We start from the raw sequence: 72,089 nt of genomic DNA, 5'->3' as shown, positions 1-72,089 counted from the left end.
GAAGAATATTTTTTCACGTATTGATTGTATGTAGGTAATACAACTGAGTAACTCAGTCAACGGTACAGGAATAGTGAGAATATTTTCGGCAGACGCTTCTAATTTAATCGAGAGGAAATTCTTGTATACAGTGACATGCCAGGTGCACACGGGAGTAGAAGCCAGCCTACTGGCGCGCGTCAAGCAGCTTCCATAATAATCAGACTCATCTCAATAAAAAAGATTGGACGAATTTTGTGATTGACTTTTTTATGGACCTTCTTGGAGAGGGAGGGTTCCCAATGGACCGAAAACACTCGTGTTATTTCTGCGTTATTAATGCGAGTAATTATATATATATATATATATATATATATATATATATATATATATATATATATATATATATATATATATATGCAAGGAATTCGCAAGAGCAGGCGAAATATACACAAACACTGATCTCAGGCTGAAGGAGACTCGAACCTGCGAACCTTGGAATAAGGTACGCAGTGCTTTACCAATCTACCCACACTGGACCAATACCTTGGAGTCCAGCTTGCGCTAGACTTTGATCCAAGGCAGCCAAATTTCAGGGAGAAGGCTTGCAGCTTTTCATCTCATCCCCTGCATGCATCAGCCTTACTAGAGATATTAACAATGCAAGGAATTCGCAAGAGCAGGCGAAATATACACAAACACTGATGCAGGGGATGAGATGAAAAGCTGTAAGCCTTCTCCCTGAAAGCTGGCTGCCTTGGATCAAAGTCTAGCGCAAACTGGACTCCAAGGTATTGTCCAGTGTGGGTAGATTGGTAAAGCACTGCGTACCTTGTTCCAAGGTTCGTAGGTTCGAGTCTCCTTCAGCCAGAGATCAGTGTTTTTATATATATATATATATATATATATATATATATATATATATATATATATATATATATAAGTGAACAGTATTTAGATAAGGCTAAAGAGGTCTTTGTGGCATTTATGGATTTGGAAAAGGCGTATGGCAGGGTGGATAGGGGGGCAATGTGGCAGATGTTGCAGGTGTATGGTGTAGGAGGTAGGTTACTGAAAGCAGTGAAGAGTTTTTATGAGGATAGTGGGGCTCAAGTTAGAGTATGTAGGAAAGAGGGAAATTATTTCCCAGTAAAAGTAGGCCTTAGACAAGGATGTGTGATGTCACCGTGGTTGTTTAATATATTTATAGATGGGGTTGTAAGAGAAGTAAATGCGAGGGTCTTGGCAAGAAGCGTGGAGTTAAAGAATCACACATAAAGTGGGAGTTGTCACAGTTGCTCTTTGCTGATGACACTGTGCTCTTGGGAGATTCTGAAGAGAAGTTGCAGAGATTGGTGGATGAATATGGTAGGGTGTGCAAAAGAAGAAAATTAAAGGTGAATACAGGAAAGAGTAAGGTTATGAGGATAACAAAAAGATTAGGTGATGAAAGATTGAATATCAGATTTGAGGGAGAGAGTATGGAGGAGGTGAATGTATTCAGATATTTGGGAGTGGACGTGTCAGCGGATGAGTCTATGAAAGATGAGGTGAATCATAGAATTGATGAGGGGAAAAGAGTGAGTGGTGCACTTAGGAGTCTGTGGAGACAAAGAACTTTGTCCTTGGAGGCAAAGAGGGGAATGTATGAGAGTATAGTTTTACCAACACTCTTATATGGGTGTGAAGCATGGGTGATGAATGTTGCAGCGAGGAGAAGGCTGGAGGCAGTAGAGATGTCATGTCTGAGGGCAATGTGTGGTGTGAATATAATGCAGAGAATTCGTAGTTTGGAAGTTAGGAGTAGGTGCGGGATTACCAAAACTGTTGTCCAGAGGGCTGAGGAAGGGTTGTTGAGGTGGTTCGGACATGTAGAGAGAATGGAGCGAAACAGAGTGACTTCAAGAGTGTATCAGTCTGTAGTGGAAGGAAGGCGGGGTAGGGGTCGGCCTAGGAAAGGTTGGAGGGAGGGGGTAAATGAGGTTTTGTGTGCGAGGGGCTTGGACTTCCAGCAGGCATGCGTGAGCGTGTTTGATAGGAGTGAATGGAGACAAATGGTTTTTAATACTTGACGTGCTGTTGGAGTGTGAGCAAAGTAACATTTATGAAGGGGTTCAGGGAAACCGGCAGGCCGGACTTGAGTCCTGGAGATGGGAAGTACAGTGCCTGCACTCTGAAGGAAGGGTGTTAATGTTGCAGTTTAAAAACTGTAGTGTAAAGCACCCTTCTGGCAAGACAGTGATGGAGTGAATGATGGTGAAAGTTTTTCTTTTTCGGGCCACCCTGCCTTGGTGGGAATCGGCCAGTGTGATAAATATATATATATATATATATATATATATATATATATATATATATATATATATATATATATATATATATATATATATATATATATATATATATATATATATATATATATATATATATATATATATATATATATATATATATTGTTTTAAAGCATAACCAGAGAAAACTATAGACAGTTGTTCAAGAATAACCAAAAAGTCATCTAAAGCTTCCTGTGTAAATATCTGCGAATTGTTCCAACCACGATGTTAATTGTTCCAGCCACTGCGTTTTGACTTCTACAAATCAGATAGATGGCAAAGACGCATAAAACAGCCTAAACCTTGATTATAACAAGATTTAAATCAAGCAGCCTTATAATGAATTGTTGTAGTGCTTACTGCACGAAACGTCATTATAATAACGAGTTAAACTCCCACGAGACTTTCACGCACCTGTCTGCTCACCGTCCAGAAGTCTTCTACTTTCATGTTCACCGTCTCTTCTACCTTCACTTGAGTAAGAAAATAGTTATATAACATAAACATGATTAAAATTATAATTATGGTAAAGGAAATAGAGAGTGTAGTAGTCGTAGTAGTAGTAGTAGTAGTAGTGAAAATAATAGTAATCGTAGTAGTTCATAGAGGGCAGGGCACTGACATCATGATGTTCACTAAATAATGATACTTTGCATAAATAAGACACCGTCATGTATACAAAACAATGGCACCATCATGTACAGGAAACAATGGCACCATCATGTACAGGAAACAATGGCACCATCATGTACAGGAAACAATGGCACCATCATGTACAGGAAACAATGGCACCATCATGTACAGGAAACAATGGCATCATGTACAGGAAACAATGGCACCATCATGCGGGAAACAGTGACACCATCACGTACACGGAACAATGACACAATTTACAGGAAACAATGGAGCCATCATGTACAGTACAGGAAACAATGATATTAACGTATACACAGAATGACACCATATATACGAAAAAGTGACATCATGTACGCAAAAGTGACACCAATGTGCACATGAAAGAGTTACACCATCATGTACACCGAATAATACAGCAACCATCATCACCACTACCACGTACGAACACGTACAAACAGCACAATAGTTAGCCACGACCACCATCACCACTTCCACGTACACTTGGACAACACTGCAAACTCAAACTACAGAGTCAAGCACCTGTAAGACAGTGGTCACTGATGCCGTGACCCACCGCAGTGAATTAGGCTGCCATACCTTCAGGTGACCTTTGATTCACCATCTTGTCATAGTGCCGGCAACAATGTACGGTCCTTTTACGACCCGTGTCAGGTTCCTATTTACCCTGATACTGTAGCAGCAGCATAGACAACAGTAGCAGCAGGAACACTAGCAACAGCAGCAGCAGCAGCAGCAGCAGCAGCAGTAGTAATAGTAGCAGCAGCAGTAGTAGTAGTAGTAGCAACTCGAGAGGCTCACAGACTAAACAGAACACAGCATTAATAAATCCCCCACTTGCATACCTGCTTTCTAAGATGACCTTTCTGCAAATTATTCCCATATCTGTTAACTCTGAAACACCCAGTGAGTGGTGATGGGCCATGTAGTGACGGAATTGGGAAAGGTAAATGGGAGGGTATATGCGAAAAAAGAGGCTAATTAAAACCTAGGACAGAGAAGTGGGGGGCCAAATGAGTGTGTTAAATAGCGAATGAATGAGCGTTGAGCCGTCGTCGTGGATAAAAAGTCAATAAGAGCCCAGGGAGTGAAAGAGGAAATACTGAAAAACGTATGGACAGAAAAATGAGAAAATGAGATCAGAAGGAAAAAAAAAGGGGAATAGGCGAGAGGGCAATGTGAAGTAAGAAGAGGAAAGGGAAGAGGATGAAAGAAAGGGAAAGCCAGCAGGATGCAGGGAATTGCTCAAGTCCACATAGCATTGATGAGAAAGTCAGAGAGACAGACGAGCAGGCAGGCAGTCACTCAGGCAGGTAAGCTGGCAGGTAGGCAGGTAAACAAAATGATAACGACATAGGTAGATAGTTACGCAGAAATTTAGAGGATTGGATAGTTAATAAAACTGTAAAGGAGATAGGTGAACATGATCTATTCACAATGAAACCACAGAAATGGGCGTTTCGTTCCACCCTGGAGCTAAATCGTCACGAAAGCCGTGACGTGATGATGGTCCAAGACGGACCGAAACATCGTTTAAACTTTTTAAATTTACGGATTAGTTATGGACTGTTACAGCCACAGTATTGTGACTTCTATTCCATACTTGACCTATTTCTTACCTGGGTCTAAAATACATACTTGTGAAGAAAAGACACGCAGCGGAACTGGAACAGGCTTTTATTACGACTACGTTTCGCTCTGTATAGAGCTTAATCAAGCCACTACACAGAGCGAAGCGTTACCCCGATAAAATTCTGTTCCGCGTCGCGTATCTTCACGATTACCAGCAGGACGATATTGGAATCACACATCACCACTTTTAAAGGCACTGGTATGGTCAATAAATATAAACAAAGTGGAGTACATGAGTTTAAGGTGGAGTACGTGAGTACGAGGTGGAGTACACAGTGGGATTTATGAGATAACTAATCTAATAAAGCCTCCATTGGTGAACGGTTGTTAATACGCGTATCCATGACATCGAAGTGGCATATATTCCACCTTTCAGAATATTGCAGTTACATGCAGGCGAAACCAGCCTAGATTTCGACTAGACTTTTCCTCTTATAGTGAGCATTTAGACACACGCAGCATAATCTTCTGAAAGCCAGCATGATGGAATATGCTAATTCGTTGGCGAGTGCAAGGCCACTAATGGATTAGAGTGGCACCCGCAATCGCTCCAGCGTTCCCTTTCTCCCGAGTGCAGAGACCAATAATGCCTTTTGATTTACCTAATGTTTAACATGACGGGGTAAATGTAAACACGAGTCTCTCTACACTTGCAAATGTACTGCCGAGGCCCCTCGTTCCACCGCCGCTCCGGCTATGAATAATATTAACCACGTATTTGCCATCCTCAAACAGAGCAAAGACGAGAAGGCAGAGGTGGAATTATTAGGACTTCTGTTTTCCTTTCAGTGAATGGTACCTTGCTGCTGGTGAAGGGTTCTTTCTCCAAAGAACTGTAACTCGTCAATTTCCTTGGATCAAGCCTAATTATGTCATTCTCCACGTACTGTATGACACCTTATGGGTTTAGGGCTTTGCAGAAATAATAATTTATAATACACGCCTTTTGGAAATCCTATTCTGCTCCATCCTCCACAAATCCTGTAAATTAAACTTTTGGTAATCCCAGTCCTAGGGATTACCGAGGTGTATAAATTTAGTGTGTAAAGGCGGTGTAGGGGCCGTCATCTAAAAAGTTGGAGATAGGAGAAAATAAGGTTTTGAGTCCTAGGAGCTTGAGCGTCTGTCAGGCTTGCGTGAACGTGTTAGATCAAATTGGAGACGAGTGTTTTTTTTTTTTTGGGGTGGTGGTGGAAAGGGGGGCTTGACGGGCTGTTGGAGTGTGAGCGAGTTAGCATTTATGAAGGTATTCAAGGAAACCGGTCAGCTGGACTTGAATCCTTAAGGTGGACAGTAGAGTGTCTGATGCTTGAAGGAAAGGTGGGAATGTAGCAGTTCGGAGGGTCATTTGAATTGCAATATCTGTACACTTCTGGCATAACGGCAGTTTAATGAATGATGGTAAATGAGATTCCGCTTTAGGGTCACTCTACCTCATTAGGAGCGGTCGGTGCTAAAAATAATAATTACTATACTACTACTACTACTAATAATAATAATAAGCCCTCTGTCACTCTTCTCACTCCCAATAAAATGATGAAGGAATGAAGCTTAAAATGAGAGTAGTAAATATCATGTGAAGGGAAGCAGTGTATGCAAATATGGATGATTTGCTGACTAGAGCCGGTCGCTCTCCTGGGTGGTGAGACGATGAGTTAGCCCCATAATGCTTGGCTGCCCTCCAAGGTCGGGGGTCGCAAAGGGTAAAGCAAGGCCAGTAATATACTGATTCTCTCACTGTTTACAGATCAAGCAAGAGAGAGAGAGAGAGAGAGAAGGGAGAAGGGAAAGGAGGCGAGTTAGACCAGAATAGGATGACCAAGCGGGTGAAAGTGAGGGAAGAGGGGGCATGGGTCGTTGCAGGAAGGGTGTGAAGGAGATTTCATGTAACAGCGGCCTGAGCATCCAGCAGGAGAATGTGGGCGTGTTAGATCGGAGTGGTGACAAGAAGTTTCTTTAGTATTTAATGTGTTTTGGAGTGATAGCACCGTAACATTTATCAGGAGAATCAAGGAAAGTGGTTATTCGGACTTCAGTCCTGGAGGTGGGAAGTACAGTGCCTGAAGTCTGAATGAGGGGTGTGGCTGTTAGTTCGAAGGGTCAGTTGAATTGTGATGGGAATTAGAAAAGGGAGGTAAGAACGAGGAGAGAAGGAACAGGAAGCAGAGTGGGAAAGAGAGAGGAAGAAGATGGAGAGGTAAAGGTGGGCAGGGAGGGTAGGTTCAAGATTTAGGGAGGGAGGAGAGAGGAGGAGTGAGGGCGACTAAAGTGATGTAGGTGAGGGTGTTATCGTGTCCATCGCTGTCCTACACCACCCTGGTGACACACACAACCCTGGTGGCTCCCGCTACCTGCTGCTCACCTCACACTCACTCTCTGAGTTGTTGATAGAGTCATCAGGAAGGGAAAATATCTCCTGGCATGGATCCTTGTACGATGACCCCTTTAAAAGTATCATTGGTCTTACAACGGGGATTCAACGAGAAGCAACTGTTGTGTAAAAGTCAAAGAGGCGAGGCGAGTTATGGGGAAGGAAGAAGGTTGGGTAAGGATGCAAATATGGGAAAAGGGTAGGTGGGGAAGGGAAGATGGGGTAAGTGGTCTAAGTCAAGGAGGTATATCACTGAATTTCCCACGAATTGTAGCTTAGTTTATCCACGCATCAGAACTACCACCTGGAGACTGGTGAAGTGTTCTTGATGCCGTCAGCGGCTAGCTTATTGTTACTCTGTGCATGATAGAGCGAAAGCTTGTGGATACACCACTGACTTAGACAAAACAGGGTGACATTAGAATATTTTGGTATATTTTTTAATGTTATATGCAGATTTTTAATATTTCTTCCAAATTTCTGGTAACTCATTTTTAATAATAAGATATCTCATCATTTGCTACTAAGATACCTCAGCATTTACAAGTTAGATACCTCATCAAGATTAATGTGCTTCTTTTATTCATCTATTAGTTGACACTAGCATTTAGTGTTCTTCTGTACATTGAAGCATAAAGTGTTGAAGTGGATTCTCAGGCACATAGTGTTCCAGTGAGCACTAGTGTTCACAGTGTTCTAGTGAGCGCTAGTGTTCAAAGTGTTCTAGTGAGCGCTAGTGTTCATAGTAAACACTCAAGTACACTTATGTTCAGGAAAGTAACCAGCGGATAATATACATTATATATATATATATATATATATATATATATATATATATATATATATATATATATATATATATATATATATATATATATATATATATACGTTCAAAGATATATTTTTTCATTTATGTTAATGGAAAAATTAATAATTTTGTACCCAAAGAACTTTAGAAAACTTACCTAACCCTATTATAACAAGCGCAATTTATCTTAGCCTTCTCCAACTAAATATGTTTTAGATAAGTTTGCAGAAATTTAATAATAAATAAACACAACGAAATATATTTTTTTGCGAAATTATTGCATACACAAATTTTTGCTTGTCTTATTAGGCAAGAAGATCATTGCTATTTAAGCCAAAATCGCACGTTTTACCTATTCGGCACGATTCACACACACACACACACACAGAATCCATACATAGCTTTAAGCAGAGGTATGATAAAGCTCACGGTTCAGGGAGAGTGATCTAGCAGCGACCAGTGAAGAGGCGGGGCCAGGAGGTTGGACTCGACCCCTGCAACCTCAACTAGGTGAGTACAACTAGGCGAGCACACACACACACACACACACACACACACACACACACACACACACACACACACACACACACACACACACACACACACACGCCACATATAGGCCAAGTGTCTGTCGACAAGTGCCTCTGACAACTTGTAATTAACACACACACACACACAATATATATATATATATATATATATATATATATATATATATATATATATATATAACCTCATCTACGACAATCATAATACTAATCATGTCTGGGTAACTTATTGATACTTATGAGCAGAACAAGATTTTTAAATTATAGGTTATTTCTCTCAAGGTGATCGAAACACTTTCTTTGTAAAGTGTGATTCTGCTTTAAATAATATGAGTGGTATTATCCTTTTCAGTCTGCTTTATAACCAAATGTAAGAAATAATTATTTTAATAACTCTGACCCGTATATTACTGCGTCTTAAACATTACATTCTGGAGAAGGGAATTAGTGAATAAAAGCGTTAGTAATATACTGCTTAGCGAAGTCTTCATAGAAACTCTAATCTGATTGTCATTTTCTGGATCCCTAACTGCATTACCCTTCCACAAAATATAATATTAGAAATAATATTGTTTGCTGTATCAAAAGTCTCTCTCCTCTCGCAGGATTATATAATGTGATATTCTTTCTTTGTTGAAACCTAACAGAGTTTGGTTAATAATTTGTTTAGAACTCGTCTCTGGAAGTTCGTAAGACGTCTTATTTATTGTCTTAGTCTTCCAATTAATTTGATTTAAATTTAAGTTGCCCTTGATGACATGCGTGTCACTCAGCAAACATGTCACGACTTCTCAAATTAAATCGTGTCTCTTTTATTGCAATATCTGCTTCCTGTACATGCAATTATTATTATTTCTTCATATTTCTGATTCTCTTATATATCTATAATGGATCGTAAGTTAAATATTGCTCCGCGTCACCCTCCTTTTAAACTACCGTTATTTCATTTAATAACCTCAAAATGTTTTATATTATAATTTTTATTTTGCTCTAAAAAACTAAAGATGGTTTATATATATATATATATATATATATATATATATATATATATATATATATATATATATATATATAATCATTATATCAGCTCTCCTTTTACCGAGCTGGTTAAGTTTATCTTTCAACCACTGTAACGCCTTTGCTTCGTCATCCATAGCTGATCGCATTGGGTCTTCCATTCACATCCCTCCATATCTTTCCATCACCACCCACATTTTCCACCACCCACATTTTCCACCACCCACATTTTCCACCACCTACATTTTCCATCACCCACAATTTCCACCACCCACATTTTCCACCACCCACATTTTCCATCACCCACATTTTCCATCACCCACATTTTCCACCACCCACATTTTCCATCACCCACATTTTCCATCACCCACATTTTCCACCACCCACATTTTACATCACCCACATTTTCCATCACCCACATTTTCCATCACCCACATTTTCCACCACCCACATTTTCCATCACCACCCACATTTTCCATCACCACCCACATTTTCCATCACCACCCACATTTTCCATCACCACCCACATTTTCCATCACCACCCACATTTTCCATCACCACCCACATCCTATAATCAGTACCCTATATTTTCCTTCCTGCTACAGAAACACAACCGCTGTTCTTACACATCATAGTGAGAATAACACTATATGAGAACATTATTTTCTTACCACTGTTCGAAGAACCCTCATCAGTGTAACTGTTTCAGGAAAAACTGGTGTACGTGTTTATGGAACCCCACTGGTGTACGTGTTTAAGGAACCCCTCTGGTGTACATGTTTAAGGAACCTCACTGGTGTACGTGTTTATGGAACCTCATTGGTGTACGTGTTTATGGAACCTCATTGGTGTACGTGTTTATGGAACCTCATTGGTGTACATGTTTAAGAAACCCCCACTGGTGTAATTGTTAATGAAACCCCGCTGGCGTAATTAATGAATCCCACTGGTAAAACTGTTTGAGAAACCCCACTCACGTAACTGGATACGGGAGCGAAATGTCGACAGGATGGGGTACAAGACACAGATTGCAGAATGTTTTCTTGTTGCAGTGTTTCGGTCTGTGTAAAGTTTCGTAAAGTTAATGACTTGATAGCTCTTCACTGAGCGAAACGGAGTCGGACTAGAAGCTAATGTAAGTTATTTTACGTTACTGTTCTAGTTGTGTGTTGCGTTAGTCTTGTGTTGATATTTTGACAATACGTTGAGGCTGATGTTACGTTGTTCTTTATGCTGTTGTTGATGTAATGTTCAATGTTGATATTGCTTTTGTTGTTGATGCTATGTTCTTTATGTTTATATTGGTGTTATTGATGTTATTCTGTTCATGTTGTTGATATTAAGTTCTCTATGGTGTTGTGTTCTTAATATATTCTTTACGGTGTTCTTGATGTTCTTTGTGTTAGTTTTTTGGTGAAAGTCATTACAGAGTTAGTTGTGTAAGTAATAAATATATTACTAATATTACTTTGTGGAGGTAAAAACATTATTACGATTAGTAGTAGATATGAGAGGGAGGAGAACTAAGGGAAACAACAGGGAAGAGATAGGAGAATGAAGTAGAGTGAGAAGAATGATGAGGGCGAGGGAGAGAGTGTGTATAAGGTGAGGGAGTATGAAGTAGCAGAATGAAAAGTGAAAAGGAGGAGGAGGAGGAGGATGAAGAGGAAGAGGCCTAGAAGGAGCAGGGTTATTATTATTTATTATTTTTTCTATTTGTTGTTATTATTGTTCCTGGGAGGCGCTAAACCCTTAAGGAGTCACTCAGCATCTGGGGGTATACGAGGTAATCAGGTTCGACAGAAACAATAGGAGGACTGGTTCAGTACCTTGAAAAAAGCGCCTCTCAGACGAATATTCAGCGAGAATGACCATTAGTAATGAGTGGAATGATCCGTAACTTGCAAAGGAAAGCCACAGGGGATTAATATTAACATAAACATGAGTAACCACGACGTCTGTTTCCAAATCATGATGTGCGACTGTGAGCTGTTGTATATTAAACCTGCGTTGCATGTGTCATTACTTGTGTATGCATGATTCATATGTATGATATACAAGACTACTAGTACACTCATCATGGTGACAAAAAAAAATGAGTGTAAACTCCTTCTGAGAACCTATTCATCGAAGGAAGGTGATGGCTGCCTCTGTTACGGAAGGCTGATGTTCCTTGTCAGAGAGAATCAGGTTATTGCCTCGAGCAATTGGAAAGGTATTAACCTCAGTGTTGCACAATCTCTTATAGCATCTGGTATCCACTACCCTGAGAGAAGAGGTAGAATCTGCCATTTTATATATAATATGTCGTGCCGTATAGGTAAAAACTTGTCAATTAGCAAGAACTCAGTTAAAATTAAGTCCTTTCTAAAATTTTCTCTTATACATTTAAAGATATATTTTTTAATTTGTGTTTATACAAAAATTAATGATTTTATACCAAAATAACCTTAGGAAACTTACCTAACTTTATTATTACAAGTGCAATTTAATTTAGCCTAATCCAACTAGATACATTTTAGATTAGTTTACAATAATTTAATGATAAATACAATGAAACATTTTTTTTCATTAGGTTCAGAATGATTTTTACGAAATTATTGCATACACAAATGTTCGCTTGTCTTATTCAGCAAGAAGAGCGTTGCTATTTAAACCAATAAGTTTTACTTATTCGGCACGACATATATATATATATATATATATATATATATATATATATATATATATATATATATATATATATATATATATATATATATAATATATATATATATATATATATATATATATATATATATATATATATATATATATATATATATATATATATATTATATATATATATATATATATAGGTAGTAGGTTGGTAGACAGCAACCACCCAGGGAGGTACTACCGTCCTGCCAAGTGAGTGTAAAACGAAGCCTGTGATTGTTTTACATGATGGTAGGATTGCTGATGTCTTTTGTCTGTCTCATAAATATGCAAGATTACAGGCATGTCTTGCTACTTCTACTTACACTTAGGTCACACTACACATACATGTACACATTTATTTATACACACTCATCTGAGTTTTCTTTGATTTTATCTTAATAGTTCTTGGTCTTATTAATTTTCCTTTTATATCCATGGGGAAGTGGAATAAGAATCTTTCCTCCGTAAGCCATGCGTGTTGTAAAAGTCAACTAAAATGCCGGGAACAATGGGCTAGTAACCCCTTTTCCTGTAAAGATTACTAAAAAGAATAAGAAGAAGAAAATTGTCAAAGTGGGAAGTCTGAATGTGCGTGGATGTTGTGCAGATGATAAGAAAGAGATGATTGTGGATGTTATGAATGAGAAGAAGCTGGATGTCCTGGCTTTAAGTGAAACAAAGCTGAAGGGGGTGGGAGAGTTTCAGTGGAGAGGAATGAATGGGATTAGGTCAGGGGTTTCAAATAGAGTTAGAGCTAAAGAAGGAGTAGCAATAATGTTGAAGGATAAGCTATGGCAGGAAAAGAGGGACTATAAATGTATTAATTCAAGGATTATGTGGAGTAAAATAAAGATTGGATGTGAAAAGTGGGTTATAATAAGCGTGTATGCACCTGGAGAAGAGAGAAGTGTAGAGGAGAGAGAGAGATTTTGGGAAATGTTGAGTGAATGCGTGGGGAGTTTTGAATCAAGTGTGAGAGTAATGGTGGTTGGGGATTTTAATGCTAAAGTGGGTAAAAATGTTATGGAGGGAGTAGTAGGTAAATTTGGGGTGCCAGGGGTAAATGTAAATGGGGAGCCTTTAATTGAGCTATGTGTAGAAAGAAATTTGGTAATAAGTAATACATATTTTATGAAAAAGAGGATAAATAAATATACAAGGTATGATGTAGCACGTAATGAAAGTAGTTTATTAGATTATGTATTGGTGGATAAAAGGTTGATGGGTAGGCTCCAGGATGTACATGTTTATAGAGGGGCAACTGATATATCGGATCATTATTTAGTTGTAGCTACAGTTAGAGTAAGAGGTAGATGGGAAAAGAGGAAGGTGGCAACAACAAGTAAGAGGGAAGTGAAAGTGTATAAACTAAGGGAGGAGGAAGTTCGGGTGAGATATAAGCGACTATTGGCAGAAAGGTGGGCTAGTGCAAAGATGAGTAGTGGGGGGGTTGAAGAGGGTTGGAATAGTTTTAAAAATGCAGTATTAGAATGTGGGGCAGAAGTTTGTGGTTATAGGAGGGTGGGGGCAGGAGGAAAGAGGAGTGATTGGTGGAATGATGAAGTAAAGGGTGTGATAAAAGAGAAAAAGGTAGCTTATGAGAGGTTTTTACAAAGCAGAAGTGTTATAAGAAGAGCAGAGTATATGGAGAGTAAAAGAAAGGTAAAGAGAGTGGTGAGAGAGTGCAAAAGGAGAGCAGATGATAGAGTGGGAGAGGCACTGTCAAGAAATTTTAATGAAAATAAGAAAAAATTTTGGAGTGAGTTAAACAAGTTAAGAAAGCCTAGGGAAAATATGGATTTGTCAGTTAAAAACAGAGTAGGGGAGTTAGTAGATGGGGAGATGGAGGTATTGGGTAGATGGCGAGAATATTTTGAGGAACTTTTAAATGTTAAGGAAGAAACAGAGGCAGTAATTTCATGCACTGGTCAGGGAGGTATACCATCTTTTAGGAGTGAAGAAGAGCAGAATGTAAGTGTGGGGGAGGTACGTGAGGCATTACGTAAAATGAAAGGGGGTAAAGCAGCTGGAACTGATGGGATCATGACAGAAATGTTAAAAGCAGGGGGGGATATAGTGTTGGAGTGGTTGGTACTTTTGTTTAATAAATGTATGAAAGAGGGGAAGGTACCTAGGGATTGGCAGAGAGCATGTATAGTCCCTTTATATAAAGGGAAAGGGGACAAAAGAGACTGTAAAAATTATAGAGGAATAAGCTTACTGAGTATACCAGGAAAAGTGTACGGTAGGGTTATAATTGAAAGAATTAGAGGTAAGACAGAATGTAGGATTGCGGATGAGCAAGGAGGTTTTAGAGTGGGTAGGGGATGTGTAGATCAGGTGTTTACATTGAAGCATATATGTGAACAGTATTTAGATAAAGATAGGGAAGTTTTTATTGCATTTATGGATTTAGAAAAGGCATATGATAGAGTGGATAGAGGAGCAATGTGGCAGATGTTGCAAGTATATGGAATAGGTGGTAAGTTATTAAATGCTGTAAAGAGTTTTTATGAGGATAGTGAGGCTCAGGTTAGGGTGTGTAGAAGAGAGGGAGACTACTTCCCGGTAAAAGTAGGTCTTAGACAGGGATGTGTAATGTCACCATGGTTGTTTAATATATTTATAGATGGGGTTGTAAAGGAAGTAAATGCTAGGGTGTTTGGGAGAGGGGTGGGATTAAATTATGGGGAATCAAATTCAAAATGGGAATTGACACAGTTACTTTTTGCTGATGATACTGTGCTTATGGGAGATTCTAAAGAAAAATTGCAAAGGTTAGTGGATGAGTTTGGGAATGTGTGTAAAGGTAGAAAGTTGAAAGTGAACATAGAAAAGAGTAAGGTGATGAGGGTGTCAAATGATTTAGATAAAGAAAAATTGGATATCAAATTGGGGAGGAGGAGTATGGAAGAAGTGAATGTTTTCAGATACTTGGGAGTTGACGTGTCGGCGGATGGATTTATGAAGGATGAGGTTAATCATAGAATTGATGAGGGAAAAAAGGTGAGTGGTGCGTTGAGGTATATGTGGAGTCAAAAAACGTTATCTATGGAGGCAAAGAAGGGAATGTATGAAAGTATAGTAGTACCAACACTCTTATATGGGTGTGAAGCTTGGGTGGTAAATGCAGCAGCGAGGAGACGGTTGGAGGCAGCGGAGATGTCCTGTTTAAGGGCAATGTGTGGTGTAAATATTATGCAGAAAATTCGGAGTGTGGAAATTAGGAGAAGGTGTGGAGTTAATAAAAGTATTAGTCAGAGGGCAGAAGAGGGGTTGTTGAGGTGGTTTGGTCATTTAGAGAGAATGGATCACAGTAGAATGACATGGAAAGCATATAAATCTATAGGGGAAGGAAGGCGGGGTAGGGGTCGTCCTCGAAAGGGTTGGAGAGAGGGGGTAAAGGAGGTTTTGTGGGTAAGGGGCTTGGACTTCCAGCAAGCGTGCGTGAGCGTGTTAGATAGGAGTGAATGGAGACGAATGGTACTTGGGACCTGACGATCTGTTGGAGTGTGAGCAGGGTAATATTTAGTGAAGGGATTCAGGGAAACCGGTTATTTTCATATAGTCGGACTTGAGTCCTGGAAATGGGAAGTACAATGCCTGCACTTTAAAGGAGGGGTTTGGGATATTGGCAGTTTGGAGGGATATGTTGTGTATCTTTATATGTTTATGCTTCTAGACTGTTGTATTCTGAGCACCTCTGCAAAAACAGTGATAATGTGCGAGTGTGGTGAAAGTGTTGAATGATGATGAAAGTATTTTCTTTTTGGGGATTTTCTTTCTTTTTTGGGTCACCCTGCCTCGGTGGGAGACGGCCGACTTGTTGAAAAAAAAAAAAAAAAAAAAATATATATATATATATATATATATATATATATATATTATATATATATATATATATATATATATATATATATATATATATATATATATATATATATAATAATGTTGGTAGGATTACCGACAATATATCAAGTTAAAGGACACAAGTGCAACTAATATATATATATATTATAATATATATATATATATATATATATATTATATATTATATATATTATATATATATATTATATATTATATATTATATATATATATATATATATATATATATATATATATATATATTATATTATATATAATATATATATATATATATATATATATATATATATATATATATATGTAATAATGTTGGTAGGATTACCGACAATATGTCAAGTAAAAGGACACAAGTGCAACTAATGTGACATTTTATTGTGGCAACGTTTCGCTCTCCAGGAGCTTTGTCAAAGGCTTGACAAAGCTCCTGGAGAGCGAAACGTTGCCACAATAAAATGTCACATTTGTTGCACTTGTGTCCTTTTATTATATATATATATATATATATATATATATATATATATATATATATATATATATATATATATATATATATATATATATATATATATAATGAACTCAGGACGAGACAATAAACCAGAGAAGTATGTCAGTAGATAAGGAAGCACTTAGCGAGAGAAAACCTCGCAATCTTTCAGGTCGGGGACCTCTGTCAATATCTGGCCATGGTTACAAATCCTGTGCGGCCGCATGACTCCATATACGTGCGTGTCGTACGAGTTTGTTACAATTAGTAACTGGTTGAAGCCTCCTGGCATGACACCTGGAGGCATTAAGTTACAGAACGAGTTACAGGGAATACCTAGGCCCTGCTGGCCTAGTTCGTGTGTGCTAACAAATTAGGTATAAAAAATATGTACTGAAATTCCCAGAGGAGCCGCGCGGAGTTGTCAAGCGAGTCAGTTTGGTCTTGGACGCCCCGCCTCAGGTGATTCTCATTAAGCACATCTGAGCGGGACGACTTTATGGTATAATTTTACCGCTTTCTCGACCCCTATTTGCATAACATTATTCCTATCTTAGCACCATTTAGCTACTTATACGTGTTTTACACTGAGTTACTGTCATCTGTGACACTTGACAGAAATGTTAGTAATTTCCCAAATGACTGTAATACCGAACTTAATTATGCGACCGACAAAAAAAGCAATTTTACGAGTTTTTTAGTATATAGAGTATATGTATAAAAGGTTTATATATTACAGTTCATATTCGTTAGTGAAAATAAGCAAAACCCCTTAGGGTTATACACTACTGCTCAAACGTGGGACCAGTATCACGAAAACATCATTGGAATTTTAAAGTAGCGTGGACTTAGACTATGGTTTCCAATGCAGGTGTCTCAAACAAAAGGAAAAGCAATAGCTTTAAATAAAATCAATAATCTTGAAAGCTGTGATCTTAAGAACAGTGTTTATAAATAAAAGCAGTGTTCTCGAAAACAATTTTCAAAGCAGTGACCTTAAAAAAAAAACCTGTGATCACAAATAAAACCTGTATTCTCAGTTTCCAATAAAGCATAATATAAACTTAAAACGAAAGCTGTGGCTTTAAATTTAAAGCTGCAGTCTATAAGATTAGATTTACAAACAATCTGTAGTCATAAACAAAAGCAATGGTCTCGAACAAAAAAGCATGGATCTTCACTTAAAGGTGTAATAGTCTCAAAACAAAAGTAGTGGTATTAAACAAAAGTAGTGGTATTAAACAAAAGTAGTGATTGTGAAAAAAATCTGTTATCAAAAACAAAAGCAGTGGTTTCGAGCAAACACAGTTGTCTCAAACAAAAACGGTAACAAACAAATGTAGTGATCTCAGGCAAAAGAAGTTCTTTCAAACAAAATCAGTTTTTTTAAAAGCAATTCATCTCAACAAAAGCACTGATCTAAAAAAATGGTCTTAAACAAAAGCATTGACTTTTAAAACCAAGCCGTGGCCTGGTAGTGGCTTAAGAAAACAGTGTTCTCTGACTATAGCAGTCGCCTGAAAAGTACTGATCATTAACAAGAGCAGTGGTTTTTAATAAAAGCAGTTGACTCAAGCAATAACAGTGGTCTCAGGCAAAAAAAAAAGTGGTCTCGAACGGAAGAATATGCAACAAAGACAACAAGGAAAATGGTTGCTTGATGCAGAGTAACATGGACGGACACCTGATGCCTTGAACCTGAGCACTGATCTCCATGGAACCAGGTAACATCGAGGAGCCATGTAATATCTTCAAAGAACTAAGTATTATCTTCATGGAACCAGGTAATATCTTCAAGGAACCAGGTAATATCATTAAGGAGCTAGTTAATATCAAGGGACCAGATAATATCTTCATGGAACAGGTAAGATCATCAAGAAGCCAGGTAATATCTTCTAGGAACCAGGTAATATGCTCAAGGGGCCAGCAAATATCATGCAACCAGGTAATATCTTCCTGGAACCAGGTAATATCTGCATGCAGCCAGGTAATATGATACCAGGTAATATCTTCCTGGAACCAGGTAATATCTGCATGCAGCCAGGTAATATGGAGTCAGGTAATACCTTGAAGGAGTCAGGTAATACCTTCAAGGAGCCAGGTAATACCTTCAAGGAGCCAGGTAATACCATCAAGGAGCCAGGTTATACCTTCAAAGAGCCAGGTAATACCATCAAGGAGCCAGGTTATACCTTCAAGGAGCCAGGTAATACCTTCAAGGAGCCAGGTTATACCTTCAAGGAGCCAGGTTATACCTTCAAGGAGCCAGGTAATACCATCAAGGAGCCAGGTTATACCTTCAAGGAGCCAGGTAATACCTTCAAGGAGCCAGGTTATACCTTCAAGGAGCCAGGTTATACCTTCAAGGAGCCAGGTAATACCATCAAGGAGCCAGGTTATACCTTCAAGGAGCCAGGTAATACCATCAAGGAGCCAGGTAATACCTTCAAGGAGCCAGGTAATACCTTCAAGGAGCCAGGTAATACCTTCAAGGAGCCAGGTAATACCTTCAAGGAGCCAGGTTATACCTTCAAGGAGCCAGGTAATACCATCAAGGAGCCAGGTTGTACCTTCAAGGAGCCAGGTAATACCTTCAAGGAGCCAGGTAATACCTTCAAGGAGCCAGGTAATACCTTCAAGGAGCCAGGTAATACCATCAAGGAGCCAGGTTATACCTTCAAGGAGCCAGGTAATACCTTCAAGGAGCCAGGTTATACCTTCAAGGAGCCAGGTAATACCTTCAAGGAGCCAGGTAATACCTTCAAGGAGCCATCTAATACCTTCAAGGAGCCAGGTAATACCTTCAAGGAGCCAGGTAATACCATCAAGGAGCCAGGTTATACCTTCAAGGAGCCAGGTAAATACCTTCATGATAATGGAACAAGTATCATCCCGCCCACCATCAGACTCGCCTGTCAGATGACACACAAAAGCATGAGAAGAGAGAGATATTGCAGCATGTCTTCTGGTTCATACTAGGGCAGATCCTTCTTAGAATCAAACATTCTCACACACACACACACACACACACACACACACACACTCGTCCAACCAATTTTCTATCCACATAAACTACGTCAGCTTCCTAACCTTACTGCTCCTCAGTCGCTTTCCTGATTGTGTAAGCTCGTGTCTTCCTGCCTAGTGTATATTTACTTCTGGAGTGACCAAAATAGCATAATATACGTTTCCAAAAAAAAGAAAAACGTCCGAGCGTTTGTATTTTGTGCATTTAAAAAAATAAATAAAACCTGGGTAAAAATTATTATAAATATTTCGGTATCCCACAGAGAAGTTTTCTGGCCCTATTATTTATATTATCATTATTATTATTATAAATTTATTAGTTAATTTTATTATTTCCTACTTATCATTATTACTTGGTTTGTTGTTTAGGTTTAAATCCTATCTACTGCAACGAGAGGTTATAAAGTACGGCTTGAGTTAATCTGCATGCCACACTACAGGATGCTGTATTATCTAAGAGTTGACTCAGTAAGAGCGAAAGGCCCAGGATTTTTCAACTCTCTCCCTTCATACGTAAGGGAAATTGATCAGGTCATCAGCTGAGAGGCACGGTCTGGGATCGAGCCGCTGGGGCAGAGAACCCAAGAGTTATCTACATGTAATATTGCTGTATAGCCCTTGTGGCTTAGCGCTTCTTTTTGATTATAATAATAATAGTAATACATGTAATATTCATGTAAACTTCTCGGTATGTATACTGAGCTATACAATGTTTGGTGTATGTATACTGCTACTCTCAGTACATGTACGTGATAATTTACCTCTGTATTTTACCCTGAAGGGAGGGTCTTTGAAGCAGGTCAAAGGGTTTTAATTCAGGGAATTAGACCATATCTACCATTCTAGTGAAAATGCTTGGCTCCCATTTCCCCTGGAGCTATTCACTCATACGGGTTTAACGCCCTCTCCTCTCCCTGAAATATAATAATGCAATGAATATATTTTCTGTCTGATTGCTGGGTCTCCGTTTTCTGTTCACGAGCTAACAAGAAATACATCCGGATATCTTTCTTGTTGACGTTTCGCCATCCAGTGGCTTTATCAATACAGATTCTAGGACATAATTAGAAGACAGTAGAACTATATACAAAAGATGAGGTAATCAGTCCTTCAACCTTGGAGTTGGTGTTCACAGCATCTCTGCATATACCCACTGATAGAAATATACTTCCCGGTGTATATATTTTGTATTTAATCTGTAAGTTTGGAACATCGAGCTTCTAGCAACAGAACAACTTAATATTCATAAGAATTACAAGACCCTTACTTAAGCATGTTCATCAAGAGGCACTCAACCATAACATTCTTCAGGTGATTTTTCGTATTTAAAACTTAGGTGAATTGTGGAAGATTAAGTACCTTTTTACACTTCTGGTGCTTTTTTCTTTATAAGAAATAAGAGGATATGTTCCGTGTGCCTCCGTCACTGAGGGGCGCCCGATCTCATGAAGATATAAAAGACCGCAAGAATCTTCCAAGCGAACAAAAAACTAGGAGTATAATTACAAATAACTATGTCAGGATGTGTAAAGCAAAGATGCAAGCAGATAGTATAGCGAAAACAAACACACACACACACACACACACACACACACACACACACACACACACACACACACACACACACACACACACACACAGACAAGGTGGACAGAGATAGGATGTTCCAGAGAGGGGACACAGGGACAAGGGGTCACAACTGGAAGCTGAAGACTCAGACGAGTCACAGGGACGTTAGGAAGTATTTCTTCAGTCATAGAGTTGTCAGCAAGTGGAATAGCCTAGCAAGTGAAGTAGTGGAGGCAGGAACCATACATAGTTTTAAGAAGAGATATGACAAAGCTCAGGAAGCAGAGAGAGAGAGGACCCAGTAGCGATCAGTGAAGAGGCGGGGCCAGGAGCTGAGTCTCGACCCCTGCAACCACAATTAGGTGAGTACAATTAGGTGAGTACACACACACACACACACACACACACACACACACACACACACACACACACACACACACACACACACACATACACACACACACACACTATATTGAAGAAGTCTTCGCCAAAATGTGTTGGGAAGGATCAGACATTTATCAGGGTGACAAAAGGATAGACGTGTTAAGAAACACGGTAATTTAACCAAGAGCATGTAAAAGGTGTGGAACATAACTATCACCAGAATACAAGGAGACGAACGAGAGCAAGTAGATGAATGGTTCAGAGAACCGACAAGTTGATAAATTAGACACATGTGCAACACTTGGGTATCTTTAATGAGGAAATGTTTCGCAACACAGTAGTTTCATCAGTCCATACAAAGGAGAATGGTGAAGAACAGGAGGAGTTTGAGGTAATCAGTCCCCCAGCCTTGAGTCGATGTGATCAGTCCATCAATCTTGAAAAGAATACAGCATAAATTCGAAGAAGTGGCTTATATACTGTAGGCAGGTGAGATGCAGCAGTCGTAGGTTACCTGGAGTTTACCTGGAGAGGGTTTCGGGGGTCAAACATAAATTAATGAACACATCAGAAGTAAAATAAAAGCCAAAATTCACGTACTAATGATAAAGAATACACAAATATCCCACAAATTCTGATCACAATTTAATCAAAGTCCAGACTTGCATGCACAGGAGTCCTGATCGGCACAATGCATTCAGTTATGAGGGTACCTTTACCAAATTCAACTTCAACAAGAACATCATCTGGGATCAGGTAAACTATGCCCTAAATGAAACATGCTGGGAGGATATCTTAAATTACATGGACCCTAACCAATGCCTCGAAAAGATCACCCTCCTGGCAGCTGAAGTATGTTCAAGGTATATTCCTATAAGACAAAAGAAAGGAAGAAGAAAACTGGAGAGAGAGAGACGCTCCCTCTACAGGAGAAGATGAAGAATCATTGAGCTCCTCAAGAATGCCAGATTATCTGATACACGGAAGGTAGTGCTAACCAGGGAAGTGGAAAATATTGAGCTGAAGTTAAAGGACTCATACAGGATCCAGGAGAGACAAGAGGAGCTAAAAGCGATTAATGAAATTGAAAGAAATTCGAAATATTTCTTTTCATACGCCAAAAACCACTTTTAGTATAGTTTTTCAATGGGCAACAGAGAACAATATGATGTTCAATGAAGACAAATTCCAACTACTCCGTTATGGAAAACTGGAGGAAATAATAACTAGAACTGAGTATACTACAAACTCCAATCACACAATAGAGAGGAAAAGTAATGTGAGAGACCTGGGAGTGGTAATGTCGGAGGATCTCACCTTCAAGGATCACAACAATGCCACTATCACATCTGCTAGGAAACTGATAGGATGGATAATGAGAACATTCAAGACAAGAGATGCTAAGCCAATGATGATCCTTTTTAAATCACTTATTCTTTCTAGGCTGGAATACTGCTGTACATTAACATCCCCATTCAAGGCAAGTGAAATTGCAGAGCTAGAGAATGTACAGAGAACCTTTACTGCACGTATAAGTTCCATCGAACAACTTAACTAACGGGAGCGCCTGGAAGCACTTGACTTGTACTCACTAGAGCGCAGGCGAGAGAGATATATCGTAATCTACACCTGGAAGATTCTGGAGGGACTGGTCCCTAATATGCACACAGCAATCACTTCATACGAAAGCAAAAGACTTGGCAGGCGATGCAACATATCCCCAGTGAAAAGTAGGGGCGTCACTGGTACACTAAGAGAAAACACAATAAGTGTCCGGGGGCCAAGACTGTTCAACAGTCTCCCACCAGCAATAAGGGGCATTACGGGAAGACCCCTGGTTGTCTTCAAGAGGGAGCTGGACAGATACCTAAAGACGGTGCCGGATCAGCCGGGCTGTGGTTCGTACGTTGGATTACGTGCGGCCAGCAGTAACAGCCTCGTTGATCAGGCCCTGATCCACCGGGAGGCCTGGTCGTGGACCGGGCCGCGGAGACGTTGATCCCCGGAATGCCCTCCAGGTAGACTCCAGGTAGACTCATAGGAGAAGAAATAGAAGCTTACAACGATGTTTCAGTCCGACTTGGACCAAACTTTTCAGTAGTCCAAGTCGGACTGAAACGTCGTAGTAAGCTTCTCTATTTTATGTGCGAGCTATTTGTGTTTTGTTCCGGTCACGGTATTGTGCCTTTTTGTTCTTAAACGACAGAGAAATTCGGAAACGTAATCGTGGAAAATGAAACGGATATAAGCGAAGATACTTTCAGGTTTCGAAATCTTATCAACGGAACATTCGACAGTACTAGAAACCGAACGGAAGAGACAAAGTACCATCGCAATGAGCGAGGAAGTGGAGAGACACCTGAGAGAAGTGGACATGTCACAATGAATAGGACATGATATTCACGATTATTGAAAAGGGTAGAGTAGCAGTGAGAAAATCACTTGGTGCTAATTTTCAACTAAACACTGGAGAGAGGAATCCTTCCAGACACCTGGAAGAGAGCTAACGTAATTACAGTATCTTAAACAACAGACAGGTGACATTAAACTATATGTCAGTATCACTGACAAGTGGTGTTTGTTAGGTAACGGAAAATGAGCAGAAAAAAATTGCTGGAACATCTGGTCAACATGAACTAGCATGAGTTCAGTTTTGTAAAGTAATGCCTCGCAAACCTAATTAACACACAAGATAGGGGATTTAAATCTAACCAGAAAGTGAACATTGTGCAGATTACATATTCCGCGAATACAAGAAAAACTTCTAAAAAAAGGCACCGTTTGGATAACTATTATACTGTTGACGTTGTAGTCCATCGTTTCAAAAAAGGTATTAACATACATGAAAAAAAAAATAATTTCAGATATTTCAGGATGTCCAGATGTAACCAGATAAATCCCCTAAACTAATTCTAACTAACCAAGGAACCTCTCCTCCAAATATAACAGGGGTTCTCGTGTTCACTTGTTATGAAGAATCACAAATGCATTGTTCATTTTATCGAACCATACCCCCGGCCGGGATTGAACCCGCGGTCATAGTCTCAAAACTCCAGCCCGTCGCGTTAGCCACTAGACCAGCTAGCCACAATAAGATTCATCCAACTAGGTATATTCCTACACCATAGGAAGGTTAGCATAGGAAGGTTTGTTTGCAATCGTGTCATTACGATTTCTTGAGTCATTTTGACGGCAGTGAAGGGACTTGAGCTAGAGTTCGTCACGGCCAGGCTAGCTGGAGATTCGTCTGTAAAAACTTGCATTTGTGGTCACAGAGGTGCCTGTGCTAACCTTCCTATGGTGTAGGAATATACCTAGTTGGATGAATCTTATTGTGGCTAGCTGGTCTAGTGGCTAACGCGACGGTCTGGAGTTTTGAGACTCTATGACCGCGGGTTCAATCCCGGCCGGGGTATGGTTTGTTTGCAATCGTGTCATTACGATTTCTTGAGTCAATTCATTTTATTGGTTGTGTAAGCATATTTATGTTCTCTACCACGTTTCCAAATCCTTAAAGATTTACCAAAGTATAAACCATACCACGGGTGGGGTTTGAACCCGCGGTCAAAGAGTCTCAAAACTCCAGATCGTCGCCTTAGCCACTGGACCAGCTAGTAGTATGGTTTGTTTGCAATCGTGTTATTACGATTTCGTGAGTTACCAAAGTATTCTTGCTGGCATCCTTCCACACACTAAAATATAAATAGTGTCGTTGCTTTCCAGACTGACTGCTTTGATGGTAGTGGTTTTAGTTATAGCCAGTCTGATGTTACATAAGACGGCTTCGGATATGCTCTTAGTTACACTACTGCTAAACAGAATGGCACAAGTTTTATAGCGCGGCTTTTCTGGGTGTGTGTCGATTCACAAAGTTTTCTTTTTACACTCCCCGAGAAAATATAAAGGGATTCGTAATTCTGTGAAGACTTAATGAATGTAAACACATTCTTCCAGGTACCTGGAACTGCATGATTTGTGTGCACGAAAAAAAAAATTATGCTACCACTCCTCGTATAGTCTGTGTTTTGTTTGGAAAAAGAAAAGCTAGTCATTCTTGTTCCAAGTCTCTTGAACACCCCCCCTCCCCAGCCTTTCAAAAAAATTCACCATACTATACTGGCCATCTTCGAAGCCACCTTCAGATGTACAGGTGAAATGCTATGAAAAAAAAACACGATAAACGTTACATCTGGAAAATATAGCAATAGTGTGGTGTCTGCATAGTACAAAATAATGTAAACTAGATGTGTTTTAGTTGTTGTGTGTACCATGGGAAATGTTCCCCATATCCCACAATTCCATCCACCTGTACCTCAATCTTCGCAAGAAGCATTACTCCTCAAACCTCTCGAGAGGAAGAGGAGATGCAGTTCACTTCCCTCAAGGGATCTACGATCTCTAATTAAGCTTTCTCGAGAGGTCGAGGAGCTCAAAATGAAAAGGTTGAGGAGCTTAAGATCATTACACTCAAGAAGCCTAACATATCTCGCTTTACACCCTTAAAAGGCCCTGAACCCGAAGATTAGCACCGTTAACAAACAAAGGAGATATAACTCGAATATCCCAAATAGAGTCTCAGGCTGTTCGATTAACACTGCATGATTTAGATACATTTTTTAAATAAAATTAACAAATTGGCACCTACAAAACACAATAAAAATGCTGTATATTCTTCTGATAAGATACACCAGAAATGAAAGTTCGAAGCCTTTTAAAGTCATCACATGGATGATAATGTCCTTATTCATTCCTAACAACTAACAGACTTTAACCTATGGAATTCGGAGCCAATCTTCACTTTTCTCTGAGTGTGATACCCAATTTTTGAGAGTCTGACACTGATCAGATTAGGCATTCAAATCATTACATGGAAACCAAGATCAAAAATAGTTTAATAACAGTGGTAAATTGTAGCTTCTACAGCGAAATAAAATTTTCAATTTTCCTTATAGCAAAATAAAACAGCACTGACAAGGTTGGAGTCGATCAGAAAGGGCAGTGTTCAATTATTGTATTGAACCCCATAATTCTAGACTCATTTATGCTGAAAATTGGCAAATTGGCACCTAAACAAGCTAAAACTCAGCTGAGTCTTCCTTTGGGTTAGACTTATCATCATCATCTAAAAATTAAAGCCTTTCAGAAGAAAACAATATTTAAAATAGACAATTTCTGTCTTACACAGCCCGGTAACAATCCCCACCTTCCTCTAAGGTTAATACTTCTATGTTTTTAGTAATGGACAATGATAAGAAGCACGGCATTTTTTTTTAATCTTGACTTCAATAAGATTTATGATTGCGTTCTTCACAAGAGAGAAAAAAATGGTAACCCATGGTATTGAAGGTGTGATCTTTTTCTCTGAATAGACACACACCAGACCAATAACCAACAGTGTCTTAACAGACTGAAAGAAATTACAATGGGACCTCATCACAAGTCACGTTACACAAGAGTTAGTGTTGAACACCATGTTCTCGATTCTCGTAATTTAACTAAATAAGGGAAAACATAACTGAAATCTGCTAATAACACAAAAGATATATTTAAAAAATAGATTTTGAAGAGATAAGTATGATGGATACTGAGCTTGGGAGATGCATTTCATTAGTTCTGAAATTTTAGTCATGTCACATGGAAAATTTTAGTCATGTCACATAAAAAATAAGAAAGTGACATGCAGATGGAGGTAAAAAGCGACAAGTGTTAAACTGTACGTAATTCTGTAGAAATATTATAATAACGACATCTTTAAGCGAGAGTTTAAATGCAAAACAAATTTAAAAGTTATAGTTAAAAAATAAAAATCTTCCCCTCAAGGGAGAGGTTTCTTGACGCTGGTGAGGGGCTCTTGATCTTGGGAATTGGATCTGTGCTCCAGTTACTTGAATTGAACCTGAATACCTCCCATCCCTCCCACAAGCGCTGTATAATCCTACGGGTTTAGCGCTCCCCATGATTATAAAACTCTTAAGCCAAAAACATTTAGACACGGCTATGTATCAAGAATTATAAAGGATAGAAATCTGAAGACTGCAAAATTAAATAATCGGTAGGACCTCACTTACGAGCCGTCGTCTATATATTATAGAACTAAAACATTCAGAAGAAGAAAAACATTGAATTTACTGTACCAACAATATCCATCGGGAAGACAGGAGCACTTGGATTTATATTCTCCTGAAAGTCGTCGAAATTTGGCAAATATCATTGAGGTATGGAAGTTAAAGTCATGCATGTGAGAAAGAGGGGAATACAAAATGTGTTAAAAACATCTGAAATATTTTTAACATTGGGTTAAAAGTTTACACTTTAATGTTTCAAAACCATTGCCCTGGCAGAGATGGAAAAATAGACACAAAGCCTTTATTGACTACGTTTCGCCCACACAGTGGGATTTATCGAATCACAAAAGATAGTCAATAAAGGATCGCATTTTACTAGATGTAAACAAATGAAACGAAAAGGAGCTTAGATTATTGCATTCATGGGGAAGCGTTAAAGCCGTATGGGTCGTACATTGCCTGTAAATTAGGAGGCAATTAGTTCCGATCATGTAGTTCCAATTCCTTCGATCAAGAGCCTTTTACCGGTACCAAGGTAACACCCTTCCTTGAAGGGGCGGATGCAAAAGGAAAATGAAAATGTCAAAATTGAAAAAGGTAATCGACGCAATGGCAATGTCTGTAAACCTGTCACCAAGGCTTATTTCAGAATTCTTCCTCCGTAAGCCATAATGCGTGTTGTAAGAGACGACTAAAATGCCGGGAGCAAGGGGCTAGTAACCCCTTCTCCTGTATATATTACTAAATATAAAAGGACAAACTTTTGTTTCTCCTTTTGGGCCACCCTGCCTGGGTGGGATACGGCCGGTGTGTTGAAAGATATATATATATATATATATATATATATATATATATATATATATATATATATATATATATATATATATATATATATATATATATATATATCGGTGATACACACGTAACAACATGTATATATATATATATATATATATATATGCCACCTTTATATCAACAATGTATCTCTTAAATCTTCTGTGCCATATTATGTAATAAAATATTCCTGTTGGTAAAAAAAAATAGTTTAAAAGATGGGGTGGTAGGGGAAGTGGAATATTCAAATGGCTTCAGGAAGAAATCCAAATATTCTTCCTTGAAGCCTTTTTATCCACTTCTCCGAGGCTATGGGTCCCACAATTTACACCAGAGGTGGACCCCATTATATATATATATATATATATATATATATATATATATATATATATATATATATATAATCAGTAGAAGTAATTAATAAAATGAGTGACTAGGAAAACGAGGGAGAGAGAGAGAGACTGACTAGGGCTAAGACTAAGACTGGAAGAGAGATGAGGGTGGGTTGCCTTAGGTGGGGTAGGGAGGAAGGCAGGTAGTGGAGCGGGCTGCCCCCAGCAGGGCGCCCCGCCCCCTGCAGAGTGGTGTCCATATCTCGTTGTCTGGGCCGGACCCCCTGCTGGAGCCTCACAATGGTTCACCAGGCTCCTACCTCGACCTCCGCATCCCACAACAAATTGAACTCTGCCGCCCCAGCTAAAAGGACTTCTTGGCTTGTTGTGTTGAGGCGACTGGCTGGTGGTGGTGTTTGGGGGGAGGAGGTGAGACCTGTTTTGTTGCGTGTGTGTGTGTGTGTGTGTGTGTGTGTGTGTGTGTGTGTGTGTGTGTGTGTGTGTGTGTGTGTGTGTGTGTGCGTGCGTGTGTGTGCGCGCGTGTGTGTGCGCGTGTGTGCGCGCGCGCGTGTGCGTGTGTGTACTTACCTATTTGTGGTTGCAGGGGTCGTTTCACAGTTCCTGATCCCGCTTCTTCGCTGATCGCTACTAGGCCCACTCTTTCCCTGCTCCAAGGGCTTTGTCGTTCCTTTTCCTAAAGCTATGTATGGATCCTGCCTTTACTACATCACTGTCCAACTGATGTGTGTGTGTGTGTGTGTATGTATGTTTGGGGGTGAGTATATGTGAGTGTGCTTGTGCGTACTCACCTGTACGTGGCGGCAGGGATCGAGTCTCAGTTCTTGGCCCCGCCCTGCGTGTGCGTGATATGTGAATGTAAGTGTGCACATCCCAGGACAGGCGGTCTAGAGCACCATGTAAAAGGGCGCCTTTATAGGGTGCTGAGGGAGATAACTGGAATTCTTCTAAGGTGTTGGAATACCAGATTGTTTTAAATGCACTGGTATGTGGTGGGAACAGCTACTGAAGTAGTGTGGGGGCTGATGGGGTGATGCTGTGGAACTCTGAATGTTCTGTGTGGGCTGTGGAAGTGATGCTGAGGTACTGTGTGGGGGTCCTGGTGCTGTGGAGATTTCTAGAGGTAGTTTGGAGTTAATATGATGTGAGGACTGTAAATATACTGTAGATCTGATGTAGGCTGTTTATGCGCTCCGAGATGATGTTAATATTCTGAGAGAGGCTGCTAATGTGCTGTGAGAAGCTGTGCTATGGGAGCTTTTGTGTGCTGCAAAACCCGTAGAGATGCTCCATACAGTAGAGATGTTCCATACAGTTTCCTAGCATAGTTTTCCTATCAGTGTTGTGTTAATGACCAGGTAGTTTTAACGACCAGGTCTGACGTGTTTTAACGACAAGGTCTTATATGTTTAGTAATTACGTCTGGTGTGTTTTAACGATCAGGTCTTGTGTGATCTTAATGACCATTCCTGGTGTGACTTTAATAAACAGGTCTGGTGGTATGGCGATGTTTTAGTTACAAATAAAACAAACTTTGGATTATTTAAGTTTTTAAGCATATACAGTTTCCGATATTTTTATTTTGCTATTTGCTATTAACATTAATAACTAGCATTATCGTAATCAGTTCACTGTCACATTTCTGAAATCATCGTCACGAAGCAAGCAAATCTTTGAAGAGTCGCTTATTCACATTTCAAAGATTGTATTCATAACGCACTCCAAGTCATTATCCTGAAAGGAAATTTAGTCAATGGGCAAACATCCCTACTATTTACGCAGAAAGAGGCTGGATTTTTTAGTCCGGCAAGCACTCTGTAGGAAGATTGACGTAACTCCCACCTAACTGGTACAAACCCTTCGACTCTCACCACCGCATGTAGGTCACTTATCGAGGAGAGGTAGGAGGAAGGAGGAGGAGAATAAGAGGTCTGGTGTACTCTTAATGACCAAGCAATGAGTGGTCTTTACGACCAGTTTGGTGTGGTCATGACAACATGGTCCAGGGGGTAGTGTTGACCGCTAGATCTGGTGTAGTTTTGATGACTCACGTGAGCAGGACGACGAATACGTCTGGTGTAGTCTTGATGAGCAGGTCTGAAGATATCTTTCACAAAACGAGTGTAACAAATCCAATCGATTTTGTAATCCTTTGTAGAGGTTTGTTATATTTGTGATCATGTGTAGAGATTTGTTAGTTATCCCTGACGGGTACCTGTAAGTGGCTGCGTGATTCTTTTCTTTCCTCCAAATTTTCGTTTATAACATGAGACTCACGGAATGGGTGAGCTTCAGGGCTCACTCGCCATGGGTTCGAACCCCAACCCTTCCCTTATTTGTTTGCAACTGTGTTATTACGGTTTCATGAGTAATAACATGAGTATGCATGTGCAGGCGCTCTCTTGTCATCTTCATATACCTCAGTCCCGATTTTGATTTCTATATGATAACTTAAGAAACACCTCGTCCGATCGGCTTGAAACTTTCAACACTAGCTAATTTATTAGCCGTGAAATAACTTCAAAATACGTATTTTGAAAGGTTTCAATTTTAATAGGATGATGAATTTTATAACAACGATGAAACATTACGACAAAGGCTGTGCAAGTCCTAACTTGTAATAAAGTTGGTAGAATTACCGACAATATGTAAAGTAAAAGGACACAAGTGCAACTAATGTGACATTTATTGTGGCAACGAAACGTTGCCACAATAAATGTCACATTAGTTGCACTTGTGTCCTTTTACTTTACAAGTCCTAACTTACCAATTTACTTACATAGTTAATACTCTTGGACTTTCAGGATTCTGTTCAGCCACTGGAGAATGCAGCTTCTACGTCAGATCAACCCCTTTTACTTAAAATCGACCCTTTCTACCTGATACAGACCCTCTCCACATAGGATCGACCCCCTTCATCATGAGATCGACCCTTTATGTATATACTCGACCCCTTCCACATCAGATTGACTCTTCTACATAAGATCGACCCCCTCGCAGGGGTCGATCTTATGTAGACAGTTGCCAACAATGACCCCTAAAGCGGTTCGCGTATAATCTAGCAAAAACGAATAATCGTATGGTGAAGGACTCTTGATCAAAGGAATTGAAGCTACTACAACCAACTGCCCTCCCAGTCTTCAGGTGTTGTATGACCCTTACTGATTTAGTGCTTACCCATGAGTAATAACCCATGGCAAATACATACACCAGCATTAATCTAAATAGGAAATTGGAAAAATAGTTGACAAGAGATCCTTCATCAGGTAAGTGCAGGAAAAAACAGGGAAAAATTTAAGGGTTTTTAGCTGTAATAAGAAAATCCAGTTTAGATCCTGCATATTTTCCCGTTTTCCTTTGTTTTTGACTTGATCAAAAAATCTACAGGGATTCCAAAAAGCTTCACCAATCATTTTTCCATTAATAAAGAGTTTTTCTTATTAAATTTTCACAATACTATTTAATTTTTGTCGCTTACTAGTATATGATGTTTCAGGATTTGTTTATATTAGCACCTGTGCTTATTTTCCCTTAAGTTTTACACGTTTTTAATTTTGTTAGGTATATAATGCCCTTTTTGAGTCAGTGTACTCACCTATTTATGATTGCAAGGGTCGATCCATAGCTCCTGGTCTGTATATGTGTGTGTGTGTGTATGTGTGTGTGTGTGTGTGTGTGTGCGTGTGTGTGTGTGTGTGTGTGTGTGTGTGTGTGTGTGTGTGTGTGTGTGTGTGTGTGTGTGTGTGTGTGTGTGTACTCACCTAATTGTACTCACCTAATTGTTTTTGCAGGGATCGATACTCAGCTCCTGGACCCACCTCTTCACTGAATGCTACTAGGTCCTCTCTCTCCCTGCTCCATGAGCTTTATCATACCTCATCTTAAAGCTATGTATGGTTCCTGCCTCCACTACCTCGCTAGGCTGTTCCACTTCCTGACTACTCTATGACTGAAGAAATACTTCCTAACATTCCCTTGACTCATCTGGGTCTTCAGCTTCCAATTGTGACCTCTTGTTTCTGTGTCCCCTCTCTGGAACATCCTGTCTCTGTCCACCTTGTCTATTCCACGCAGTATTTTGTATGTCGTTATCATGTCTTCCCTAACCCTCCTGTCCTCCAGTGTCGTCAGGGCGATTTCCCTTAACCTTTCTTCATAGGACATTCCCCTTAGCTCTGGAACTAACCTTGTCGCAAACCTTTGCACTTTCTCTAATTTCTTGACGTGCTTGATCAAGTGTGGGTTCCAAACAGGTGCTGCATACTCCAGTATGGGCCTGACGTACACGGTGTACAGTGTCTTGAACGATTCCTTACTTAGGTATCGGAACGCTGTTCTCAGGTTTGCCAGGCGCCCATATGCTGCAGCAGTTATCTGGTTGATTTGTGGTTCCGGAGACGTGCTCGGTGTTATACTCACCCCAAGATCTTTCTCCTTGAGCGAGGTTTGCAATCTTTGGCCACCTAGCCTGTCTGCGGTCTTCTGTGCCCTTCCCCGAACTTCATGACTTTGCATTTGGCGGGGTTAAATTCGAGAAGCCAGTTGCTGGACCAGGCGTCCAGACTGTCCAGGTCTCTTTGAAGTCCTGTCTGATCCTCGTGTGTGTGTGCGCGCACGTGTGTGTGTGTGCACTCACATAATTGTGGTTGCAGGGGTCGATTCAAAGCTCCTGGCCCCGTTCACCATGTCAGTTTCTTTGGAGAATGTTGTATGATGTGATGTCCCGTTTGTTTTTTCTTGATTTTGTATCATTTGGTTTAGTTTTTTGTGTGCGTGCGTGCATATGTCCGTGCGTGCGTGTGTGCGTGTTTGTGCGTGCTCTCTGGAAGGAGGGAAGGATGGGGGTGGGGGTAGAGGCTAGTGGTATTGGAGTAAATTGAGGTGAGTTGAAGGATCGACTTAAGATGGTGACAGGGGATGGGTTGGGAAGTTGGGATAGAGGGTGTGGTAGAGGTGGGCTGGGGTAAGGTAATGGTTGCGGGTGGGAGGAAAGGTGGCTGGAATTTGTGAGGGAGAAAGTGGGCTGTGGAAAACTGTGGGAGAGGTTGTGGTAGGAGGTTTGCCTGGAGTAGGGTGTGGTAGGGATCGGGCTGGGAAAGGGGTGCGGTTCGAGACCAAGTTGGGGAAAGATATGGTTGAGGCCGAGCAGGGGGTAAAGTGTGGCTGGGGTGGGGAAAAGAAGATGGTGCAGTGCTGAGGGAAGGTGTGTTATCTCAGCTTCTGGCTATGCCAGGAGCCGAGATAAACTATATAGAGAATATGCTTCTGTATCTTTCTTTCTCTTCGCTTCATTTCTGACTACCTGAGACTAAAGAAGTACTTTCTATTATAAAGAATTACATGTCTTTGTTAGCTAGTTTTCAAGTTAACGTGTTCACATTTCTCTCGTGTTTCTCACTCACCCTGTCAGTTTTTCTGGTGAATGTTGTGTATTGTGATGTCCGCTTTGGCTTTACTTTATTTTGTATCATTTCGTTTAGTTTTTCCGTATTTGTTAGCTTGTTTTTATGTTACCGTGTTCGTATTTCTTCAGTATCTCGCCTTATCCACTCTATCAATTCTTCTGGAGTATGTTGTATGTTGTGGTGACGTCTCCCTTGGTTTTTCTAAACTTAGTATCATTTGAATCAGTTTTTCGGTCTGTATTTATATTGCATTCCCTTTAGTTCTGGAACTAGTCAGCTTGCGAGTGTTGATGAAGTGTTGGCTCCATGCTGGTGCTGTATACTCTAAGCTGTGTTTATCAGAACTTGTTAATTGCCATAAACACTGTTTAGGTCCCTGAAGGAAATATTTAGGTTGGCCACCCCTGCGTACGCCGCTGATATGTTTGTGTGTGTATATACCTCTGGTGAGATTGACGATATGGTATACTCAAGAAATCGTAATGACACGATTGCAAACAAACCATACCCCCGACCGGGATTGAACCCGCGGTCATAGAGTCTCAAAACTCATGGTTTGTTTGCAATCGTGTCATTACGATTTCTTGAGTCATGTTGACGGCAGTGAAGGGACTTGAGCTAGAGTTCGTCACGGCCACGCTAGCTGGAGATTCGTCTGTAAAAACTTGCATTTGTGGTCACAGTGGTGCCTGTGCTAACCTTCCTATGGTGTAGAAATATACCTAGTTGGATGAATCTTATTGTGGCTAGCTGGTCTAGTGGCTAACGCGACGGGCTGGAGTTTTGAGACTCTCTGACCGCGGGTTCAATCCCGGCCGGGGGTATGGTTTGATATGGTATACTCTTATCAGCACACCCTCCAACTTTAACTACGTGCTTGGGGATACCAGTGTTCTAAGGGATTACAAAATAACTCCCATTGCAAAATTTAAGTCGCCCACTTGTTATTTAAACATTTACGGTTAACTCTACATAGGTTATTTTTACGGTGGTCTAAGCTAGAATAACAAATATTTATTTTTTTTATAAATTTATGGATGGGACAAAAAAAAAAACTGTATTGTGTGGAAAAACGTCGAAGGTTCTTATCATTTTCTAGTATTTATGATAAGGATTGGGTTGTGAAGGATGAGGTCGTCAACCTGTTTACATGACAGTGATTCCGGGAATCATTGTCTTTGCGGCCCAGTATCAGATACCGCCCTCGAAGTTGATGACATGAACAATCAGGTTGTTGGAGCCTGCAAGACGTAACCCGAGTTGGAAGACTTTGTTTACATAGATATGAAGACTTATACAAACACTATTATAATCTGCATAGGATGATACAGTGCTAGTATCTGCACATTATTTTTTTAAATATGAGAAAGATACATGTGGGGTGAGCACTGTCTTGACGAAGGGAACTTTACACCATGAAGACCTCTGATTTAATTTTGTCAAGTATTATTCTTTTTTGCCGAGTTGTTAGAAAGTTCAAGAGCCCCTTGCCAACATTTCCACTTACAATATTCCTTTTGTAAGCATTTCGTTTATCATGGTCACAAAATCAATGAATATTACCCATTTTTATTCTTGTATTCACAAAAATATCTGTGTTAATGGTCTATGTTGTAAGAGCCTGAAATTCCCTCTTCTAATCTCAGGTTATCCCCTGTTGTGTAAACTCTAAGATCCACTGTATTTAGAGATATTTCTAATCACGCTTTCAATCTATTTTTATGTTGTACAGAATATGTGCTAACAATCTAGGTGCTGAGCGAGTGCTTTGCTACCAGAATCTTTAAGTTTAGTAATACAGTCTTTACAAAGATGATTGCATGGATGAATTTTTCTGGAAAATGGAGATTATGAGTCGGCTTGACACTTGGAATGGTGTACAAGGGCATGCTATCAATGACTTAAAATTAGAATGAATTTAAGATCGTGTCAGAAATAATGGTCGAGTTCAGGGCCACATTCGTAGAAAAATTCCTGAGCAGTGTAAACCATTAGTGCGTCTCATAGTTAATTTTGAAAAGTTCTGTCTCTAAACAGAGACCCAGTCTTGAGTTTTTCGTGCTGAGATTTTGAATAGGTAAAATCGAATCTTGAATTGGACTGGACTGGGGAGGTTGTGGAAGTGCAGAAGAATTAGGTAGGGGTAAGCTAGGATATGATGTGGTAATGGGGGTTGGTTATTATTATCAAAAAGAAGCGCTAAACCAATCGGGGTTGGTAATGTAGTAGGGGCTAGTTGTAATAAGGATGGGATTTGGTGTGTGGTGAGCCTTGATAGGTAGCCAGTTGTGTGGTGAGCCGGGGTAGGTAGCCAGGCTGTGGTGTATGGTGAACCTGGGCAGGTAGCCAGGCTGTGGTGTGTGGTGAGCCTGGGTTGGTAGCCTGGCTGTGGTATGTGGTGAGCCTGGGTTGGTAGCCAGTAGATAGCCAGGCTGTCCTATGTGGTGAGTTTGGGTTGGTAACCAGGCTGTGCTGTGTGGTGAGCCTGTTTATGTAGCTGGACTGTGGTGTGTCAGCAGCCTCCCAACATTCCGCCAGAATGACCTTTGACCGCCGGACGTGCGGGTTCGTGCGCCGTCCGGACCACCGTATCATAGGGGTCGTAGCCCGCCTCATGATCGTCATTATTCTCTCCTTCTGCCACAGGAAAAGTAATGATTATCATTATTCTGCCACTGGTAAAGTCATTATTATCATTATTCTGTTACTGGTAAAGTCATTATCATCATTATTTTGCCACTGGTAAATTCGTGATCATTATTATTTTCTCCTAGCATTAGTAAAGTCAAGATCATCATTGTTCTTTGCTTCTGCCACTGGTAAAGAATTATCATCATTCTTCACCTCTGCCACTGCTAAGATAATGTAATCGTTCCATACCTATTCCAGTGGTAAAGTCACGATAATCATTCCTTGCCTCTGCCACTGATTAATTCATAATCACCCCTACCCATGTCACCGGTTTCATTAAGATCGTCACCCCTACCCATGTTACCGGTTTCATTAAGATCGTCACCCCTACCCATGTTACCGGTTTCATTAAGATCGTCACCCCTACCCATGTTACCGGTTTCATTAAGATCGTCACCCCTACCCATGTTACCGGTTTCATTAAGATCGTCACCCCTACCCATGTCACCGGTTTCATTAAGATCGTCACCCCTACCCATGTTACCGGTTTCATTAAGATCGTCACCCTTACCCATGTTACCGGTTTCATTAAGATCGTCACCCCTACCCATGTTACCGGTTTCATTAAGATCGTCACCCCTACCCATGTTACCGGTTTCATTAAGATCGTCACCCCTACCCATGTTACCGGTTTCATTAAGATCGTCACCCCTACCCATGTTACCGGTTTCATTAAGATCGTCACCCCTACCCATGTTACCGGTTTCATTAAGATCGTCACCCCTACCCATGTTACCGGTTTCATTAAGATCGTCACCCCTACCCATGTTACCGGTTTCATTAAGATCGTCACCCCTACCCATGTTACCTGGAGACCTGGAGAGTGTACAAAGAACTTTCATGGCACACATAAGTGCGATAAGGCACCTAAATTACTGGGAACGGTTGAAGGTCCTTGATTTGTATTCCCTCGAACGCAGGCGAGAGAGATGCATCATAATATACACTTGGAAGGTTCTGGAGGGATTGGCACCAAACCTGCACACGAAAATCACTCCCTATGAAAGCAAAAGAATCGGCATCAGATGCAACATTCCCCCCATGAAAAGCAGGGGCGCCACGAGTACATTGAAAAACAACACAATAAGTGTCCGGGGCCCAAGACTGTTCAATTGCCTCCCAGCATACATAAGGGGATTACCAATAGACCTCTGGCCGTCTTCAAAAAGGCACTGGACAGGCACCTAAAGTCAGTACCTGGCCAACCCTTGCTGTGGTTCGTACATCAGCTTGCGTGCTGCCAGCAGTAACAACCTAGCTAATCAGACCCTGATCCACCATGAGACCTGGTCTCAGACCGGGCCGCGGGGGGCGTTGACCCCCGAAACCCTCTCCAGGTAAACTCCAGGTAAAATAGGTAGTCAACCGCTCATACCTTCACCCACAAGTACCAACCATGGGAGAAAAGAACCAGGGGGAGCATGATAACAACGAACAGAATACTCCGAGGACTCTAGAAAGAAGACAGAAACAGGATGGGGTAGACAGGGAAGCATAGATGGCAGCTAAACACGCAAACGAATGGCATGGACGTTATGAATTAGTTTTTTAGTCAGAGAGTGGTTAGGAAGCGGAACTATTTGCATGATAAAGGGGTGGAAAAAAAGAGTTAATATTCAGTTTTGAGAGAAGGAATTATATGACTCGTAAAACGAAATTTCTGTGGTCGTTCGTGAGCAGTTGAGACGCTAGTCTGGGAGCAGGGACTCGACCCCCTCCCACCCACAATCAGGTGAGTAAAGCACACACACACCACACATATACATACATAGACAAAGCTCATGGAGAAGGGAAAGAATGACCTAGTAGCGACCAATGAAGAGGCTGGGCCAGGAGCTATGATTCGACCAATGCAACCACAATTAGATGTGTACAATTAAGTGAGTGTACACACACGATGAAGCGGGAGCAAGAGCAATGACTCGATCCCTGCAACCACATCTAAGTACATACAGGCGAGTACACACACATCTAGTATTACACACGGGTGTAACACACATCTAGTGTTACACACGGGTGTAACACACATCTAGTGTTACACACGGGTGTAACACACTGGGTGTGTTACACCAGTGTGTAACACTAGGCGTGTGTTACACCCGTGTGTAACACACTAGGCGTGTGTGTTACACCCGTGTGTAACACACTAGGTGTGTGTGTTACACCAGTGTGTAACACACTAGATGTGTGTTACACCCGTGTGTAACACTAGGTATGTATTACACCCGTGTGTAACACGCTAGGTGTGTGTGTATTCGCCTATATGTACTTACCTACACACACCTAGTGTGTCACACACGGGTGTAACACACACACCTAGCGTGTTACACACGGGTGTAACACACCTAGCGTGTTACACATGGGTGTAACAACCTAGCATGTTACACACAGGTGTAACACACCTAGCATGTTACACACGGGTGTAACACACCTAGCATGTTACACACGGGTGTAACACACCTAGCATGTTACACACGGGTGTAACACACCTAGCATGTTACACACGGGTGTAACACACCTAGCATGTTACACACGGATGCAACACTCTTGTGACACCAGTGCAAAACAGATTTACATAATAATAGATCACTCAAAATTGGTTTCGGTACGACTCTCTTAACATCAACCCTATATAACAACCCTTCACAACATCATCCACTCTAGTTCCTCTCTATCATCGTCCTCCCCATACCCTACTTTCTCTCCCTCACCTGCCTCTGTTCCAACCTCGCCCCTTATTCCTTCCATCCCTTTTCCATCCTGATACCGCCAATTCCGTTGAAGAATTATCCAAGAAGACTCTCAAAACGCAGCAAATCAAGAGGCCGAAAAGATTTCATAGTTCAGGTGTAGTGGTGCGGGTTCCCTCATTCCCCCAGCAATTGGAGTGGAAATGAGATCAGGGCTCCGCAAGGCTTCACACTGAGCAGGTTTCCGCGCTGCTTCCACAGATTAATTTCACCAAGCATTTTCATCGTAGTTAATTTTTTACGGAGAATATCATTTCCTATTAATATATATATATATATATATATATATATATATATATATATATATATATATATATATATATATATATATATATATATATATATATATATATATATATATATAATGTCAAGCCGAATAAGTAAAACTTGCGATTCATGCTTAAATAGCAACGCTCTTCTTGCCGAATAAGGCAAGCGAAAATTTGTGTATGCAATAATTTCGCAAAAATCATTCTCAACATAACGAAAAAAATATATTTCGATGTGTTTGCTTATTATTAAATTACTGTAAATATATCTAATATATATATATATAGTTGGATTAGGCTAAATTAAATTGCGCTTGTTATAATAAAGTTAGGTAAGTTTCCTAAGGTTCTTTTGGTAGAAGTCCATTAATTTTTATATTACTGTAAATGAAAAAATATCTTTAAATGTATAAGAGAAAATTTTAGAAAGGACTTAATTTTAAATGAGTTCTTGCTTACTGACCAATTTTATCTATTAGGCACGACATATATTCATGCGCGCGCGCGCACACACAGATGAAGACTGTAAACCCAGATGAGTCAGAGGGAGTTTGGTATTTTTTTTTTGTCTTAGTCTGTAAGTAGGACAACCTGGACAGTGAAGTAGAAGAGGCAGGATCCATACATAGCTTTAAGAAGAGGTACGATAATGCTCTCAAAACTAGAAGAAAGAGAGCCCAGTAGGAGCCAACGAAGAGCCGGAGTCAGGTCATGAAACTCGACACACATCCAGATAAAACTCTTGGAGCAGGGAGACAGTGGACCTAATAACTCCCAGTGAAGAGGAGGGCCAGGAGCTATGAATCAACCCCTGCAACCACAAATAGGCGAGTGCAAATAGGTGATTAAACACACACACACACTCACACACACAACAGTGAAGAGGAGGGCCAGGAGCTGAGTCTCGACCTCCGTAACTACAATTAGGTGAGTGTAATTATGTGAGTACGTACACACACACACACACACACACACACACACACACACACACACACACCAAGTGCAAAGTCATGAAGATTGGGGAAGGGCAAAGAAGACCGCAGACGGAGTACAGTCTAGGGGGCCAGAGACTACAAACCTCACTCAAGGAAAAAGATCTTGGGGTGAGTATAACACAAGGCACATCTCCTGAAGCGCACATCAGCCAAATAACTGCTGCAGCATATGGGCGCCTAGCAAACCTCAGAACAGCATTCCGACATCTTAATAAGGAATCATTCAGGACCCTGTACACCGTGTACGTTAGGCCCATATTGGAGTATGCGGCACCAGTTTGGAACCCACACCTAGCCAAGCACGTGAAGAAACTAGAGAAAGTGCAAAGGTTTGCAACAAGACTAGTCCCAGAGCTAAGAGGTATGTCCTACGAGGAGAGGTTAAGGGAAATCAACCTGACGACACTGGAGGACAGGAGAGATAGGGGGGACATGATAACGACATACAAAGTACTGAGAGGAATTGACAAGGTGGACAAAGACAGGATGTTCCAGAGATTGGACACAGTAACAAGGGGACACAGTTGGAAGCTGAAGACACAGATGAATCACAGGGATGTTAGGAAGTATTTCTTCAGCCACAGAGTAGTCAGTAAGTGGAATAGTTTGGGAAGCGATGTAGTGGAGGCAGGATCCATACATAGCTTTAAGCAGAGGTATGATAAAGCTCACGGCTCAGGGAGAGTGACCTAGTAGCGATCAGTGAAGAGGCGGGGCCAGGAGCTCGGACTCGACCCCCGCAACCTCAACTAGGTGAGTACACAAACTCTCTCTTTCTCAGTAGTACCAGTAACCAATTACCAGTAGATGACTCACTACCAACCGTCTGTGTGAATCACTGACTGTTAGGTTGCTGCTGACCATAGCATGTTTTTGAACGCCGCTCACCCCCTAGGCACTGGTGGGTCAGTCTTGAGATAGAGAGCAGAGAGGCAGGGCGGCTGATGGTGCTTCCCATACTTTCCTTTATAATTATACGTACTAACCAGCCTACGTGAGTGATCTTACCCCTATCCACGTTTCGAACCCCCACACGACAACACACACACACACACACACACACACACTCACACAAACACACACACACACATGCACAGTGACAGGGATCAGGTTGGCCCTACTAATTGCCAATATGGTCTTCATCTGCTCAGAATTAAGAGGCGTATCCGGTAAGACCTAGGGAAGCCCTCGCCACAACACTGGACTCCATGATAACCCGTTTCCATACGAGCGAGTTGCATCCCATCCAATCGCCCTGCGTTTAATCTAGAGCAATTAAGCAGTTGTCCAAAAAATAGAATGGAGTTACATGAAATGCAGCGTGCTAGAAATTGGATAATTGTTATTTTCGAAATAGGATTTGCACGCAATTTTGAGGTATAACGCAATTTTCCCGCAGTTAAAAAAAGGGTGGAGCGTATGTTTCCATCAAGCGTTAGTTTTCCGACGTTGTTTTGTTTTCGAAGCATTTACTATGCGCATATATATATATATATATATATATATATATATATATATATATATATATATATATATATATATATATATATATATATATATATTTATATTTATATATATGCAGAATGACCACTGTGAAAAGAATAGAGAACTTCCAATTGCTTTCGTGACTACTCACATTATCAAGGAACAATGATTGTTTCTTGACAATGTAAGTAGTCACGAAAGCGCTTGGAATTTCTCTATTCTTTTCACAGTGGTTGTGTTGCATATTCTGAAATCACCTGTTTACTGTGATCATATTGCATATATATATATATATATATATATATATATATATATATATATATATATATATATATATATATATAATGTCGTGCCGAATATGTAAAACTGGTCAATTAGCAAGAACTCATTTAAAATTAAGTCCTTTCTGAAATTTTCTCTTATACGTTCAAAGATATATTTTTTTCATTAATGTTAATGTAAAAAATTTTAATTTTGCGCCAAAAGAATCTTAGAAAACTTACCTAACCTTATTATAACAAGAACAATTTATTTTAGCCTAACCCAACTAAATATATTTTAAATACGTTTACAATAATTTAATACTAAACAAACACAATCAAATATATTTTTTTCGTTAGGTTCAGAATGATTTTGGCGAAATTATTGCATACACAAATTTTCACTTGTCCTATATGGCAAGATGAGCGTTGCTATTTAAGCCAAGATCGCAAGTTCTGCCTATTCGGCACGACATGTATATATATATATATATATATATATATATATATATATATATATATATATATATATATATATATATATATATATATAATATATAATGTACATATATCGTGCCGAATTGGTAAAACTTGCGGTTTTGTCTCAAATAGCAACGCTCTTGCCGAATAAGGAAAGCGAAAATTTGTGTACCTGGAGTCTACCTGGAAGTTATTCCGGGGATGCAGTAATTTCGCAAAAACATTCTGAACCTAACGAAAAAAAAAATATTTTTCATTGTGTTTGTTTATTATTAAATTATTGCAAACTTATCTAAAATATATTTAGTTGGATTAGACTAAATGAACCTGCTCTTGTTATAATAAGGTAAATTTTCTAAGGTATATTTGGTACAAAATTAACAAAAGAAAAATTATATATATATATATATATATATATATATATATATATATATATATATATATATATATATATATATATATATATATATAAAATCAAATTCGTTCTACACTGATTAATCTTTGCTTCGAATAACCTCAAAATAACATGAATATCATCCCTTAAAATTACATTTGCCTGTTAAAGGATTTTTTTTCCCTCTCTCTGTGGTTCTTGTTTGTGAGATGGGGAGCTGCACATTGCTTCTAATGGATTAATTAAGGAGACACAGTTTGATTACAGGTGAACTCTTAGTATGAAAGGGTTGATCAGGACGCCTGCACTCTTCTGGCTTGCTGGCCAGGTGCGCAAATTGGAGGTGGTAAATATAATGACATATGATGCGAATTATTGCAGTATTGAGAGAACCAGTTCATTTTTATTTTATTTTTCAGTAGTGCTCCAGTTAGTGCTGTTAATGTTACTTTTATTGTTCTTGATGCTGATAATACTGATACAGCTACCACTGGTGATACAACAGCTACTGCTACTGCTGATGCTGATAATACTGATACAGCTACCACTGGTGATACAACAGCTACTGCTATTGTTCTTGATGCTGATAATACTGATACAGCTACCACTGGTGATACAACAACTACTGCTACTGCTGATGCTGATAATACTGATACAGCTACCACTGGTGATACAACAACTACTGCTACTGCTGATGCTGATAATACTGATACAGCTACCACTGGTGATACAACAGCTACTGCTACTGCTGATGCTGATAATACCGATACAGCTACCACTGGTGATACAACAGCTACTGCTATTGTTCTTGATGCTGATAATACTGATACAGCTACCACTGGTGATACAACAACTACTGCTACTGCTGATGCTGATAATACTGATACAGCTACCACTGGTGATACAACAACTACTACTGCTGATGCTACTGCTACTGCTACAGCTTCTACTTGTGCTGTTGCAACTTCTACTATACTACTACTACTCCCACCAGTACAGCTACTACGGCTACTACTGCTAATACGATTACTACTACTATTACTACTACTATTACTACTACTACTATTATTACTACTACTACTACGACTACTATTAATACAAGGCATTTCAATATCTTTCTCGAAGGGGATAAACTACCTCCGTTCCGTACTTATTACTTGTGTACGTCAACAGCATGTTACTTATGTACGCCAGCCTTCAGCTGCACGTTACTTATATATGCCAACAGCTGCATGTTACTTACATATGCCAACAGCTGCATGTTACTTACATATGACAGCTGCTGTATGTTTCCTGTGTACGCCAGCAGCTGTACTTCATTTACGAAAGCAGCTGCACGTTACTTATGTACGCTAGTAGCTGCGTGTTGTTTACGTACACTGGAAGTTGAAAGTTATGTACGCTGACAGTTGTGCTTTACTTAAGAAACGCGCATATGTCAACAATTACAGAAAAGCTCCATTTCTTTGTATCCAGAGCGTTTTCTCCTCGATGTTGGTTAAGGGATCTTAATCCGAGGAACTGGACCTACCATCCCTTTCCTCTGATAAAACACGATTAACCCCTATTCTCCAAGTGTTATGGGTCCACAATGGTATTAGCATTTCCCAGTAATACAAATGATTTATAATCACATATTTATAATAATAATAATAATAATAATAATAATAATAATAATATAGGGAAGAAGCCAGGCAATTTATGAACGATATTTAAGGAATAGTTATGTTTCTAGCTTGTGCAAGGAAGGTATACAATACCGACAAGATGAAAGTTAAGACACATGTGCAACATCTGGGTATCTTTATTGTAGACGTTTCGCCATCCAGTGGCTTTATCAATACAGATTCTAGGACATAATTAGAAGACAGTAGAAGTATATACAAAAGATGAGGTAATCAGTCCCTCAGCCTTGGAGTTGGTGTTGAGAGCACCGTGGTTGTAAAGATTCTGGAGCACAGACAAAGATACTGGCGTTTATATGTGTCCGTAGATAGGGACGTGTAGCAGACGAGGACATAGTCACTGGTAGGTGGGATTCCCCAGTGGAAGTAGGTCCTACACAAAGGCATGGGTTCATTGTAGTAGCCGTGAAGATCTTGTAGATGTCCTCTGAACCAAGATTCCATTATGTTAAAGTGTCTGACAAGTTGTGCAAGAAAGGTATATACAATACCGACAAGATGAAAGTTAAGACACATGTGCAACATCTGGGTATCTTTATTGTAGACGTTTCGCCATCCAGTGGCTTTATCAATACAAATTCTAGGACATAATTAGAAGACAGAACTATATACAAAAGATGAGGTAATCAGTCCCGCCTACCAGTGACTATGCCCTCGTCTGCTACACGTCCCTGTCCACTAGCGCCTATATAAACGCCAGTCTCCTTGCCTTTGATACAGAATCTTTACTACCACGGTGCTCTCCACACCAGTTCCAAGGCTGAGGGACTGATTACCTCATCTTTTGTATATAGTTCTAATGTCTTCTAATTATGTCCTAGAATCTGTACTGATAAAGCCACTGGATGGCGAAACGTCTACAATAAAGTTAACCAGATGTTGCACATGTGTTTTAAGATATGCTTAACATATGTTTATAGCATAACACATGTGGCTTAACATTCTTTACAGCATGACGTATGTGGCTTAGTATTCCTTATAGCATGGCAAATATGGCTTAGTATTCCTTATAGCATGGCAAATATGGCTTAGTATTCCTTATAGCATAGCACATGTGGCTTAGCATTGCTTATAGCATGACAGGTAGTTTAGCATTGTTATAGCATTACACATGTGGCATAATAGGGGTTTACATTATAAAGAATTACAATGATAATTTCACAATAACGAGAGAGAGAGAGAGAGAGAGAGAGAGAGAACATGTGTAGGTAACGAAGATTATTATTTCAGTAATCTATTTGCATAGTGATTTACAAAGGCAGGATCCCAGGGATATCTGTCTCTATGGGAGTAAAGTTCTATCTTCTGTTGTTTTGATATTTATTATTATTCTTATTATTATTTTTATGACCCTTCTCCCAAGTCATTGTTTCTCTCTTCCCTCCTTCCCTTATTTAATCCATCGCTCCTTCTCTCATTATTGTTATTATTATTATTATTATTATTATTATTATTGTTATTATTATTATTATAACCTTTCTAACAACACATTCTCTCTCCCTTCACACCTTTATTTCTTCCCTCCTTCACTCCTTTACTCCTTCCATTCTTCACTCCTTCCCTGCCTCCCTCCATAACCGCCCACTCTCTTCTCTCTCAAAGGTTATGGAATCTCAACCTTCTTGGCCTCTTGAATTAACCTACAAAAATAAATACGTGATTGCATATTTTGCATTAATTAACTCAAATTTGTTTAATCCTCTACATTTTCCTAATCAAATACAATCAGTTTATTAACTGTACCAAAGACTGCAGTTATATTGTTGGGAATACGAGAGAGAAGGTTAATACGTGTGAATAATGTGGTAAATTTTAACTTAGTGTTTCGTGATGGTCTGCTAGGCTTAAATTTATCGAGTGCACAAGGGCTATTAAGGCTCCATATACCTGGAGTGTTCCGGGGGTCAACGACCCCATGGCCCGGTCCATCAAACGAAAATTCTTTAGTCCCCCATATAAGGATTAAAGCTTTTTCTCTGTGTACACTATAATATACACAACGTTAGGTGTATTTTCAGTGAGAGATACGTCATATGATGTATATACAGAGAAATATATACACCTCACGGTGTATATACGTTGAGAGATACACATCTAAAAATCAAAATCATTCCCCTTCTCCATCATAGTTTATTAAAATTCTACTTAAATCATCGGTCTCAGGCTAGAAGAGCTCAGAAAATCTGTACCTAATGGCGTAGGGGTTCATATCTCCCCGTCTATTCTAAACGGCATGTGTCTCGGTGATTGAAGATAGGGAAGATTGCACCCAATAGCCTGCAGTCCTGTATACACAGAACATTACCCCGGATCTATCTTAGCTAACGATGGTGAGTCAGTGTCTTGTTGCGAGCGTGCCTGGAGATCAACTGCCCCGTGTTGAGCAAGACCACCGTAGTAAACGTCCTCTGATACAATAAATGTGTTAATGCTAGTGCCGGTGGGCCAGAGGAGTAGACAAAGGTTGCTGATATCTTGCTTATTAATGTTGATGTGACCGTCATTCAGTAATATTTTGTGAAGGGACTCGGGGAAACCAGTTAGCCGGACTTGAGTCCTGGAAATGGGAAGTACAATGCCTGCACTTTAAAGGAGGGATTTGGGATATTGGCAGGTTGGAGGGACTTCTAAACTGTCGTATCTGAGCGCCTCTGATAAGACAGTGATTATATATATGAGTGATGGTGAAAGTGCTGAATGATGAAAGTGTTTTTCTTTCTTTTTGTTTTTTTTTTCTTTCTTTTTGGGTCACCCTGCCTCGGTGGGAAACGGCCGATGTGTTAAAAAAAAAAAATACTCGTAGTAAGAAAGTGAAGATTTTATCTACAGAGTCACTCATATGAAATGTATTATGTAGTCTGTACGTTCTGTACAGACTACATAGTACATATCAGACGATAAGGTTGGTTGGTTAGGTACACCTAGTACTACAAGAAGCTTCTTAATGATCAGTAAAGTTGCATGTCACCTGTACTCTACCTGTCAAAAATTCTTTAATACCTAATATTTGGATAACATAAACATTGTGTATGTACACTGAGAGATATACACTTCATGGTGTATATGTCGTGCAGAATAGGTAAAACTGGTCAATTAGCAAGAGCTCATTTAAAATTAAGTCCTTTCTACACTTTTTCTCTGTTTATACCTCCCCTTGAATCAGATATGACTGCCTGTCCTTTCAGAATGGGTTTAGCACATTCAGATACATATTACAATAATAAGCGAGTAATATCTGTTCCAATCTGGTCGCCGCTCATTTGTAGAATTTACGGCTCACAACCAAAGGCCCCGAGTTCAGTTCCCGACGGGTGGACTGTGAGCAAGCCTCTTTATACCGGTTCCCTTTGTTCACATATTAGTAAATGAGTTACTGAATGCTAGTAGACTGTTGTGGGTCACAAACAGTGAACGAGATCATTATAATGAAAAAATTTTTCTCTGTTATAAATCTTGACGCTGAAGCCACTCGCGTTTTTATTTACCCTAGTACAGTATGTTAGGTAAAAGGACACAGATGCTATTAATATGCCATTAAAAGGCCTGAGCTTGCTATCACCTGCAGCTCATAAGACTGCCATCCCCACGAGGGCCTTTGAGGCGGGGCAGATGGCAGACCAGAGGCCTAGCTTCTTCCTGCGAGCCCCGTGAGGGCGGGGACTGTGGCTAGGCCTGGGGACACTTGGTCCCAAAGATGAGGGGGTACTTGTACCTCCTCCCATCGGAGACTTAGGTCTCGAGATGCTCCCCAGATAGGGAGCCAAGGCCGGGTCGCCACTACTTGGAAAAGACCCGGGCCGGGAGAGTACCGGGGAATAAGAAAAAAAATATGTCATTTTATTGTGACAACGTTTCCTTCCCGACCAGTGAAACCTCGATCTTGTGAAACACAGAATTCACAATAACGTGGCTGGCACAGTTTGCAACCTGCAATTTGGAGTAGAAACAATATAGACGACGGTTTCTGCTGGACAGTTACAGTAAAGATCAAAGTAGGACTGAAACGTCGTCTTAAGTTTCCTCCTCTTTTTTTTTTATTTAGTTGTGAATTCTTTCATCTCTTATTATCTCATCTTCATCACCCAGACTCGGGATTTTCGCATATTTTGGCATCGATCTGGCTTCCATGTTCCAGTCTTGTGTCTATCCTCTTTTATATCGATGTCGCTCAAATGCTCCACAGTCTTGTGACTGTCATCTTTCTCAGTATCGATTTCGATCCCATGTTCCAGTCTTGTGACTGTCATCTTTCTCAGTATCGATTTCGATCCCATGTTCCAGTCTTGTGACTGTCATCTTTCTCAGTATCGATTTCGATCCCATGTTCCAGTCTTGTGACTGTCATCTTTCTCAGTATCGATTTCGATCCCATGTTCCAGTCTTGTGACTGTCATCTTTCTCAGTATCGATTTCGATCCCATGTTCCAGTCTTGTGACTGTCCTCTTTCTCAGTATCGATTTCGATCCCATGTTCCAGTCTTGTGTCTGTCATCTTTCTCAGCATCGAGCTCGATTCTATTTTCCAGATTCGTAACTCATCGATCTACTAACACCGATCTCACTCAGTTTTGGAGATGACGAAATTCTTCATTGGGTTTTATTTGCCGATAAATACAACTGTGAATAAGAATGTCTTAATTCAGTGCTGCTTTGATGCCTGTAAAACTCTTTCTAACCTTTTTTACTGTTGGCTTTCTCTCTCTGATACATATAACGAGGTCGTTGTAACATGGATGTGTCATCGTTAAGGAGTCGTTCGAGTATATACTGGGGCGGCTGAGACGCTGCTTACGTAGGTGACTAGATAGTATCACATGTTGTATATATTCTGAAAACCATCTCTCTCTCTTGATATGTATCCAGTGAGACCAGCAGAGTATACACATAGAGGGTAATATATTTCATGTGCTTACATATCTGAAGATGTGTGTGTGTGTGTGTGTAAGCACAGGAAAGCGCTCAGGTGTGTTCATTGTGATTTTTTTTCATACCAAAACTTCGGCAGGCCAGGACTCGACCCTACGAACCTTGTACCTCCTCTAGAGACAGCACAATGTGCGCATCACCTTACCTCTGAGCCAGCAATCCTTCAAAGATCACGCACGCAGCTGAGCTATATGTTTTTCTCGTGATCCGAGGACACTCGTGGCAGTGGTATCTCAAGGATTAATTTCAGCCTCATCCTGTTTGAATACCCGCCTCAACAAGCAGTCTATATAGCAATGAAATCACGAATCAAGTTATTTTAAATCTTAAATCACTTGTTTAGTCCACCAGGACAAAACCCTAATCGGCCCTAACCTAAACTAACCTAATTTTAATGAACAGATGCGTTTGGCCCTACTTTCGTCCCTGATGGACGAAACTTCTAAACACAGTGGCATAAATTGTATATTGTATCATATTATGATTCGAAGCCCTTATATTCTCTATAGAGTACATGCTTCCCGTCGATGGTGCGTGGAAAATTCCCAATTTCCGACACAATGAATGCTACCCTTCCTGCTTGGTGTCTTGAGGAGCAATCTCCGCCGTGTCTTCAGTGTCACTCTGCCGTACCCGCTGCCAACCTCGTTTTCTGTCAACCTCGTCCCCCTATCAACCTCTTCTTCCTGTCATCCTCCTCCCAGATTCAGCCAATTGCTTCTCGCTCTTGCTAATAAAACTTTACATTTTGACTGGTGGTGGAGTGGCGGTGCTTAAGTGGCTAATGCTCGCTGCCTCGCAGTGTTGAGACAGATGTCACTGTATTGACTTTAATTTTTCTTAGAGATTTTCTGTCTTGTTCAGCTTCAGACCAGTCTGAAACCAACCTCAGACCTCAACCTCAAACCAGACCTGCCTCAGACGAGCCTCGAATCAGCATCACCATCTTTTTCACGTGGATCAGTTTTGCTGTCTTATTCCCCGACCCACGGGTGTGTCTTCACTGCTCTCTCTGCTTTTCTCCTCGTCGCAGCTCATGTATTCTCCTCAACGTCCATGTCCCTCGTATTCGTCAGGTCCTCCAGCTTCATCTCTCCGTCTACACCTGCCTTGAAGGCAGGTGTTGTCAGGATAAGGTCTCCTCAAAGCCATTCTCGCTCGTAAATTTTTGTGTGGTAAGGAGTGTGTGGAATGCCGCCTGATCTCTCAGCTCCATTACACACGGCGACGCTATTGTCTGAAAATTAATCTGTTATTGCATTCTCATCGATCAGTAATTTAGTGGACTATGGAAGGGATACGAGAGAATTTTTTACCTCAGGGATACAAAACTCTGGTGCTTACTCACCCTTCGCCACAGCCTCTAACCCCTGGATTCCCGATTCACCCTCTAGTGACGGCAAGATCCAAACGGTCGTGTGTGTTACATACGACTGCAACCTTTCGAGAAGAGCGTGGGATGGCTCTCTCTGCATGGGCCCCGAAGTGTCTTCACCTGATCTCTGCTCTTCGCTCTGGCTGACAACTTTCGTGGTCGTGATGTTGGCGAGACCAAGCGTCAAACTGCGGTATTCTGCTCTGCGATTTTTTCCCCACTCGCTCCTTGATGCATGTTGATAGCTTGTTGCAAATGTGATTAGTTCTAGCAGTGGAACAAGACGGCAGCAGCTGTCCAACTAGCTGTTTGTAGCGAGGTGATCTGTTTAGATGAAGAGTGAGGGTTAACGGTCGCCTTAAGGGAGGTTAAGCGATTGAGGCCAGGTGAAGGAAATGATGGGGCAGGACAGGTGAGGTGGGGGAAAAGCAAGTGAAATGGATGTGATGAAGAATCAAGTAATGGAAATGAGGAGGGAGAGAGAGAAATTGAGAGTATGTGAATGTATATGTGCGAGTGTGTGTATGTGTGTGTTTACATGCTTCTGTGTGTGTGTGTGTGTGTGTGTGTGTGTGTGTGTGTGTGTGTGTGCGTGCGTGCGTGTGTGCGCGCACACACATGCTTAATAAGAATTGAGGAAACACACGTGGAGACAGAAACAGTGTAAAAGCATCTTCAGTATTTCGATCTCTGAAATCATCAGTACAGGAGAGTGAAAGAGTCTGAGCTTATAAAGTGAGCAAATCTAAAGGTGACATGTATGTTGAGGAGGAGGGGGACCACTAAACTTAATGTAACGATGAGCGGAATTGCTGGACGCCAGGTTGGAAAGAACTTGCCCAGCATGGTCCATAGGCATAAAGGAAGGAGGGACAGAGAGATTGGTGACACGAAGAAAAATTCAGTCTCCAGATACCTCTCAGAGCTCAACCCTGTCCGTCTCTTAGAAGACAGCTCAGGGTCCACCCCCACTTTTTCAACACTAATAATAATCTTACACTTTCCTGCACTCCCTTGTCTACAATGATGACCCTGACCTTTCCCCTTTTAACACTGCACACACCAACGCAAGCCTCGCTGACTCTTCCCTCCTTACAGACGAGCAAGAAATATAAAACTGTACGCCACAAACCAGAGCATAATGAAACACTAATCTCGGAGTATGGTGCAGAAGTGCAGATGAAATGTCAAGCAGCAGAGGATAGCATGAACAGCAGAGGTAACCCTAGATATAACAGTTATCGCAGACACAAATCTAACTGCGTTGATGTAAAATTCAAGCAGGAAATCAAGTAATGAGGATAAAAAGCGGAAATAATGAAGAGGAATAAGATGTACTGGTAATCAGAAACTTGTGGAGTTTTGAAGGGCTAAGAGCGACGAGCGGAAATGAGTCAAGTGACACAGTGGTCACAATAACAGTGATGTAAACAAACGTGTGACCAAGGTTAATGATTTTATCTTGTTATAGGATTATGGAAGGGAGGAGAAAATGGTAATCCTCATACTGTATGAGGAGGAGGAACTGAAGACAATCTTGTGGGTGGATGGTACAGGGTAGGTGGAGGGATTGTGGGAGGGTGTGAGGAAGAGAGAGTGGGAGGAAGGAGAATGTTATTGTGGGTGGATGGTAAGAGTAGGAAAGGTGGGGTTTGGATGGAAGGGATGATTGTGTTGTAGGTGGGTGGCTGGGTGGGTGGAAAGGAATATTGAGGGAGAGGGATTGGATGAGTAGGGTAGGAAAAAGTGAGAGAGGGAGGAAGGGAGAGTGGCAGTGTGAGAGATGAGTGGATGATATTAGAGGTAGGTGGTAGATGGGGTAGGAAGGAGGAAGGGATAGACGGACGAAGGGAGTGGGAAGAACAGTGGGAAGAAGGAAGGGTAGTATTCCCAGTGGGCGGTAGTGGGAGAGGGATGGAAGGAGTGGCGATAGGAGGAGAGGGTGAGAGGAACGGAGGGAGGAAGTGCAATAGCCTCCAAGGCTCTCTCTTCCTGTCTAGGCAGCGGAGAACTTACCCCTCTCTCAATTCCACTAACCAGCTATTTACTCAGCATCGTAGATACAAGGTATAAAATTACGGAGCTCTTCAGTTATGACTGTCATTATACCTATATTCTGCTCGCTTGTACGACTGTAATGACCTGTATCATGAGCTCCACGTAAAACATTTTCAATTTCCTCAAATGTAACACCTGCAGTAGATGGAAGCAGCGATGTGGGTGTTGCGTTCACACAGGTCACACACTCCACAGCCCATTTAGAAAGCAACACCGTGTGTTTTTGCCTTTGTTCAGCGAGTAAGAAGCCATCACCGTGTATTGTAGTCTTGATTCAACATGCAAGAAGTCAGTGATAGATGTTATAGTCTTGGTTTAGCGCCTGGTGCATAGCCTTGGTTCAGCATATACCAAGGCATTCCCTTGTGTTATAGCCTTGGGTCAGCTTGCAAGAGGCCAACATAATATGTTGGCCTCTTACAAGCTGAACCCTGGGCTCAGCATATGAAAAGCTTGTACCATGTGTTATAACCTTGATTCAGAGTGCAAAATGCCTTAGTTCAGCGTGTAAGAGGCTGTGTGTTATAGCTTTGTCTCAGCGTGTAAGAGGCTATGTTATAGCTTTGTCTCAGCGTGTAAGAGGCTATGTGTTATAGCTTTGGTTCAGCGTGTAAGAGGTTGTGTTATAGCTTTGGTGCAGCCTGTAAGATACTGTGTTTTCGCTTTGGTTCAGCGTTTAAGAGACTATGTGTTATAACTTTGGTACAGTGTGTAAGAGGCCAAGATTATCGTGCTATAGAAAAGACACTATGTTCTGTTCAGGACATATATTAACGGAATCGCTTCTCGAAGAGTGACTTTATCAGTCCTAATACAGAGTAAGCTAAAACAAGTTAATAATATAGTAGACAGTGCACTTGACCTAGAGCAAAAGTGAGGTGAGGAAGGAGGTACGTCAAATAACAGAAAATATGTTTAGCCAAATAGGTAAGTGAGAAGGGTTAAAGTTCAGAGGACTTGTCTAGCATGGGCCAGTACGCTTGGTGCACAGCTTCACCATGCTCAGTGTGCTCACGCGATGGAGGATCTTAATTAATAAGTATATTGATCCCAATAGGATGTGCCATATGTAAACAATGAAGAAGTGATAAATTAGACAACGTATGACACTCTTCAGGTCACTTGTTCTATCTAGGCTGGAATATTGCTGTACACTAACAGCACCTTTTAAGGCAGGTGAAATTGCTGACCTAGAAAATGTACAGAGAACCTTCACGGCGCGCATAACGGAGATAAAACACCTCACTTACTGGGAGCGCTTGAAGTTCCTGAACCTGTATTCCCTGGAACGCAGGAGGGAGAGATACATGATTATATACACTTGGAAAATCCTAGAGGGACTAGTACCGAACTTGCACACGAAAATCACTCACTAGGAAAGCAAAATACTCGGCAGACGATGCAACATCCCCCCAGTGAAAAGCAGGGGTGTCACTAGCACGTTAAGAGACAATATAATAAGTGTCAGGAGCCCGAGACTGTTCAACTGCCTCCCAGCATACATAAGGGGGATTACCAATAGACCCCTGGCAGTCTTCAAGCAGGCACTGGACAAGCACCTAAAGTCGGTATCTGACCAGCCGGGCTGTAGCTCGTACGTTGGATTGCGTGCAGCCAGCAGTAACAGCCTGGTTGATCAGGCTCTGATCCACCAGGAGGCCTGGTCACAGAGAGAGCCGCGGGAGCGTTGACCCCAGGAGCCCTCTCCAGGTAAACTCCAGGTAATGGCACTGTCGCTTTCACAGCAACAATGTGGAAACGTAGCAACGAGATATGATACAGTAAGAATAAGTGTCAATGACGCAAAACTTGTGTAGTATATACAATCTCTCAGTCCACATCAGTATTTGAACCCGCACTTTGATACAGTGTGTGCAGGTTCGAATCCTGTTGTGGACTGAGAGATAATGTTTGTAAATAATTTCGCCGTATGCGAATTGTTAAGTATTGTGTAGTATATATGTGATACTACTATTTATAGGCAGGGTCCCTTGCAAGCACGCATTTTATAAACTCCAATATTTGTGTTGCGGGTCTACAGTACTGGGTGGTGGCATAAGTGACAGCCTGTTACAGTGTCGCAAATATCACTCACCAGGATAAGAAGTGTAGGAGGATTTCAACACAAATACGAATAATTAACAGCAAACACAAATACCACAGGGAACCAATGGTTACAAAGATATAAAAGCCAGCTGATGGCCTGAGAGAGTCTGACTGGATGGAATGATTACCACAGACTAGGTAATCGAGCCTGGCTCCCAATACTTTTCTGACAAGTCAGAATGCTAGAGCTCACCTTACGGTCACCAAATGATCCAGGGCTGTATACCACCACTAGATGGCTTTGATTCCCTGTACTCACTGCTTGCAAAGACAACTACCGGCCTATGATTGATCTTGTGCACACAAGTCACGAGAGCCACACTTGTTGAGCATTTCCACTGACGTCACTGTTTACACTTAAAGAGAGAGATATCGAAACGAAAAATTGCAAACTCCCAGTTAGGTAAAGGATTATCATCATTTTGGGGAAACGCTAAAACCGTTGAAGAAAATTAGGCTTGATCCGGGGAAAGGGATGGTAGCTCCCATTCCCTGAACCAAGAGCACTTATCCAGCGTCAAGGCACTCCCCCCCCCCCCTGCCTTCCTAACTTTAAAACGAGTATGAAAAATAATCACAAGTAAAGAACAATATGTCAAGAAACTAAATGTTTTGGAGAATAAGACACTTGCGCAATATTTGGGATCCTTTATTGAGGAAACGTTTCGCCAGCCAGTGGCTTCTTCAGTCCAATACAGAGAAGAACGATGAAAGATGAGAAGAATGAGGTAATCAATCCCTCAGGCCTAAGTCGATGTGGGTGGGTGAGAGTTGGACCTGACTAGCTTGTGCTACGAGGTCAGATGCCGTTCCCCTGCTTTAAATGAATGTGACTGATCTGACTAGGTTAAGGCATTGGCTTAAGCCAGTGGGAGAGTTGGAATTGCCCAGCATGGGCCAGTATGCCTGCTGCAGTGTTCCTTCTTTCTTATGTTCTTATGTTATTATTATACTTGAAAACAAGCCTGTCCTTCACTATCATTATTATTACTATTGTTATTATTATATTCGAAAAAAAACGCTTAACCTTTATTAAGGGATCCCTACTCGAGATTAATTTGTCAGGTTCATATCAGAGAGTCTAGTACACTAACTGTATACTATATGAGCCAGTGAATTACTGCAGTTAATATTTCCTCATATGAATAACTGCCTAACTGATGTCACACTAGGGGGAAGAAATGTGCTTCCTAATTACTCCTGGCAGAGCTAATTATACTTCCCTCAACTACCAGTCAAATGCCATTTCGTTTACCTACTTTAAAATAGAATACGTAGGTAATAATTCCCTAAAGAAATGTCAACAGATTTATTAATAATTGATGTTACTGATAATGGAGTATTAGTAGGTATTAATAAAATTACTTAGTAGAATTTTATCACTTATATTGTTTTGAAGGGGATTACACTTGTGAAATGTTAGGTTGGAGAAGATGTAGAATAAAATGAATAATAACAGTTAAGGTTTAAAGTCTTTTACAAGTAGACTATTTTAGGGCTTCACTCCCAGTTTCTTAAACTTTTAGGGCTCCACTCCCAGTCTCTTAAACTTTTAGGGCTCCACTCCCAGTCTCTTAAACTTTTAGGGCTTCACTCCCAGTTTCTTAAACTTTTAGGGCTTCACTCCCAGTTTCTTAAACTTTTAGGGCTTCACTCCCAGTTTCTTAAACTTTTAGGGCTTCACTCCCAGTTTCTTAAACTTTTAGGGCTTCACTCCCAGTTTCTTAAACTTTTAGGGCTTCACTCCCAGTTTCTTAAACTTTTAGGGATCCACTCCCAGTCTCTTAAATTTTTCCACTCCGTTGTCTTTTACCACACTAATGGTCTTGTCTAACTCCAACACCACCAGACCTCCTGTCTCTCCTCGGTCACGCATCATTTCGCCAGCCCTCCCCCCCCCCATCATCCCCCCTCTCTTTCTCCCTATATGACAAAATTCCTCCCCAGGTCTAAAAGAGTCATAACTTCAGTCAGGAAGAAACATTAATGCACTCCTTGCATTAGTATAAGTTTCTGTACTGACGTTTCGCTCAATGTTATGCCAAGCGAAAGATGTCAGAAAAAACACGTGATCTAAGTATTCTTTCAATTTACATACCTGTCGGCACGTTTTGCCAGTCAAGTCTTCCTTAATTCATGAAAGGTATGAATAGACATACAACAAAAGGAGACCTTTATTGATGGAACGTTTTTAGTAACATGAGGCTTCATTAAGTACAATAAAGCCTCATGTGAAAGATTTGTGCATGGGACACGAATTAATGACGCAGATCTCCTTTCTGACTCAAGAAATCGTAATGACACGATTGCAATCGTGTCATTACGATTTCTTGAGTCATGTTGACGACAGTGAAGGGACTTGAGCTAGAGTTCGTCACGGCCACGCTAGCTGGAGATTCGTCTGTAAAAACTTGCATTTGTGGTCACAGAGGTGCCTGTGCTAACCTTCCTATGGTGTAGAAATATACCTAGTTGGATGAATCTTATTGTGGCTAGCTGGTCTAGTGGCTAACGCGACGGTCTGGAGTTTTGAGACTCTCTGACCGCGGGTTCAATCCCGGCCGGGGGTATGGTTCAGATTTCCTTTCGTTATACGAGTCTTATTTTTATTTTTTACCACTTGTCGACTGTTCCACTCTTCAACTACTTAATAAATGGGAACCTAAAAATATACTTTGAGCTCTCTTTGTCTCTTTGTTAATTCCGCAGCAACAACAACAACAGCCGTGAAGAACCGTAAATAAAATTGGCTGGTAAATTACGGGAATGTTGCAATCAAAGTTGTCTGACATGACGTCCAACACAGCATGTCAGCGTATGTATCCACCAGGTATTTTAATACCGATTTTTTTTAGCATAATACATGTAAAGGAAAATTATATGATTTACGTAATACGACGTTGAATTATAGAATCTGAAACAGTACCGAATAGTACACCTTCTGAAGGAAGGGGGGAGGGGTTGATCTAGAGGCTGGAGGAGGCCTCGATCTAGAGGCTGGAGGAGACCTCGATCTAGAGGCTGGAGGAGGCCTCGATCTAGAGGCTGGAGGAGGCCTCGATCTAGAGGCTGGAGGAGGCCTCGATCTAGAGGCTGGAGGAGGCCTCGATCTAGAGGCTGGAGGAGGCCTCGATCTAGAGGCTGGAGGAGACCTCGATCTAGAGGCTGGAGGAGGCCTCGATCTAGAGGCTGGAGGAGGCCTCGATCTAGAGGCTGGAGGAGGCCTCGATCTAGAGGCTGGAGGAGACCTCGATCTAGAGGCTGGAGGAGACCTCGATCTAGAGGCTGGAGGAGACCTCGATCTAGAGGCTGGAGGAGGCCTCGATCTAGAGGCTGGAGGAGGCCTCGATCTAGAGGCTGGAGGAGGCCTCGATCTAGAGGCTGGAGGAGGCCTCGATCTAGAGGCTGGAGGAGGCCTCGATCTAGAGGCTGGAGGAGGCATCGATCTAGAGGCTGGAGGAGGCCTCGATCTAGAGGCTGGAGGAGGCCTCGATCTAGAGGCTGGAGGAGGCCTCGATCTAGAGGCTGGAGGAGGCATCGATCTAGAGGCTGGAGGAGGCCTCGATCTAGAGGCTGGAGGAGGCCTCGATCTAGAGGCTGGAGGAGGCATCGATCTAGAGGTTGGAGGAGGCCTCGATCTAGAGGCTGGAGGAGGCCTCGATCTAGAGGCTGGAGGAGGCCTCGATCTAGAGGCTGGAGGAGGCATCGATCTAGAGGCTGGAGGAGGCCTCGATCTAGAGGCTGGAGGAGGCCTCGATCTAGAGGCTGGAGGAGACCTCGATCTAGAGGCTGGAGGAGACCTCGATCTAGAGGCTGGAGGAGACCTCGATCTAGAGGCTGGAGGAGACCTCGATCTAGAGGCTGGAGGAGACCTCGATCTAGAGGCTGGAGGAGACCTCGATCTAGAGGCTGGAGGAGACCTCGATCTAGAGGCTGGAGGAGACCTCTATCTAGAGGCTGGAGGAGACCTCGATCTAGAGGCTGGAGGAGACCTCGATCTAGAGGCTGGAGGAGACCTCTATCTAGAGGCTGGAGGAGGCCTCGATCTAGAGGCTGGAGGAGGCCTCGATCTAGAGGCTGGAGGAGACCTCGATTGTTATTGCTGTTCTTACTGTTGAACAGCGGTTTAGTGCCGATGAAGGTAGCGTAGGTAGCAATGATACGGCCGTGGACTAGATTGGCTTTAATCGGGTAGGAGTGAGTACACAACGGGCAGTGTGAGGAAGTGACCGCAAGCCAGTCCGTGGAGGGGGAGTACCTGTGTACCTCAAGTCGGTCGAAGCGGGAGTGAGAGAGGGTGGACTGTGTGTCCCACCGACCTAGGTAGGCCTACAGAGGGCAGCACTGAATGCCGCGAAATATGAACTAGTCAGAGCAGACGGCTAGGCTGTGTGCTCTGCCAGTACAGGCTGTCTACATTTGCTCGGCCACGCACCTCGCGTCGGGACAATACTGGTGGGCCCATAGGTATAAAGGAATTACACTAGCTACCCCAGAGAGGGACTGGCTTTCGCTCACTAGTAAATAAAAAATGGACAAAAAAATGCAACAGGCAAAAAAAAACTCTCCCATCCAGGGGAAGAGAAAACTGGTTTGCCCGCGCTGTTTCATCGAGTAGAGAGCCGGGAGACGTCAGCACTGGAACTAAAATCTTCTATATACAGGTTGTCCGCAGGGCTGAACATCAGTTGACCACTCGTCTACTAACGTTGTTGCACGCTCACATCTGCAAACAATGACTGACAGTAGCATTTCCTAAGGTGTGACATGTAACTCAGAGGGCAGCACTGCCCTGACCGTAATACAGGCTTTTTTTCTTTAGTAGAAAAAAACACTGGTGCACATACATACAATAATACTATATCCATGGAATTCATTACACTCTGGGTACCCTTCTAAAAGTATTTACATAATTACATGATGTTGTCCACCCTGACTCTATTATCGACTAGCTATACAATGTGTGTGCATTTATACCCATTTCTGCAAGCAAACAATTAGCATAACTAGCGTAGGAGTCGGACAAGTCAGTAGGTACGTCAATGTCACAGAAATGTACTGTTGTCCTGGGTCGCAGGCCATAAGTATGGAGCCTTACTGGGCCGTCTTCCGTACCAGCAGTAGTGGGAGAAGGGGTAGACGGTTTGTCCCTAACATTAGTCTGATCGTGGCGTTGCAACGCACGCGCCTCCAGCTCTACTTCGGCCTGCATATGGTCCACATACTTCATGTGATCAAGGTGGGCTTCCTTGATAATTCCCGTAGCAATCTCCCTCACCTCGAACTTATTGCCACGGAGCTGTCGTAGGACACGGTAAGGACCCACAAACTTTGGGACAAGTTTGTGCATACCTGGGGTCTGCACTGGGTTGAGCAACATAACTTTGCAACCTGGTTCCACTTTGCTTTCCTTGGCGCGGGCATTGCGCTCTGACGTGAACCTATCAGTAGCTTTCATAAGGTTCTCTCGTACCCGCTGGAAGACAAGCTGCGTTGTCCTCATCTTTACTACACTGGGGTTATCAGTATCGTAAGTAGGTCTAGGTGGAGTAAACAGAATTTCATATGGTAAGCGCTTGTCATAGCCATACAAAGCAAAATGAGGTGTCTCACCGATCGAGCTGTTGAGGGAGGAATTTAATGTACACTGAACATCTGGGATAGCCTCATCCCATGTAGTACAACTTGGGTTAACGGTTACTCTGAGCACCTCCAGGACTTTGCGATTTGTACGTTCAGCAAGACCATTACTCGCAGGGTGGCGTGGAGCTACTGGCGCTTGATGAATGTTGAATCTGGAGCAAAGATCCTGCATTATGCCATTTATAAACTCAGACCCATTGTCTGACAGAAGGACACGTGGGCAAGTATGACGAAGAACAACATGCTCACGGAAAGCACTAGCGACCGTTTCAGCGGTTTTATCAGGAATGGGTACTAATTCACTGTACCGCGTCAAGTTATCTACCATTACAAGCAGGTGCTTATTTCCCTTCTCCGAGGTCGAGAAGTTCGTCAACAGGTCGACAGAAGTTCTCTCCCAGGGCTCCTTTGTAATGGGATACTTTAGAATGGGGTTAGGACCTGTAATGGTACCCTTGTGCTGTAGGCAGACAACACACTGGTGTACATGCTTGGCAATGTCCGATGCCATCTTAGGCCAGAAATATTTCATTCGTGCCTGTTTGATACTGCGGTCCTTCCCGGGGTGCGCTACACCTGGGACATTGTGGATCAACCTAAGAGTAGCTGGTATCATGGACTCTGGTATCACCAGTTGGTATACGGTTCTGCCGGGGTCCACCAGCTGTGCAACACGGCACAGTACTCCTTGGTTGACCACTAAATCCTTCAGTGGAACGGGAGACTTGACCTGTAAGTCAACGTCCTCCTTGGTCAGGAAACGAAGGACTGGAGACCACACAGGGTCCTGTCGTTGGGCTCTCTCGAGGTCCTCAACAGAGAACGAATTGCCGACACTCACGAATGCTATATGTCTCGACAGGGCGTCAGCTACAACATTTTGCTTACCTGGGACATAGCAAATTTCAGGGTTGTAGTCATTGAACGTGAGCGACCACCGAGCATGCTTTCCCGAGAGGTTCTTATTTGCAAAAAGGGCCAATAAGGGTAAATGATCTGTATAAATCTTGATAGGATAATGATAGATGATATCCCGAAAATGACTCAGGGCCCATACAATGGCTAAAGCTTCTAGCTCTGTCACTGAATAATTGACTTCCGCTTTAGTAAGAACACGGCTAGCATAGGCAATAGGCTGTTGCTTACCATTAGATTCCTGTGACAAGACTGCACCGATGCCAACTTTGCTGGCATCAGTCGTCAAGGTAAATGCCTTGGTGAAATCAGGGAATCTAAGGGTTGGGGCTGATGTTAACTTGTTCTTAAGAATGACAAAAGCTCGTTCCTGATCGCACGTCCACTCAAAAGGAGCATCCTTCTTGAGTAAGCGTGTCAGGGGTGCCGCAATGGTGGAGAAACCTGCGATAAAGGTGCGGTAGAAACCCGCCAGGCCTATGAAGGACCGGACTGCATCCGCCGTCATGGGTCTGGGGAATTTCTGCACGGCCGAGATTTTAGACTCGTCCGTCTTTATGCCATTCTGAGTTACTACGTGACCCAGAAATTTTATTTCCTTCCGGAGGAAATGACATTTGGAGAGCTTTACCTTAAGATTTGCCTGAGCTAGCCTGTCCAATACCCTGTCAAGTTTCTCAAGATGTGACGGGACATCTTGCGACATGACTATGAGATCATCCAGGTAGACCATGAGCGTGCCACCTAGGAGGGTACGGAAAATTGTCGTCATCAAACGACTAAACGTGATTGGGCTTCCGCGCAAGCCGAAGGGCATCCTCCTGAACTGGTAATGACCAGTTGGAGTAGAGAAAGCTGTCAACTCTCTACTCTCATCATCGAGGGGGATCTGCCAGAACCCTTGAAGAAGATCAAGAGTTGAAAAGACCTTATTATCGCCGATGTTCTGCAACAGGTCGTTCAGAACTGGCAATGGAAAACGGTCTGGGATGGTACATGCATTCAGTTTCCTGTAATCGATAACAGGGCGCCAGGTTCCGTCTTTCTTGGGAACCAGAATAAGGGGAGCATTCCACGGGGAAGTGGACTCCTCAATAACTCCATCACGGAGCATCCGTGTAATGAGTTCTTCGGCGAAGACTCTTTGCGCATGTGGCAGGCGATACGCAGGTACATAAATGGGTTTAGTACCTTTGTCAAGTGGAATACGGTGAGAGATCAGTGGGGTCAAACCCATTGACTCACCATCTAGTGCAACTGCAGAACGTGCACGATTGAGAACCTGGAGAAGTTTTGGAACCTCTTCAGGATAGTCTGTCAAAGCTAGATCATCTTCCTGCACTGGCCGGGTGTTGGAAGAGTCAGCAGCAGACTCGCCTGGGAGAACTGCACTCACAAGGAAGTCAGCTGGGGCTTCACCCTCCACTCTCACCGGGAGAGGGAATCTGACAAGGTCAACAAGTGAGGTATTCTTCCGCAGGGGAAATTCTCGACTATGCATGTTGACAACAAGGACTTGCAACTTACCACGTTGCACTGTGTGCAAGGATGGTTCAAGGGAGAGGCCCTTGACTCGGCATGTGTCGTTGTCAACCAGCACATGGTCTCCTTCAAAAGCTCTGCTCACGTACACCGTAACAGGAGTGAGCGAGTTAGCTGACAAAGTGACGTCATACTTTGTACAAGCAGTAACTCTGCTCGCTGATGCCATGACACGAGTCAGACAGTCGCCTGCCGACAGGGATACTGCGGCTTGACAACTGCTGGTCTCTACAACAGCGTCAGAGTTAGAGTGAAGGTTAGCCTGGGCGTCCCCAGACTGGGTTTCACTGGTAACTACGCGCTGATGGCCAGGAGGTGATGGGCAACGAGCTCTACTACGAGGTCGATCAGGACAAGAGACCGACCCCGGGGAGAATGTGCTATGGAAACCTCTGGTTTCCAACGATTCTAGGCACTGTGCATACTCTGAGACAGAGTAGCACGTAGTGGATCCTAAGCGCACGCCCCAGAAGGGCACATCCACTCCGTTGAATTCCGCTTTCCACTCAGCTGGATCTAAACGGATCCTAAGGTCTGCCATGGTTTTGAACCCTATGAGCAGGTCACCATGGAAAACAATACCATCTACGACTAAGAATTTTGCGGACAGCTTGTGACCCTGGACCACAAATTCTAGCGTTGTGCGACCGCGAACCATCAGCGGTTTACCTGAGACTCCTCTCAAGGTCTGAATGGCAGATGGCTCTGTCAACATGGCCGCGTGAAGGCCAATGTCTCGGAAAAAGGTGGAGCGGACAATGTTAACCACCGAACCTGTGTCTAGGAAAAGCTGAACAGGCTTATTGTGGACAGTGGACTCGATGAGCGGTCCACATGGGTTGTCATACCGAACATGAAGGCATGACAGGCCGACGAGATCCCCGGAGTCACAGCTGCTCGAGGCTCGACACTTGTTGACGAGGCTCGACCTGGAAGGTACGGTAAGAGTCTCAGCAACAACGTCAAGACACTCGGTTTCCTCACTGTCGGCAAGCGTATCACTGCCCAGGGCGGCGAATGCATTGCGGACAGGGACGGAATACAGCGACTCCGACAGGGTTACTACGTCTTTCGCTGGTTTTGCGGACGCGCCTCTTCCCCCGAACTAGTGGAAGGGCTTCTACGAGCATGTGCATTGCGCGACGACTGCTTGCTCCACTCAGCTGTCAGCATACTTCGCAGCTTGTTACACTCATGGGAGGTATGACTGGAAGTATTGTGGTAAACACAGATTCCCTCGCGAGACTGGGCATGGGGACGGTGACGGTTACCTTGATACTGAGCGTGGGGACTGTGACGGTTACTTTGCGGGGACTTAAGTTTGTAACACTCAGATCGGTAGTGCCCTCGTTTGCCACAGTTAAAACAAGTCACTACACGCTTAGCGGGTGAGGTTGGGGGTGGTGTCTGCTGGCGACGTTTCGCCCTGGTCCAGGAAGTCGATGACTGCCTTTTTGTATAAGACCGACTGTTGTTACTGTGGTCGCTATTTTTACTTAGGCGCGTATTAGTGGGACTGGGGTTAGAACCTTTGTGAGCTGGCTGTCTGACAGCAGCAGCAAAAGTGACTTCCGGCTGCGACCGCGGGGTCACTGCGGACGGCGCTGCAAGGATGGGTAGGGGATCATCCGCAAAGCGGCAAACCTTGCCTTGCTCGGAAGGCGGCTTGAGCGAGTCGATGGCGTCATATGCACCCAGGACGTCGTGCTGAGGGCCGAGTCCTAGCGCATCAATGGCAGCCCAGAGGTTAGGGGCGGAATCCCTCCGCATGATGCCGACAGCCAGCATGGGGATGATGTCTTTAATAGCAATACGGCCATCACCATCCGCCCACTTAGTGGAGTTGACGGCATCAGTAAAGTCCGTGGCGGCTTGCTCGAAACGGCAAATGCAAGCCAGGGGGCTTTCGTGCCGGTATTGACATTCGGCCAAGACGCTGGTAACGATGTCAATGTAATGGCGTTGGCGACTACGCCGAAAATAACGCCTAAATTCCTCCTTAAGTTCACCCCAAGACTGAATCTTACAAACGCGCTTGAGCTGCACAAAGGCACCTATATCACCCTGGGTGAGATCCACTGCCGCAACAGCAGCACGAATGTACTGTGTATCCGTTGGGCTATCAAATAGAGCCTGAACAGTCGCCTCGACTGACTGCAGCCATGGCTCTAAACTATTTGCACGACCGTCAAAAATAAGGGTCAGGTGTGGACGACGAGCCGGCCCACTGGTGGTCGAGGCTTGAGCCACAAGTTGACCAACTGTCGCTGAGGCTTCGATGCCCTGCCGCGTGCTCACGCTGGCTGAGGCACCATTGCTGGCACCAGCAGAATCTGGGGTAACGGCATGGCCACTGCGTGTCTTAGTCATGACGTCAATTGTTGAAATGCAAGTAGGTCACGAAGATGGTAAACAGGTCAGAGCAAGAAATGGTATGCACTGGCTACAATTCAAAACAGAGTCAAAGAGAACTCAGCACCACAGTACTAGGTAAACTGCTTAGTGATAGAAATAATTTGAGCAAAACAACAATAAAAGGGGAATAGTGATACACTCTGAACACAAAATAAGAGATGTATGCAAGTGAATGTACTACAGGGAAGTGCACAAAATGAAGCTAAGGTTAGTCAATAATTTCACCAGGAATCTGGCAACAAAATTTATGAAAAGGAGTTGAACTGTAAACACTGGTAGCAAAAATTGCACAAAATTAAAATAAATCAGGTACTACACAACACTAAACTGTGCTGCAAGCACAGTTTAAAAAGGATTGCGGGTGCTAACAGTTACAAATTGAAATGCAAAAAAAAAAAAAGGGGTAATTCACTTGCACAAGGGAAGTTGGCACAAAAAAGATATCAGAGTATGGAATAGTGCCAAAAATCACACAAAAAAAAAATACACTGACCAGAATTGCTATATTGCACACAAAATAAAATTAATAAAAATGCAAATTATTAAATTCAAGAGTATGGCAAAGGTTAACTGGTGTTAGCAGGGTGTACACTGGCAAAAAGAAAAAAAAAATTTGCACAATCTCAAGGTCAAAATTAATTAACTTCACAAGGAATTTTGGTAATTAATGGTAAATAAGCAGGTTCCCAAAAATACACTCAATGACTTGGGTATATAAAATAGCAAAAAGCAATGCACATAGGTGAATATTCACTGATAAAACATAGAATATATGTAGAGAAAAAATAAATGGGGGAACAGAAAAAAAAAAAATTTAATGGGCTAGGCACAGATTGTATGACTGCAGGTAGAATATACTAATACTTAAGTACTTGAAGATTACACTTATTAAAAAAAACTAACAAACAAAACAGTGCAGGGGTGTCAACAATCTGTGGCTAACTTGCAGGTGCAACTAAAAAAAAATAACAGCACACAGGAATTACATGAAAACTGTATGTGAGAGGTAAATTGTATAAATGGTTAACACTGAACAATTTAAATCAATAACTGAGGTGCAAGAAGCAGAATAAAAAAACTGGAATTTAAAATGTAGGAGTGCAAAAATAAATTCACAAAATTTAAGCTGTGGGTAAATGGCAAAATGTGCACTGATGACACTGAACAATTTACTGAAGTATGGCTTCAGTAACTAACTGTATTGGTGCAGGACAGTTAAATAATGTCACAAAATATTAGGAAATGCTAGGTAAGTCACTGTTTACTTAACTTTGAGTGCAGGTGGACGAAGGTACGGCAGGTGCTGGAACTTTCAGTGATGTTCCAGTGTCACTACACGCCTCGTAGCATTTGTATACTGCTATGGGGCTTCAATGTCGTAGAAAAAAAATATCAGAAAGGACTTGGGAAGAACAGGAAAGACCGGAGTAACTCTGTGGAGGTATAAGATATTAGACGTGGGTACCCGGCGTGAACCACAGCTGGTGTATGGTTGTTTACACTGGCAAGCGTGTCTGGGCGCGCTGACTGACTGCGGCTTCAGCACACGGAGAACAAAACATTTACTGCACTACTCGAACGTGCTAAAAACAAGCTTAAGTGAAACTTTGAACTGGGACGAGTAAGTTTTACTGTAACAAATCACTGGGGAAAACAGAACTGGTGATGAACTGGGAATAAAACAACAAGGGAAAGGGAAAAAAAAAAAAAATTTTTTAAACTGGGCAACACAAAAAAAAACTGCACTGGCTGGAGATACGTAGGCGCTGAGTAGTTGTAGACACTATGATGAGTCACGAGCTGCTGTAGACGCTGAACTTTGCTGGCTTAGGGGCTAAGCCAACTGGGTTCCCACGTGGCTAAGCCAGGTAGAACTTCTTGGAGGAAACTGGGAAGAACACAACACACATGGACGGCGAGAAGGACGTCTTTGCAAAGCAGATAAGGCTGGTGTGTTTACACGCTGATTAGGGTATAAACCAACCCCAGAGTTGCCTCGTGGTCACGGGTGGAGCCACACGGAGCCAACACACTAAACGACCTCACCTCTACTTCTTGTAGCTGCGAAGGGCGTAGGGACGCTGTAGGAGGCAGGAGAATGGTGCTGGAGAGTGTTGAAGGGCTGTAGAGAGGGTGATGAGGTGAACACGTGACTGCTAAGGCTGGAGATGACGCCGTGATGCCTATGTCCAGATTTTGTGGGAAAAATCTAGGACGAAGATCTATCTCGGGTCCCGTCAAGACGCTGGGAGTAGCAGATAACTCTTTAGGCTAGCAGGTGCGTTGGATGACGACGGATGATGTTGACTGGTGTCGACCGATCCCCTCCACCCTGAAAAGGCTCACAATGCCGATCCCACCGCTGTCACCACTGTTATTGCTGTTCTTACTGTTGAACAGCGGTTTAGTGCCGATGAAGGTAGCGTAGGTAGCAATGATACGGCCGTGGACTAGATTGGCTTTAATCGGGTAGGAGTGAGTACACAACGGGCAGTGTGAGGAAGTGACCGCAAGCCAGTCCGTGGAGGGGGAGTACCTGTGTACCTCAAGTCGGTCGAAGCGGGAGTGAGAGAGGGTGGACTGTGTGTCCCACCGACCTAGGTAGGCCTACAGAGGGCAGCACTGAATGCCGCGAAATATGAACTAGTCAGAGCAGACGGCTAGGCTGTGTGCTCTGCCAGTACAGGCTGTCTACACGATCTAGAGGCTGGAGGAGACCTCGATCTAGAGGCTGGAGGAGACCTCGATCTAGAGGCTGGAGGAGACCTCGATCTAGAGGCTGGAGGAGACCTCTATCTAGAGGCTGGAGAAGACCTCGATGTAGAGGCTGGAGGAGACCTCTATCTAGAGGCTGGAGAAGACCTCGATGTAGAGGCTGGAGGAGACCTCTATCTAGAGGCTGGAGGAGACCTCGATCTAGAGGCTGGAGGAGGCCTCGATCTAGAGGCTGGAGGAGGCCTCGATCTAGAGGCTGGAGGAGGCATCGATCTAGAGGCTGGAGGAGGCCTCGATCTAGAGGCTGGAGGAGGCCTCGATCTAGAGGCTGGAGGAGGCCTCGATCTAGAGGCTGGAGGAGGCATCGATCTAGAGGCTGGAGGAGGCCTCGATCTAGAGGCTGGAGGAGGCCTCGATCTAGAGGCTGGAGGAGGCATCGATCTAGAGGTTGGAGGAGGCCTCGATCTAGAGGCTGGAGGAGGCCTCGATCTAGAGGCTGGAGGAGGCATCGATCTAGAGGCTGGAGGAGACCTCGATCTAGAGGCTGGAGGAGGCCTCGATCTAGAGGCTGGAGGAGGCCTCGATCTAGAGGCTGGAGGAGACCTCGATCTAGAGGCTGGAGGAGACCTCGATCTAGAGGCTGGAGGAGACCTCGATCTAGAGGCTGGAGGAGACCTCGATCTAGAGGCTGGAGGAGACCTCGATCTAGAGGCTGGAGGAGACCTCGATCTAGAGGCTGGAGGAGACCTCTATCTAGAGGCTGGAGGAGACCTCGATCTAGAGGCTGGAGGAGACCTCTATCTAGAGGCTGGAGAAGACCTCGATCTAGAGGCTGGAGGAGACCTCGATGTAGAGGCTGGAGGAGACCTCGATCTAGAGGCTGGAGGAGACCTCGATCTAGAGGCTGGAGGAGACCTCGATCTAGAGGCTGGAGGAGACCTCGATCTAGAGGCTGGAGGAGACCTCGATCTAGAGGCTGGAGGAGACCTCGATCTAGAGGCTGGAGGAGACCTCGATCTAGAGGCTGGAGGAGACCTCGATCTAGAGGCTGGAGGAGACCTCGATCTAGAGGCTGGCGGAGACCTCGATCTAGAGGCTGGAGAAGACCTCGATCTAGAGGCTGGAGGAGACCTCGATTTAGAGGCTGGAGAAGACCTCGATCTAGAGGCTGCAGAAGGACTCAGTCTAGAGGCTGGAGAAGGGCTCAGTCTAGAGGCTGGAGAAGGGCTCAGTCTAGAGGCTGGAGAAGGGCTCGATCTAAAGGTTGGAGAAGGAGTCGATCTAGAGGAGGGAGAAGGACTCTTAATGGATGAAACTGGAGCAATTGCCCTCTTGGATCAAACTTAATTACTCCTTCCCTCTCCCTCACTTTCCGAGACTGTCTCTGTCCTGAATATCCAATATTTTGATTCCATAAAACATATATATTCTAGTCTTGATTACTGATTTATCTTGATATAATTTTAACCTTGCACCAGGAAGTAGCTTTTCATTAACAAAATAAATCACAACAAATCCATCACAGAATCCCATCCCAATAATAAATAACATAAGCTAACTGACAGACATTATCAGCTTCGACTGCAGTTTGCTCATCGATATTCGAGTCTGTAATACATCATCGGGGGAACGAAGTAACAGTATTATTATTATTATTATAATCATGGGAAGCGCTAAACCCGTAGGATTATACAGCGCCTGTGGGGAGGGGGATGGAAGGCATTTAGGCTCAATTCAGGGAACTGGAGCACAGATCCAATTCCCTAGATCAAGAGCCCCTCACCAGCGTCAAGGAACCTCCCTTGAGGGATCTTAAAGAATTAGAGAACAGAAGTGAACGGAAGGGTGTGGAAAGATGGTTTCATGATGCTAGTGAAGGGCTCTTGATCCAGGAAATTGCAGCTACTCTTACTGTATGACCCACACGGGTTTAACGCTTTCCCGTGAATATAATAATAATAATCCAAGTATCGGCTATGTTGTAGAAAAATTAGGCAATTGGGTCACGTTCCACTGAAATGTGAATGGGGTATCATGATGCCGGTGAAGAGTTCTTGATGCGTGGAACTGGAGTTTATTTCCTTCCCCAGATCAAGTCTGATAATTACCTTCCATTTTCAAAGCGTTGCATGACCCTTGCGGGTGTAGCGCTTCTCCATGTAGTTAAATGTAAATAATGATCTCCCGAATAACAGTATGTGTGAGGAGGCAAACAGAGGAGCCTGGAAGTAGCTATAGAAGGTAGAAAGATAGACGGGGAAAAATAGAAGACAGAAAGGGGATAGAAAATTATGTAATTTTGCCTTTAGGAACCAACTTATCATCACATTAATATTTTTTAAACCATCTCTAATTTTGGTATATCTGAAGTCTTTATCAGCTGCTTGGAGTTAAAATTCTACTTATTTTAGCTTAATCGAGGGTGCATAAACACACACACACACACACACACACACACACACACACACACACACACACACACAGTAGCGATCAGTGAAGAGGCGGGGCCAGGAGCTGAGTCTCGACCCCTGCAACCACAATTAGGTGAGTACACACAACGCTAACCTCCCATCGTCTTATCAGTGAGGGTCTCCAAGACGAGCCGACCACAAACATTGTATCAGTTCTTACCGAGATGAACGTCGCGTTAAGACACTCACAACACCCTCACAGTAACAACTGATCACAATCACACTGGCTACTTGTTCCTCATCGTCGTAGGAATCTACCATCATATTTCCATTTGTTTTTATTTTGACGTGAGCTTGAAGCTTTAAAGAATTAATACTGTGTAAAAAGAGAAGGAAAGAAAAGGATAATCAAAATTGTGAGTTGTGTGTGATTCCGTTTGTGTTTGTGTGTATTTGCGTAAATGTGGTTACGTGAGTCTAGTGAGTGTGTGTGTGTGTGTGTGTGTGTGTGTGTGTGTGTGTGTGTGTGTGTGTGTGTGTGTGTGTGTGTGTGTGAGTGATCGTGTGTGAACGTGTAATTACCTCTCTCTCTTCCTCTCTCAACCACACACATTATAAACACAACGACACACCTCCCGTGCCGTTTAGCACAGCCTTTCAGATAAAGACGTCTCAATTATAGAAACAGAACGTCAGTGACATTTTCCACTTTAACACCAATTGTTTGAGTCACTGAAGCAGAACCAGAGGCACTCAGATGCTCTCCGTGATGCCTTTTATGCCACGAATTGTATAATTGTAGCTTAGAAACGATGTCAGAGTTATATAAGCAGTAAGAAGTCACACTGTTTTTTTAACAGTAAATTTATTACCATTTTGAGATATGAATCAGCTTTCGGGGCATTAAAAATGAATAATACAATGGC

This window comes from Cherax quadricarinatus, chromosome 74 (assembly GCF_038502225.1).
Source record: "Cherax quadricarinatus isolate ZL_2023a chromosome 74, ASM3850222v1, whole genome shotgun sequence".
In the NCBI taxonomy this organism is placed as follows: domain Eukaryota; kingdom Metazoa; phylum Arthropoda; class Malacostraca; order Decapoda; family Parastacidae; genus Cherax; species Cherax quadricarinatus.
Note: the sequence above shows the minus strand (reverse complement) of the source record.